This window comes from Sparus aurata, chromosome 11 (assembly GCF_900880675.1).
Source record: "Sparus aurata chromosome 11, fSpaAur1.1, whole genome shotgun sequence".
Classification (NCBI taxonomy): domain Eukaryota; kingdom Metazoa; phylum Chordata; class Actinopteri; order Spariformes; family Sparidae; genus Sparus; species Sparus aurata.
Genome location: NC_044197.1, coordinates 10,931,750 through 10,992,541, shown reverse-complemented (window position 1 = coordinate 10,992,541; position 60,792 = coordinate 10,931,750). Strand labels below are relative to the sequence as shown.

The 60,792-nt window shown below is 42.0% G+C and overlaps 1 protein-coding gene across 1 annotated transcript; it reads right to left on the bottom strand.

The window, feature by feature from the left end:
• Positions 1-6,266: 6,266 nt before the first annotated feature.
• On the bottom strand, positions 6,267-58,705 carry hcn2b (hyperpolarization activated cyclic nucleotide-gated potassium channel 2b). Its single transcript, XM_030432935.1, has 8 exons — positions 57,843-58,705; positions 55,198-55,621; positions 49,460-49,621; positions 33,957-34,175; positions 22,788-22,934; positions 21,878-22,118; positions 17,898-18,062; positions 6,267-12,910 (listed from the first exon to the last, which is right to left on the bottom strand). The coding sequence occupies exons 1-8, from the start codon at positions 58,703-58,705 to the stop codon at positions 11,952-11,954; spliced, it is 3,180 nt and encodes a 1,059-aa protein (XP_030288795.1). The 3' UTR covers positions 6,267-11,951.
• Between the last annotated feature and the right edge of the window lie 2,087 nt (positions 58,706-60,792).

Sequence of the window (60,792 nt, the reverse complement as noted above, 5' to 3'; positions counted from 1 at the left end):
TTTTCATGCTGTGAGGACCTCCACAGAGCGCTGACCGGCCCCTGCGCCTATCTCACCTAATCATCGATCCCATGGATGGCAGGATGCTCTCTGACACACTGCTCAGACATTTAAAACATCACTGAAGAAGTTTGAAAGAGGAAAAAGAAAGATTTACTTCTTGGTACACGTTGGTGTACTACTACTCAAATGGGGAATACAGGACTCTGAGAGAAAAGAGACATGTGGAAGGATTAGCCGAAGGGGCTCTTACGCAGCTTGAATGTTACCTTCTTCGAGTGACTAAGCACTTGACAGTTGCCCTAAAATAAATGTGTTTTTTTTTTTTTTAATGTCTCCTTATTCATTCGGTGATTCAAAGGAAAGGCTGGTATTCTTAGTGTGCTTAAACAAGATGAATGAGACAGCCCTGTTATTTAGTTATATCTGCATATTTCAATCCTATTGTGTATCAAGAGATGAAGGCCGCCTTTTTAGATGCACCACAAAGGCTTTGCAGGCTTCGCTAATCAACTCAGATCTTATTTTTCTGGGCCAGTGCCGCATCTAGAAGTAAAAATAGCTGAAGTGCTATCTGATCATTGCTGGAATCGTTACAGCAGTTTCAGACGAAAGGTGCCGTCGATGTTCAAAGGCAAACGTAGGCTCAGACAAACAAAGCTGGCCCAGTGACAGTGTAATGAAATAGAAATAATCTCGGAGGGGGCATAAATATTGCGCTGATTAAACTGTAGGTTTTCAGATGTTTTGCAGTCGGAGATGCCCCTCGTATTTTCTGATGTTTATGAGATGAGACCCGTGACTTTGATCTGCTATATTATTGTTTTGGAGGTGAGTGAGCGATGACCTAATGACTTGATTTTAGTGTTCTTTTTTCAAGAGTCTTCTTTGAACCGTTTCTCAGTCTCTTTGTGCTCTCTGTGAGGGCCAACAGGTGATATTGCAAAATGACAGGTATGTTCAGACACTGTTATGTATATTTATGAAGAGTTTGTTTCTTAACTTTTAATAAATTAGAATTGATAATACAAGCCGATTTCCCAGCCGTGTTGACAGACTTTTCAAATGAAAGCGGACCTTCAGTGGCAGTTTCCAGGACATTGCAACATGAAGCTGTGAGTTAACACATGTTTTAACGCAAAAAATCTGAGAGAAATCATTTAATTGCCTGAACGCCTGAAAGTTGGAGTGTGCCAATTATAATTTTTAATGTAAATGCAAAAGCAAACAAGGCTACCGCCGGCATGGTACAAATTTCAACCGTGATCCATCACGTTCACTTTGCAGGCCTGCCTCTGCTCTGACCCTAATCCTAGGTCCAGCTATTTGGAACCACCTACAAATATGTTCCAGTGTACTCCAAAAGGCCCGAAACATGCTTCTAAACGCCTCCTGGATCAACAATTTTAGCCCGACACTTGGTCAAATTTCACCTCTGATCCATTAAATTTACTTTGCAGGCACAACCCTAACCCTCGGTCCAGCCATGTGAAACTTTTGAACAAGTGTCACTATAAATATCAGGGTTCGTACGGGTGCTTGAAATCCTTGAAAGTGCTTGAATTTCAGTGTTGTGTTTTCGAGGTCTGAAAAGTGCTTGGATTTTAGTTTAAGTGCTTGAAAGTGCTTGACATTGTAACTTTGTGTCTTGGCAACATTGGGATCAGACTGGATAATTTTCTTATTACAATGAGAAATAAATTCAGTGTGTGTGTGTATCATCACACATGGAGCATGGTAACAATGGAGAAGGATGGCTGAGGAGAGGATGAATTTGATGCAATTTGGACTGATGACATGTTCAATATTAAACTTTGAGGAAGTAGCGAACAGCTTATAAAAGTTTATTTTAAAAAAAGAAAATTACAGGGTGCTCTCTCTCTCTCTCTCTCTCTCTCTCTCTCTTGTCTTGGTGCAAGTGTGCCTGAAGAACGCCAAGTGGCTTCCCTTTTTTTGGATAAAACTTTGTGTTCTCCTTTAATTTCTAAAGTTTTTGCTATTATGGAACATCATTTTAGATGTTTACAGCGTAATACAATGTACATAATTGGGATAAAAAGTGAAAAAAATAATCATGAGTATATTCCTGTAGATATGTATTTTACCCCAACGATAAGGTGCTGGAAAATTTTGTAAATGACCCTTAAAAGTGCTTGAAAAGTGCTTGAATTTGACCTTGAAAAATGTGTATAAACCCTGAAATATGTACCAGTGGTCTGCAAACGGCTCCTGAACACCTCCTGGAGGAACAATTTTGACCCTTACACTTGGTCAAATTTAACCTCTTATCCATCCCATTCACTTTGCAGCATGTCTCCCTCTCTCTGTTGTCTCCCTTAGGCCAGCTGCCAAGGGCAGAGCAACCTCCTGTAAAGTGCTTTCAGGATCTCACATACTTAACACATATTGCCTTTCACAACCTAGCTTCTGACACAAACCATGATGGATGATTGGATGGATTGGTGGATGCTGAGGGAAAAAGTAGCTCAATCAATAGCTGTGACTGATGCCAGAGAGACGGTGGGTTATGAATTAGCTTTGAAATACTGTCATTACAATGCTTAAGATGACAACACGTGGCGGGGTCGGTGCAAAGGGCGCAGGTCCGTGAGCATACGCATTCGGCACGTGTTTTTGTTGAGAGGATTTTTATATATGGGGCGTAACTTACTGTTGACTTTGGCGGAGGGAGTAAACAGGATATTGAAGATGTCCTTACTGCAAATTGCAGTTGCCGCGTAGCCTGATGGGCCCGTCTCAGTTTCTCTGGGGTGATTCCAAGGATGTCTGCCGTTAGATCAGAGAGCTGCACCGGTCCGTGGTAATGGAGCACAGCTTGTAGCAGGAAATAGTCAGATAGCTTCCATTACGGGCCCTCTCCAGAGATTAACACTTCTTGTCGGTGATGATTCTGTATAAGGGAAATATGTAGTGCAAAGGTGATGCAGTTTGGGTATTTCTCAAGAGAAGGAAATGCAATTATTCACAACCTTTTAAAAACATCTGCGCCCACGTATTCAGCTTCTTTGCCTGGCCGATAGTTCTGCCTCTGTATGTGCTGATGTCTCTAAAATCACTGCAAGATTCACCAGCAAGTATCCTTGTTTCACAGAAATTTTCGAGTGAACGTGTATGACATGCCTGCTGTCTGAAAACATTTGTATTGATCAGTTCAGGACGTAAAGGGTAACTCCACCAATTTTACACATTGAAGTGTGTTTACAGATCTTGGGGAGTGTTGCTGCATGTGTTAAGATGTATTATAAAGCCTTTTGTGGCTCCAGAGGAAGCTGCATTTAGTCTGAGGTAGTGCCTCGAGGGATGTCACTCAGTGGCTCAGCTGCATTGTGGGAAATGTAGGCAGTAGGTGTGAAAAAAGGAAGAAGAAAGGGGATGTCCCGGGCTCTGCTGTATCGATTTTAATTATTAGTTGAGTCCAACAAGAGTGAAATGCTCGATCAGTGAACTCTTTTTTCAAAATCTACATTACCCACAATGCAGCTTCTGCCACGGTGTGACATCACTGTTGGCAGGCACCGCATTACATGCAGCTTCCTCTGGAGCCATAAAAGGCTCTATACTACTTTCTTACATATGCAGTCGTACTCCCCAAGAACTGACAGCACACTTTAATGAGTTGGCTTGTCAAGGGTCATGTTCACTAATTTTGGCATTCAGCTGTCTCGAGGATATGATTTGTAGGCTGTTGCATTTCTGTAGCACCACAGTGCTTATTATAATGACATGTTGTCTTAACCTTGAAAAAAACCTGGATCTTCCACTTGACCATGTTTAAATTTTGGTATTCTGATTTTGTTCAGCCCTGTTAGCTGATATGCAGTACATACGGCAAGTGTGCAATATACAGAAAATCGACTGCATCTTACTGTATTGACAACTGCTAGTAGTCAGTGGCTAGTAGTCGTGGAGCATCTCTTCCTTCGCCTGCTGAAGAAGACGATGAGAATGAGATGGAAAAAAGTGGACTTTAAGATTGTTTGATCAAGGTACTATTTAAACAAAGCCGGCGTTCAGATCAATGTGTTTCCTGCTTTCTGCCCACATTCCATCTCGATGTGAGACAAGTGTAGGCTTTGAAGCCACTCGTAAGTGTGAACGTGAGTGTCCCCCTATCTGTGTTAGCCTAGTGATTAAGCAGGGACCTGTTGGCGGGTGCTTCCCCGTCTCACACCCAAAGCATGCTGGGATAGGCTTCAGGTCCCCATGACCGTGAACAGACGTACACTGTTGTAAACAACAAACAGCCATTACATTTGTTGATAGAAAATGTTCCTTTGAACTCAAAACATGACCAATTCTTGTCACCAAAGGTGCATTAGTAAGGAATAAGACCTGTTTTACGTTACAAGGACGCCACACCTGAGGTAAGAGTATCACATCCAGCACAGACCCTGGCGTGGGGCTTTTAGCGAGCTCTTTATTGCAGCAACGGGATCATCAGAGAGTGTACGCGCTATCTGCCGGGCATGCCGTAACTGGAAGCCCCTCTCTGATAGCCGGACCACTCACCGCCCTGAGAGCACTTTGATTTCCGTGCCAGGCTCCTGGGCACTCCCGGCCTATCTACTACCCCGTGGCGTCACAGGCGGCCAGCACTCAGCGGCACTAGCAGAGGGGCAGAGTATGCAGACTGTCCTGTAGGGAGCCGGTGATGGGGGCAGCACAGCCGTGAGAGGGAGATGGGCGGTGTGGCAGGTGTGTGTGTCAGGCGTCAGTGGAGATTCATTCATCTGACCTTTCTTCTGACTGACAGACTGTGACTGGTTGATTAACAGCAATCAAACACATACAGCACACACATATGTTCAATGGGTGCCTTCTTTCAGATGTTTAAATCACATTTTATCTTGATGCAGAGACGTTTTTTTCAGGAGATTTTGAGGATGTATGGACTTCTACTGTGGTACAATAGTAGTAAGTTATAGACAGAAGGTACTAAATCTTCTTTAAGCCTTTCTTTAATCAGCTGTATTTAAACCTTGGACGGCGAACTCACACAGTAAGTGTCTGAAGTCTTTTCAATATCCTTCCGGAGACCATCTGTCCCAGCTGAGCAGGAAAAACTCTGCCTGCGTGAACAGCAACGCAGATGAAACGGCACTCCCGAAATGCCTCATCAGGAATCAAAAAGTGTTTGTTTTTTTGCCGTCCGTGATACAAAGTATTCTCCTGTGTGTTTTCAAAAACCAAAACTGTCACATATTAAAAACTCTGGCTTGGCTTTATTTCGAAATTCCCCAAGCACACCTCTTTCCTAAACATGAAAAAGTGCGAGCGCCAGGCATTGGGACTGTTAATGGCAAGCTGCGAAGAACAATAAGCTGAGGATATTTACTCCCCTCTCAGAAATAAATCAGCAGCGTGGAAATATTTTTGACTTTAGCGAAAAAAGACGTGTCAAAAGACAAACAGAACATCTCGCTCAGCAGCAAGCTAACTTGTTGCTCTCGGTACATCGATATTAGCTGCTCTGTTTTGACAATGTCAGACGATAAAACGTGAATACCGGCGGAAATTGAACCATGTGGTTCTGTCGGAAGAGGCAGTGACTTAAAGCAGAGGTGAAAATTTAAATAACGTGTCATTTGCTAAGCTATTAGCGGAGTAAAATTATGCTAGCTGCTATGTTAATTCATGCAGTGTAAAACGTCATAAGCTTAAGCTAATAATGGTTACTAGCAAAATAATATAGTCTGATATTTATGCTGCTTGTCCGTTGCTAAGGCAGGCTTTGAGGCCCCACGCCTGAGTCCAGTCTGCTCTGATTGGTCAGTTCTCACAGGCTCGAGCAGGCACCGCCCACCGTGTTTCCACATCAGCTCTGATGTTTTTGACACTTTTACCATATTTACATAGCACCTAATCCTGCTTCAGGATGAAAACCTCACTGTCTACAATATGGGACCTTGAAGAAACGTCCACTATTCCACACAAGAAACAAAGCAATCTTTCAATTTGAAGGTTGTTTTTAGATCTCTTGATAACTGATATCTATCAGATAATAAGATGTTATCAAACCAGTAAGAATGCAAACAATCAATAACAGAGACTCGGAGGCCACTGTACCTTTGACATGTGAACAACAACATCCCAACTAACAGAAAGCAGAGGCCGTCACCATCACATGCCTTTATTGCATCAAGAAGTTCTGTTTATATTAAGCATATGCAAAACTAGGAATCCTGTTTGTGCTTTTACCAATATACGCTAACCCAAATTATTGACCTCAGCATGAAGCAGTGGAATCATACTGTATTCAAATACAATTTATTTGTTTTCCTTTTTACATGTATTGCAGTGGGACAGAACTGACAGAGGTGCATTATGAGGAGCTTGCATTAATATTTTTTTTACAGCCACGCACAGAAAGAATAGAGTATACGAATGCAGAGACTACAGTATATGCTAGGCACTAGGTATGCACAGTACATTTTATGGGATGTAGATTGGCTCAACAATAATAAACAAAGCAAGTCCCTGACACAGAAAAAGCCTGTACTGCACTGTAAGTGTCTGTAAGTGATTTTACAGAGATCACCTGTTTGCTTCAATACGGATACCGACAGAGATCTCAGTGTATGTTATGCTAAGATATGGATGTGTTAGTGTTGGCTTTACAGTACTCAATCACTGTATTATTGAATGCATTACAAACACTAACAGGTCTGGGATCTGAGGAAGAAAGCAAGTTAAGAGTTAAGCCAACAAAAAGCAGGGATGTAAAGTAATTAACAAACGAATAATTGTGATTTAATAACAAATCATATTGTATCCTGTAAAATACAGAAACGAGTATAAAAAAAAGTGCATTATGTAATTTTTCAGTGTTGTATTGGTCATTATCGGCCCCAAAAAAAGAGAAATAATTTGAACTCATTAGCGTGAACGTGTGACAAAAAGTTCTACACAAAATCACATCATCGCCCACATGAACAGCCCTTGTAGGTAAACATTTTTAACACCTTGCTTTACTCTCACTGATAAAACCAAAGACACATCAGAATATAAACTGGAATGGACGATGGTTTTAACTCTGGAGTAGAAATGAAGCAAAAGGGAAAAAGCATTTTGAGAGCACACAACTTAGCAAATACAGATGTTGCTGCTGCTGCGCGTGCGTGGCAGATGCCAGCCCTCACAAAGCCTGGAGGCTGTACTGATTAAACTAAACAGCCAATTTATAGCATTTACATAACATTGAATATGTTTGTAAAGTTGCAAGAAGAGGGGAAAGTGCGTTTACAGTTCAGAGTTCTGGGCAACATGCTGATCAGACGGCAGAGTCCACGGCACAGACGGGGAAAAAAAGTCAAAGGGAACAGCCAGGCGTTGCAAACGGACTGGGGTGTGAGATTAGAAAAATAAATAAAACTAATAAAACAAACACAATATAAAACCATGCAGACCTCACAGCAACTGGCACAGGATTATGTACAATCTGTGGGTGGTACTGTGAGCGCCTGTAGAAAAAGAAGTGATACATCTTCTGTAATGCAAACAGTTTTGTTCTGCTTTAATTATATGCTCAAGTAATATCAGTTCATATCAGATGATAATATGCATTTTGTCATAGATTAAAAAGATCTTCAGTATTCACACACTGTCTTTTTCATAATGTCTACAGTTACAGTAAACTAGGCTAAATCAATAAATAGTCTGGTTTACACAATGAACACTTTGTTTACACATAGAAAAAACTACCATGCCAATCAAGTTCAAATCAAGTTCTCCCAAGAAACAGAAATTCTCTGCAGAGTTTTGGAAAAATCAGTCCAAAAGGAAATATATTGCATCTCCATGATCACCTTGAGGATACAACGGAACATCATCTGCCTAAAATCACCCTTTTTCAAACAGTTATTGCTTTGTGTGATTAACATCACTTTCACACAACATCACCGAACGAGTTTAGTTCAATGTTCTCCGATTTGTATGTTAAATCAGTGCGAATGACTCAGTCTGTGAAATGTTGTTCATGAAATTTAACGTTTTGAAAACATTTGCATACAAAAAAATTACAGCAATGAAACTTTGGGTTCACTCTGTTTATTCTTTAGTTGTTGTTGAGGGGTAAATTTGATATTTTTTCATCCTGGAACCCGGTTTTCCCATCTTTTGCCGTTAAAGTCGCTAATGGAGACAACAATTTTTAAAATTGGTCCAGTGTGGAGGAAAGCCACTACTGCAGCTGACAGATGAGAAACGAGCTGCAACATAATCTCTGTGAGCAATGGCACTGGGTCAGGTCAAGTCCACAAAAAGTGCCACTAACAAGCTCAGATTGTTATTTTAAGTGTCTAACAATATTATGCAAGGGTTCCCACAGAGATAGACCTTTTTGTTAAAGAATCAAAAAAACGCTGCTTTATTGCTCTCACCAAAACCCCCAGACTCCATTTACAGAATCAGTAATTTTATCATTGTAAAACTCTTGAGCTCTTTTAGTGGCTGTTCTTTGCAGGGCGTAATTGCCCAGGAGGACACTGAAGCCAGTTTTGAAGCTGCCGGGTGCTGCTGCCTCACTCAACAGTGGACCAATTTTAAAAATTGTGGTCCCCATTAGCCACTTAGACACAAAAACACGAGGGGAAATAGAGATCAGGATAGGGCTGCACAATATTGGAAAAAAAGTGACAGTGCGATATTATGGTTTTCTGTGATATACTGGATACAGCAATTTCCAATTTCCACCAGATAACTTGATTAGCTCAATAGATGCTATGCACATGATTTTGCAGCTGTGATTTTTAGGTTCAAAAGTTACATAATGTTTCTTTAATGTTAGGTTTGAACGCTGTGAACTAAAGCATGGTCCAGGTTGAACAACACCAAAGTTACCCCTTAAAAATTATGGAGTCACTTATATCTGCTTGTGATTTCAGCTTGCAATCCATTCAGACATTATCTCCATCCTCTCTCTTTCCTTTATTCTGTCCTCTCTTTACCGTGCCCTCCTCAATGAAGTACAAAATGTCTATAAATGTATTTTGTCACTCGATGCATCCCCTGTCCCTAAGACCCTGCCTCCAGGATGTCCACAATGTGAAGTGCAGTGAAACACTAGTCTCATAACAAGCCTCTTTATCAATTATTTTTTGAGCATCCAAATAGGTTCCACAGGGCATAATTTGGGCATAAAACATAAACACAACAGACCTCAAAAAACGCTGTATAAAAATACTCACAAACCTTCAACTTTGTCCCATTCAGAATTCTCAAGGTGGATAACAATGCGGGGAACTGAAACTAAACAAAATGAAAATGCAGAAAAATGATCATAGAGGAGGAACTCATCATTGGCACTGTATAATGGAATCGAATGGAAGGAGAATAATAAAAATCCCAAACAGACCCGAGGGATTCCAATTTCCACTCTCATTACCCAGTAATGGCTCAGGCATTAGTGAGATGAGGTGAAGAGAATGGCAGGTCCAGGAGAAAAGGTCTCCCCTCTTAATGCTTTTGGACACAAATCAGCGGCATCCGATGAATTCTTATTGAGGCATTAATGACAGAGGCACACTGCAATATACATCCTGCAAAGTATCTACACTATCCTTGGCTGTTGGTGAAAACAGTAGTGTTTGCTGTAGGGTCGAGCTTTGCAGGAGTTTCATTATTTGTATGAATTGACTTTGGCATAGTGACACATCGCCCAAACTGCTGCTACAAGAACTGTGAGATTCAGGGTTAGAAAAAAGAAATGGACTGGTATTTTTGATTCTGTGAGTTTTAATGGATTTACATTTTGAGTCGTATAAAAATCTTTCTTATTAACTGGCAGTGAATTATAATCTCTAAGATACCATGGAACACTTTCAACACATGTTACTACTCACATGACTTCACTCCCATAAACCATTTTTATTTACTTCAGAAGTCAAATCCGCTAGGGAAAGACAGTGTCTCTTCATCAGGTATATTTTTTTATTAAATCTAGTTGATTCACTAATCTTAAAGCTGCATTGATCATTTTTTGGGGCAGACAAACAAGAAAAAAGGCTGAAAGACACACAGCCCTGACATGTTATTACCCTATGAAATTTTAAACAATTGGCTACTTACATATCCAGCAAACACAAGCAATACTACAATACTACTGCAGTCCTCTTTCTGGCTACTTCACAGTTATTAGTCTGATATTTACCCATCCTCTAGATCTGCTTTAGTCCCGTACAAGTGGAGTAGGGATTTCAAGCACCAGGTTCACCTGTTTCCTCGATGCATAGAGAAGAAAGAACTCTAAAGAGTTCAAACTCAAAAAACACAACTGGTATGAGCAACAAAGCAACATTATGAAATGTTGTTAAGAGTTAAGAAGTTGTGCAGGTTTAAAGGAAAAGCTTCTGTAGATGGGGACTTCATTTAAAACGTTAAAACAACGAGAGAAAAAAAAACAAACAAACAGAAAACAGCTCCATACATCTCATCCGGTGAAATCCAAGTCTCTGATAGCCCCAAGATCCCAAAATTATTTAAAATGACAAAAGCTTATGCACCCCCTTTATATAATTTTCCCACTAGCGCTTTTAGCTGAGCAACTACAGCAAAGATTTTGGTTTTAAAAAGGGTGTAAATAATGTCAGTTTGGGATCTCTGGGCTTCCAAAGATTTGGATTACACTGAACGAGTTGTACTGAGCGATTCTATGTTTTCCTTTTTTTAAGATACTTATATTTTATAAAAAGTACCAATCTTCTTCAGTTTTTTTAGGAGAATGCTGCAACGCTTTTCTGCTGTGAGGCTCCAGAAATGTTCTGTGGACTATGAAACTTGGTTTTAGGGATGTTTCTTCGCTGAAAACTGTTGCCTTTTGCACAGGGGGTTGATGTGCAGCACGATTGAACTGAGGATAAAGTTAAAGCCAAAATATTTTGCTAGAAGAGGCTAAAGAGCTCCATTTGAATAAATCATTCTCTCTTGGTTCATCATTACGAAAACCTCCCTTTACATTACCCTCATTTGAGGCAGTCATTTGAATCGCTGTTAATATATATATATATTAAAAAAGATTAATGCAGCTTTAAATTAAACAGTCAGACATTTCCTGTAGAAATCAATGGCTTGGCTGGAACCAGACAATTTGTCCCGCAGCTGTAATTTCAGTATGAAGGATATTCATTGTCTGGGGAGCGTATATTTAACTGTGGGGACTATCAGAGGTAAGGAAGACTTATAAAAGAGGCCATCTAGATTCTGAAAATGCCAGTTATATTTATAAATATTCTCATTCATCCACATATATATCAATAATCTGGGGGAAAATATGGCTTTAAATACTGGAATAAATTGGACTGAATATAATTAATCGTATCGCTTATTGAATATTATCCAATTTTGTGCAAATTTGGTCTATAAAGTTATTTAAGAAAAACAAGAAAACACACAATTTTAATGTTAAAACCTTTTATGAAACCACAAATATTATGCCTTTGCGTTGTCTTTAACAGCCAGCCACCTGACAAAATGTGGTAGATACAGTGATCAAACCGCATTAAAGTGCCAACTTCTGATGTCTGAAGCAAGTCCCTAATTCTTTTAGTCCCATCTAACTCCATTTAACGAGGTGAATGAAAGGAGAGTAAAGCATATATGCCGGTATGTTGTAGACTATGTTGTGAAATACAGTAAATAAAGGAATTGGGAGATGGGAAGATGCTACTTTACCACTACTGATCTGTGCAACTATTATGGTCTATGAGTAGAAACATCTCACAGATTCAAAAGTCACCATACAGACAGATGTATGTTAGAACAGTCACCTCGCAGAGTCTCCTGGTTGCCACTCACTCAACATTCATACATTCGGATAGTCAAACTGGAGTGGGTAGAGAGAAGAGGAACTGTATGAGAAAGAGCAGAAAATCCCCCACTGTGTTCCTGCAGTCAAGTCCCTCAATGAGTCACTCCTCCAGATGATTTAATTAAGATCACAAGTTGGAGGATAGCCTGGATCTGACTCTGACGTGGTCTGTCTCAGGAATGCTCGCTATAGAGTCCTTCTTGGGCAGTCCCGAGTCCCCAACACCCCCCACTGCCAGCCCTGCACCAGCCCCAAAGCCCTGCATAGAACCAGGCAGAGATGCTACAGGGAAGGCGCCCACAGACATCTGGTGGGGCAATACCACCCTATGTGGTATTGCGCTCCGGATGCCTGTGAGACCTGCTGGGATCTGAGGGGGTCCAATGGAGGTGGAGGAGACTCGTGTAGACTGGGGCGGGCTGGGGGCACCTGGTTGCACCAACTCATGAGGCAGTGAGGGCTGAGAGGCTGATAGTGCCCTGGCATCTTGACTCAGACTGCCCATTTGCAAGGAATGGGTGCTCTTATGTGTGCTAGGCCGGTGTGCAGGGCTGGCTATGTGCTGCTGGGCTAGAGAAAGCTGGGAGCCTGAGGTGGGACCGGCTAGGGCGCTGGATCCATACTGGAAGGATCGTCCTCCAACTGCCAGTGGGCTTTGGACAGGGGGGCTTGTCAAGAGAGGAGCAAAGGCACCAGAAGCAAGGAATTGAGACTGAAGTGGAGAGGCTGACACAGGGGTGGGGACACCTTCAATCACCTGGAATCTCCTCACCATCCTGGGGGACTGCAGGTTTCCTGCTCCCACTGAGTTCCCTTGCATGGGGGGACAAAAGTTCATGGCTACAGCCTGCTGCAGAGTGGCAATTGCTGAATTCTGGGGCTGGTTGGAGGAACCTGGATGCGGAAAGAGCCCACCATGCAGAGGAGGTGTCATGGACATGGCCCGTGGTCGCGGTACCTCAACTTGCTGAACCATCTCCCGATCATATTTAACGATCTCCTGGATCATCTCATTCTCACGGTTGTTGAAAACCCCCGAGTTCAGATCATGCTGAACTTTGTGCATCAGGATCGAGTTCTTCTTGCCTGCAATGAGATGGAGACAGAGAGTAGCATTGTTGTTGAATTAGATGCTATTAGATGCAAGAAAAGAAAACCAGCCTTAGTTGTAGATGTAAAGTTTAGTCCCATAGTATTATCCTACCCTCTATTATTCTATGTAAAGTTTGACAAAGCACAGAAAAGAACAGCTTTATTATTTACCTTAATCACTCATTCTATTCCTGGCCACGGTGCATAGAGTATCCTAGAGTATCCTGTATATGGAACTATTGGATGTTTTCTCCACACACAAAATCCATCATAGTAGGCGGAAATATGGCCATTTTGAATTTCTTCAAAAACTCACTTCTTGTTTGAAAATTTTTTGGACACCCCTTCTAGGACACCCAAGGGACTTCTAGACCAAATTTCACACTTCTATCCACCACGTAACGTTTTTTCATATAATCCCCCCCTACTATCACCAAAAACACACAAATAGAGATAGAAGTAGAGACCTTCTTATCTTTTGTACTAATTCCCTGTCAAAAAGACATGCCGGTGTTTTTACCCGGCAGTGCTTTTGCAGAGTCACCACAGTACTGACAATGGGAGAGAAAGCCTGTCTGTTTCCAAAGGGCTTGTTTATTGTACTCCTACACCTACGGATGTACTTACTTGTATGCCATTAGATCATACATGTGTCTGTGTGTGCACTTGTAAATGGCTTGTGCTTGGCATGCATTGACCTTCCTGGAGAAAATAATAGTTATCTGGATTTAAGTATAGTCTCTAACAGGCCTCACTACTGAGTAACCAACCACAAGTATGAAGAATAAGAGACAACTGATGCTCTGGCCGCAGAATTAGATTCAAGCTCCCAGCTCTGCCCTCAAACAAAGGACAAGCTACATACTACTGGAGGAAGTAGCCTCAGTGAGTGGTCGTTAATCACAATATTCACTCGGACCAGTCGTTGTTTGATCAGGGCAGCTCAGGTTCTGGCTCATCCCCGCTAGCCATATCCTCTGAAATGGAAAATGCAGCCGCAGTCTCGGCCTCTCTCTGCTACATTTCTTTGGTCTTACACCGGGTCCTTGTATTATTGGATGGCATTTTTGCTGCTGGAAACATGGTTACAAACAAAGACAAAGTGAGTTTTCCTTTTGAGAGGCATCATGCCCCCTGGCTTCTCATAGGTGTAGATTGAATCTATACTGAATTAGCCTGTAGGACTTTCTTGACACCAACTGCGTTACTGTATGAGTCAAACGACAGCGGCGGTGTCTTAAGAATAGGAGAATAGATTTTGCAGCAGGAGAACTCGACTACTTTGCTCAATATAGGACACAATGGGATTTATGGCTTCACACTTGTTGCACGTCCACATAAAACGTGGAAAAATTGCCCTCTAACAAATCGTGGGACCTCAGCAACACATCATAACATCAAGCATGATTCAAAGATATTTTGCTCTTGTGACATCTTACCAGCATGTCAGTCTTTGGAGCTATTATCAGGAGAGACTCCAGAAATATGTACTGGGGCACATGGATTTAGGCAACCAACTAATTAAAGGACTTAAGCTTTGATGCTTTGTGCGTCTTCATCAAAGTCAAAAGTCTGATAAGTCCGATTAAGTATTAGATCAGTCTCTCGCCTGGTACTTTATTGCCCTACTCTGAGAACAATGGACAGGATGTAAAGGAGTTTAAGCGCTTCATCCAAAACTTGGGAGCCTCTTGGAAGAGCACACTTTAGACAGTAATAAGTCAGAGTTTCCTTCTTGACTTTCTGATCTACTAGATGAGGGGGTTGTGGATTGTGCATGAAAGCAGATGTGCATCTGAGCAGAGCGTCATACTTTTCAGAGTGACCTCCTTGTGTTGTTCAGTAACTGGCATACTGTAACACCAACCCTTGACTGTCTAAATAATTTCTTGTAGAGGGGGATAGAGACGCCACAGCAGAAAAAATGTATCTGATCTTAGATTCTTCATCGCTGGTCAGGACTGTGCCAATTAAATAAATGAGTGCTCGCTTCACAAACTTGTGAGGCACTCAGAGCCTCCCCAGGCTCGTATCAAGCTGATGGCGGGGCTGAAATGTTGGAATATGTAGAGCAGCCAGTCAATGATGATGATGATGGGTCTTTGCTCGACAAACCCTGATTGGTAATAAGGCTGGGACCAAAGACAAGGTTTCAACTTCTTGCTCACCTTCTTAGCTGCACCCAGATGACTCACCATCTGCTATACCGTGGGGACAATCACAAACTCAGGAGATGGGCATGTGTCTGTATAGCACATATAACTCTCCTGAACTGCTGTCTCTGCCGCTGAGCTTTGTTCTCCAATGCAGCGGGCGGTTTAAAGAGCTAGGCTGTTAATCAGCGGAACAGCCTGAGTGATACCCACGAAACAAGGAAGGCTGGTGACAAACTTGTTCCTCTCTAACACCGTCAGCTGCGTGGCCAGAAGGAGAAGGATGGGAGGGGGCAAAGCAGGTTTCAACCACTTGTGAACCCCTAGCATGTTGCATTGGTTCCATCTGTGAACACATACTTTGGAAGACATTGCTTGGTGATGAGGGCCTCCATCAGGAAGTTGAGAGAGAAAAAGACTGTCTACACTCCTCAAGGAGTACCACAGGGTTTTCCTCAAAGAAAAGGCAAAAGTTCGTTCTGGGTACACTCCCTCCTGAAGAGGCTGGAAACTAGTAGAGCATGAGTGTCTGCTTCTGCCTGGTGGCTCCAGCTGAGTGGCCATTTTGGGCACTCATGGATGGCAAATAGATTCTAACAGGTGACACTCAAGGGTGACAATAACTCACAGATGGCACTTCAGGGTGAGCTGAAAGGAAACCTGGAAAGCATGACCTGACAGGGAGGTCCCAATATAGAGCTTCAGTGGAGGTTATGGAGCCTTTTAGAAGTGAGAACTCTTTTTAAATTGAAGCGTTTGGAAAGCTTAAGCTTTCTCATTTTCAATCAGTGCAATACTTTCCACTGGTCTTATGTGACACTGTTTACAATTTTACGCATTTGGGGTATGTAGACAATAGACGAGGGATTAGCCCCTTTCAATGTTGGAATGGCTCACAGGTCAGAGACCTTTCATGAAAATGTATGGATTGGTGCAGGAGCAAACCTGGTTCCATCAAAAAATGGTCTGTTAGGCTCCACTGATCTTCAATAAGCATTCCTGGCCACGAGTGCTCAACAAAACTGATGTTTTTATTTTCCTAAAGATTGATATTCAATGCATTGCATTGCACTTGATTTTAATGTCCCCATCTTATGGAAACATATACAAAAAAACTGTTTACACTCAAAAGGAACAAAGCCTGAGTCTGTATTTAGATTGTATACTCTTTACATAACTTCTTACAGAAACACTGTCACATTATAAGTGATACATATTCATCTAATGCACACGGAGCCCACTTGGAATATTTTGGTTATGTCCTAAAGCAGACATGTCAGTCTCCCTCTTAATATGTGAGCTAGCTGACTGACTGAAGGCTGCTCATGTGTGCAATCTGGCTGCTATGGCAACAGCTGGCAGGTGGCGGAGCGAGGGCTTTTGTAAACACGTGAAGTGTGGTCATGTGACAGGGGTGTGACATCAGCAGAAATATGTTTCTCCAAATGCTAAGAAGGGGATCCCGCCACCCTGCTAAGAAAAAAGTGTGTGTGTGTGTGTGTGTGTGTCTTCTGTAGTCGAATCAAAGACGTTCAGACAGTTATTGCTGAGCAATCACTTTAACAAATCACTAAATTCATCTAGAGAGACAATGGAGGCACAAAAAGGTGACAAACCCTCAGCAGTTTCTGCCATGATAAACAAAAGTGTCATATATGTTGAATATCTCCTCTCCAAAATGGCAGATATCCAGAGGAAGTAATCAGTTGGAGTGACAGATTTACACTTGAGAAACTACATAATAAATGATCCACAGCCATGAATACATTTTCAGCCTCGACTGTTTCCCTTCATCAAACACATTGTCCCTTTTAGTATCATTCATACAGTATATCACAGCTGTCAGATAGTGTTTTGACAGAGACATCACGTTAATGAAAAAAATACATTTTCCTTTTTGCTTCATTTCATCTTGTCAATGACTCATACGAAGACACCGTACCTGTGCCAATTATCAGTGAAGCGTAATAAATTGGGGTGTAACAGGAAATGTATTTGTCCTGAACCTTCACGGTACCAACGTCATGGTTTGGTAAATGCAGCCGTATGAAGAATAAGTCTGAAGAATACATAAACTGTGTGGAAAAATTTGGGAAAGCAAGTGGTGGATTGGAGGAGGACGGCGTGTAAGCGGAAATGTGTTGAAACATGCCGACATGCATTAAATGGCATCACCCAGATGTGTCAGTCACCGGAGTGAGGCAAAAAAACCAAGTTATTCCCGCAGATAAAGGAATTTACCTCACATCTATGTTTGTTTTTTCATCAGTCCTGCATAAAAATATGACCTATGCAAGAGTGTATCTTCACCGTTTGCTGCTTAATGCTTGTCAAGCTGTGCCAGCTATCTCAGGTGGAACAAACTATAACTTACCCTTTCTGTTGAAATGAATGAAAAATAAACCTCACCTTACACATTACTATTTAGTTAACATGCCATAACATTAAAATTAACAGGCCAAAAACAACAAAACAGGATCCAAATGAAATATTTAGCATTCTGAGTGATTTTACAAGGTTTGAGCTCTTTTTAATAATTACCAGTCAACACTTTAATGTAATTTTGCAATACATTATATTCTCACTTGAAATTTGAATTATTTTTAATTTATCCAGCAAATGATGTACCATAATTGCAAAGTTTTTGGTTTTGCCTTTCTTTGTGAGCATATCTCTTTGTTGTTGTTTTTGCTTTACTCTTGTTTTTCAAATTGACCTCAATGCTCCCTTAAGTAGAAACAAAAGTTGAATAAATGAATGAACATAGTTAAATAACATCAAATGAAGGCAACCGGTATTGTTGTTGTTGAACCAGATGGCCATCTTACCTATCCTGTCCAGTCTGTCTATGGCAACCGTCTCAAAGGCCCTCCTCATCATGGGATACTCCTCCAGCACCTCGTTAAAATTGTCCACAGAGAGAGAGTACAGGCGACAGTAGGTGTCCGCCCGCACACTGGCCGTCCGTCTGCCGCGGGTCAGCAGACAGATTTCTGATGGGGTGAAAGATGGACCAGACAGATATCAGGGTGTCAGACGGCGAGAGTAAAAATAAAGGCATTTCACAATACAATCTGCTCGAAGGATCTTCTGTTGAAGACAGATAAAAAAAAAAAATGTGGCTTGAACTCTTAGCCTGCTCCCGCTTGCTTCTTTTCATTCTTGTCGGGAAGATCATATTCTTTAGCACTCAGCTGTTTCATATGCATCAACACTAGCAGGGAGGAATTCATACCAAATTAGGTCAAGCGTTCACTCTGAAAATCATTTTAGGAAACTGAATGTGTAACTGCAAAATGTTTTCAGTGTATTTATTTTTCATTTATTTTTATATTTTATATTTATTTTTATTTTATTTATTTATTTTTTATTTATTTTTCATTCAGTGTATCTTATTCGGTAAAGCACATTTTCCTTGAGCAGATGTGTGATCAAAATGAAACTGGTTTATGTGTGGACTTGTGTGTAGTCAGTGTGACCCACTGACAGTAAAACTGAGTATTTCCTCCAGCATTGGCACAGCACTGACAGCTGTGTGAGGGAAGGACACTATATTTGGACATGTGCAACTAAGGCTTCATTATATTCAGTTGTTCCCCTTCCCCTCCCCTGGTATCCTCTTCTTCTACAGGCTGGGGCTGACTGTTGTCTTGACAACCATATGCCCTCCTTTTCCCCTGCCTAAAGGTCGACCTCCCCTGACTCTCTGTGGGAAAAGGGAGAAAAATAGCGAAAAGGCGAGAAGACTCCATTAAGGGCATGCATAGGGGCAGCATACTGGAATCGACTGGATCCGTCTGCTCATGACTCTCCAGCAGCAAACGAGGCGCCGCACAAAGCAAACCCACCAGGAGGGCTTCCAGAAACAAATTGCAGACACACAACCCTTCACGTGTCATTAAAAAGCACGAACATATTACAAGCGTTAGTAACTGTGCAGTGTCCGTTGGAGGAATAGTTCGAGATTTTGGGAAACACGATTATTAATGCTTGTGATGAGAAGATAGACTTTAGTTTCAGCTAAAATCAGAATAATGAATGAATGAATGAATGGCAATGAATACATTAATATGTCATTAAATGAGGCAACACTTGTAATGAAAATAAGTGAAGGCAATGTGAGATAAATAGATATTCGTGTTGCTTCGTTTTCTTCCGCTTTATCCTGCGGGTCGCGGGTGATGTTACCGCTTTTATACCACCTTTTTTTCAAGGTGGAGCGGGGGTACTGGGGCCAAATCCAGTGACTCTATGGGCGAAGGCCAGGGTACTCCCTGGATGAGTCGCCAGCTCATCGCAGGGCCCTTACTGATGGCAGTGGCTGCCACGAAGGTGCCAACTGCACATCAGGATATATATAAATAGATATATCTGCTTTAATTTGCCTCTGAATATTTGTTGGTCTTCATGTTAATTCCACTATTTATTTACTTTCCCACTTCTTTTTCCATCGTATTTATTCATTTTTGCATGAATTTTTCTGTTTCTGTAACATTCTCCCTTTGCATTAAATTATAGCAGAAATGTTTTTTTATGTCACATTTTATACATTTATTAATTGCTTCATGTATTTCACTTCTTTTTTGATATATTTACATATTTATTAAGCCATTCATTTTATTTTTTGTATTCCGTCAGTTTCAGACCTCCATGTGATTCCACTCTCCACTCTCTGTCCTTTACGTTTGAAGCTACTGCCAGCAGCTGGTTAGCCTAGCACAAAGACTGGAAGCAGAGAAATAGCTCCGCAAAAAGTGAGAAAAGTGACTTCCTGGGATCTGTGCTGGTTGTCTGACCACCTCACAGCGATGGCAAGAGTCTACAACATGTAGATTTATTCACTTTGGTGAAGAATATTTAAATTTTTAGGGAGTTTGAGAGGTGTTGGTAGGCAGATTCGATTATCAGACATAGACACTGTCCCTATACAACAGACGCATCCGTAAGTACATTCACATACACAAACATAGACGTTCAGTCAGGATACAATGACATTTTTTAATCTAAATGTGACCATGAATATGACCACGTTTTCTGCCTGTGTGATAGAGCATTTATGTATCCAATGTAGATTAGTAGACGCTAAGAATTTGGGGATTCGAATATAAGGCACAATCTATAGAAAGACACACCTTTGTAAACTTTTCTAAGTTCTGTCCAGTCACGTCCGAAAAATTAACCTTATTTTATAAAGTTGTGGAAAAACTCCCGTCAGAATCCATAAGCTGACCCAGATGAGTTTTTATAAATGCTCATGTGGGATCTTTTTCGGTTTTTACAGAACACCATCCATTTGCATATTGCAAGCATCATTAATGGGAAATGCTGGGAAAGGATAACTAATGAAACCACCGGGGCTGTCTTAAAAAGCTGTTCAAACCAGATGTAGATAGACAGTAGGCAACTGTCATCCTCAACTATTATTAAACATACAGAGAAATCCAGGATGGCGAAAGTGAATTTTTGCTGTAATTCCCTTTACCCTGAGACGCACTGCATCAGCTTGAGTTTCTTGTTCTCATTAGTGAAAAATATGTTGTCCAAATTTCTCTTTTTCGGGTTTACTTCCTGATCTGATACAGTATAACACGTTCTTTTCCTCAGACTCATCCTCCAGATTCTGAAAATGCTTGCCACTTCTCAGATAATCAGTGAACTACATAATCCCCTCCATCTGTGCTCAATCTAAATTATTTTAATTGCAAAACCACAAAAGTGAGTTTGAGGCAACATATTGTCAAAGCGTTGGCGGTCACGACAGTGGCACAAACCCATGTAGCATTCGACTGAACAAAACTCAGTCTCCAATATTTTCATCAAACCCAATTTAGGCTCAAAAAAGTTATTTAATGAACCAACGCTGAGTACTGTTTAAGTTTGTAGCTGCATTGTTCTGCCAGACAGCAAAACATGGCCAAAGGCTAAGCTGCAGACTCAGCTGCTTTTTTACAGCCGTGGAAAAATTGTTTACAAAGCTCTGTCTTTTCCTAAACGTCTTAATACAATAACGGAGCCGATCCAGCCGGAGTTTACTGATAAGAAATGTGTGCCACTGCCATCAGTACAGGCCTTTACATGCAAAAGGCAGGAAATACAGTTGTGGATGGAGCAAAGTCGCCTGACAAAACCATCGACTTCCTGCTACTTACTAATTGAGAGATTTTACCACACATGCTCCGCACTGCCGTGTTTAAACCGTGTTGTCCCACCGCTGGATCTGTGTGGGAGGACGGAGCTGTCAGCACAGACGTCTGAACGCTCCCTGCTTGACATCACAAATGGCCCCATCATCACCATTGGGCTGTGTTAATTAGCTGTTATTAATTGCATGCTTGTGTGTCGTGTATGCGCATGTGTGTCCGTGCCACTCCAGCAGCACCCAGGGCTGCCGGCACATCAACATAACTGCCCCCCCCCGAACTCTCGGTCTGCTGCAAGGGTCCACCGCATGTTAGAAATGCAGCCCGGACCATCAGTACAGGAGTGAAGTGAGTGTGTGTACACGCCCGTCTGTGTGGGTTTATTGGTTGGCGATAGCAGCAGGGGCAATGTGTGTGTGTGTTTTTTAAACAGCCACAGAGGAACAACAGCCTGGCAAAGTGGGACAGAAGTGGCTGTAAGGCAAGACTGCACAAGAAGTTCGAGCGAAATGTCAGGTTGCTGTTTCCTGCTCATTGCTGTAATTCTTGTTTAAACAGTGAACACACATCAGTGATATCATCGTGGTGGATTCTACTGGGAAGTGTGAAAGACATACAGTATGCTTCAGGCTATTATAGGACACGGTGTGAGGGTGACTAGGACATACCGCCAAAGTAGGAGCCGTCCAACAGCTTCATGCCCATGTTTCCTTTGGTCAGGACGCTGACCACCCCGTGCTGGATGAAGTACATCTTCTTGCCGATGGTGCCCTCTCTGACGATATAGTCTCTGGGCTGGAAGACCTCGAATCTCAGTTTGGTCAGCATGGCCGTCACAAAGTTGGGATCAGCGTTGGCGAACAGTGGCATGGAGGCCACCAGCTTGCGGCAGTTGAAGTTGACGATTTCCTGAACGGTCACAGGAGACAAGCGTGGGATCGTGATGTTATGCTGAACATTAGATAGTTGGGCATGCACGTCAAACATTAGAAACGTGTCGGTCTGTGTTTCCATGCAACAAATACTAAAACTCGTGATTCCATGATCGATTCATGGTAAACACAAACGAGGGAAAATATAACTGTTTACTCTAAAAATCGGATTCCAGATCAAACAGCCATTTATTTTCCTTTTGTTCAGTTGCCTTGAGGGACCCTGGCACAGCTCCACTGGATATTCTCCCTATCTTTTTCTCTTCATTTTCTGTTACCGGAAGCTGTCCTTGAAGCAAAAGGACCTTGTTTACTGTAACCTGAAGTAAACAGTTTCTGCTGGCAGCAAACAAAAACAACTTTTTCTAGCGTGGGAACATAGAGACTATGCGAAAATCACTCTAAACCCATCTGTTCTGTGTAAAATCTAGTGATTTCTGAGTAGAAACTGGGGCAAACTGGTGACTACACTGCCTAGAAGGTGAGTATGTCTTTTTTTTGTTGTTGTTGTTAATAAAAAAGAGACAATGGCTGAGCATTATAATGAAGTTATTCCAGTCCACTTCCACTCGATGGAGAGGCGAGGACTGTGTATATGTGCGGGAGAACGAACACATTAGGTTCGGATGCATGTGTGTTCTCATACCTCGCGCAGAGGCTCGTTAAGCTCCTCCAGGATGCTCTCTTCATCAAACATCTTGCCCTGGTATCTGTGCTCGTAGTAGTCATGGATTTTCTGTCGGAAGTCGGCTGGCAGCTTGTGGAACGACATGTACTGCTCCACTTGTTTGTACTGGAGGGTGGAGAGAAGCAGAAGCATCGATTGAAAAAAGAAAACAGCAGTTAATTGTGACAGCAGGAAGTTTGAGAAGTTTGTCTTAAGCCGCAGCATCGCGGCAACCGTACAACACAAGTTACAGCAGCTGGTCACGCATTTTTTTTTAAACGTCTTCTCAATCTGTCTTATCGTCGGCTATGTGTGCAGCTGCCGAGACGTACGCGGCTCTGCAAACATGGAGATCCTGTGACCCACTTGTACCTTGTAGCTATGAGAGAAAAAGCTGCGATGAAGCTGTTAAGGAAACGTGACAGCTGTGCTGAGCCCATGAGGAGTCATCACGCTTTACTGAGGTTCAAAGAAGCGTTTCTCAAACCTTTTCTGGCAAGCCCCCATCGAAAGGCATGATTAGTTATTAACGATGATGTGGGGAAGCAACTAATAACAAATGAAATAAAGGTCAGCACACAAAGCGTCAGCAGACTCCTGTTTGTTTGTTTTGCCCACCACATGGATCATTTTTATTCAGAATTGTAGTTTTCTCTGGTCGTCCACTCCTCACAGTTTGAGAACCACTGGGTTAGAGAAGACAGATGTTGCTTGTGCAAATCTTAAAGGGCAGCTCCACCAATTTTCCACATTAAAGTGTGTTTACAGGTCTTGGAGAGCACTACTGCATATGTAAAAAAATAAAAAATAAAGAAATGTATGAAGCCTTTTGAGGCTAGAGAGGTTGTTGCGTGTGATCTTATAAATAGCCTCCAGTGATGTCACACAGTGGCTAAGATGCATTGTGGGTAATGAAGGTGCCAGGTTTTGAAAAGAAGTCCACCGTCGAAATTGATAACAGCAGAACCAGAAACATCACATTTGTTATTCCATGCAGCCTTCTTCCTTTTAAAAACCTGGCAACTAAACTACCCACAATGCAATTTAGCAGAAAAGGCTTCATAACACCTTTACCAAACGTGCAGTTGTACTCTCTCATTATCTCTCTTTCACGCTCGGCGTTCAAATTGCTGTTTTGTATCAAGCTTGAGGAAAACAGGTGTGTTACTTTTCAGTATTTCAGTTTTAATAAAAAAAAATGTACATCAAAAATACAAATCTTTGAAGAATGTCACATAATCACCACTGTTATGTTTATCTACATGAAATGCCGCCCGAGCATCCACTTCTCTCAACTCATTATGACGCTCCATAACACATTTCATGCCTGGATTCCCTTGTGGAAATAGCAGCCGCTCGATCTACTGTACAGCATCTCCTGTAAGGTGCAAATGCACAGCACTGTATCAATCTGGGAATAGCTCTGGCTATTATTGCACATACACTGTACACAAATGCCTTTTGGGTTTGTTTTATTTATACCGGGAAGGCGGGACATTGTATGTGGTTTCACGCATCAACAGCTTCCTGTAAACAGAAAAATACACCCTTACTTATATGCACAAAAACATCCTGAGGGTGGAAAAGTGGCCACAACAACAGATGCCCCTGCATTTAGCGGAGAGCTGTGCACTTCCTGTTGTATCAGCGGCGGAGGGATCAAGAACAGATGTAGGAGCTGGTACACAAACATGAATGAATCAGCTTTTCATGACAAAGACAGAAAGAAAAAGCTGTTTTAAGACTCAATCAATCAATCCATCAGTCAATGCTGTGCGAGGTGCAACAAATCCACGAGGCGCTGTTGTTGAGGCGCCTTGAAAATGTTACATAAGGCCTCCAAAGCCCGTGTGTTTGTGTGTTAAGCAATGTGAGTCACCCCACTGTGGAATAAACTGTCAATTGGATGAGTAGTAGATTTTGCCAACAGGGGCTCAAAGGAGGACCTCCCCCTGTCCAACGCCACAGACCACAAGGAGCAGCATCAAACACGTGGCTCCACCGTGATTGTTAGGTAAGTACTGCTCAGGCGGCCTCAGGTAATGACACGTAGAATTCTTACCAGGCCACTTACCGGCAGCGAAAAAGAAATTGATTGCACCCTGTCAAGCAAAGCCGCCCGTTGTTTACAGCGTACCTGTGGTTCTGTGACGTCCGTATTAATCAGCAGAGTTATAATTCTTCTGCCTTGAACCTTTGATGTGAGAGCTGTCACGGCCGTCAGGTTTCATTGTTTTAACCTCGACTGAAGAATGACAAAAAAACTGAACATGACAATAAAAAATCACTTTTAGCTAACACTTTTGTAGTCGATTTAAGTTTAGTAGGTGGATAATTGAACGTTTCCAATCAATCAAATGCTTTTAAAAACCATTAATTCAACAACCGTTTATTGTTCGGTTGCAGCTAATGTATAAAATACTATGTCAATGATTAATAATGACTGTGTGGTTCATCTAAACATAATTTTGTGTCTCATTTACATGATTTGATTATGCTCTACTTCATGCTTGGGGCTGAGAAACATATTAAGCGCAATAGATGACATTGTGATAATGTGTAGAGTGAGGAATTTATCCCAAATTAATTATAAATTTACCAGTTATTAGGAAAGGTCAGTGATACTTAAGTAAATCTGCTGATGAAATCTTTTCCATTATCAGTTAGCAAAACCATCACCCCTGAAAAGTGACTGACACAACATGATCATCGGACATTGATCATGTCATTGACAAATTAAGGTACAACCTGAATGAATGAGAGGAGAAATGAAAATGCAGATACCTCCATACAGTTCATAAGAGGTTAATTAATGACTTCATGAGTATATCAATAACCCACATATATATACCTACACAGTGTATGGTGGATTTTCTGAAAAATTAATTGATAAGTTGAGATCAAAAGTATATTTTGTACTAATTCAACAAAATACCTGAAGACCTTTTCACCAAACTAGTCATAAATTGTATACTGCTGGTTGTCATCTCTTTTGTCTTGCGGCATGTAACAAATCACTAATGTGTTTTTTTCCCCAGTAATTCCAGGTAGAAAACTTGTGTATCACTCACCAGCTTACATACAATTTATTGATCTTCCACTAAAGAAAAGGAGAGAGCTGCCTGATTGACTTCTTGCATCTTCTCAGCCGCTTGCTGCAAAGCAAAGACTGAAGACTGAAAAGCTGCACACACTGAGGCTAACGCTAAGCTATGGTGGGCTCTGTGGTGGGTTAATATGTCAGACACACGTGTTTTCTACTTCCATGTGTGTTAAATACAAGATAATAAGATAACCAGCCTTTTTTATGGCCGTCACAGTCACCACATCTGGACCAACACCAGTCAGTAAAAACACCACCGCGATGCACTTGTTTATACCAATAGAAGTGTGTTGACTGAGGTGTAGAAACGGTGCAGTAGATATCTAGAAGATGAGCTGTTCATGTCTGTAACAATAGGAATCCAATTCTTTCATCATCCAGAGTGCCAATACTTTCCCGCCCGTGAGTCTGGACCAGACAGTAACGATTTATAAGGACGCGCCACGTATGGAGGACCGGCGAGGCCACTGACAATGACCTTGCTTGTAACGGTCGATGACACATGCATGGGACAGGATGGGTTGCTGTCCAGGAAATGACATTTTGTCACACTGTAAGGTGACATATGGGTTAGAGAAGAAAATGGAGGCTTGACCCCGGTGGATTGGGTGACACGGCAAATCACAGCGTCCTTAATACAGCACATACTGGCTGTCATGGGAGGGCATCATTAATTTTGTTTCTCTACTGGAGGACATTCTCTCATAATATAAAGCAGTGAGAGGTTTTTATGAAAGAGAAAAACTTGGGTTTATGTCAGAATTGTGTTGTCATTTGCCCTGTTTTTTAAATGTTTTTGTATGAATGTTGACGTACTGTGTATACAGATAAATACTACATACATTCAGTACAGCGTGACCAGCAGATCACTTACTTTAATGAAACATATAATGAGATTACACCCGCCAATACAATTAACTGCACCCTCTTCTTTCTTATGTAAAATTTTAATCTCGGTCTCATTCAGTTTTAACTAATTGCCTCGGGCCATGGTTCATTTAGCATGAAAAGCCATGGCAGCACTAAATGAATACCTCACAGGTTGTCATCGTCGGCCATCTGTACAGATTTCTTGGCCATCTTGACCATGAACACATCATCCAGACAAACAACAATATGAATATTTTTTTCACATTGCTTTACTTAAGACTTAAACTTGATAAAGTCCTCCCAGTTTGCCGTGTGTGGGTAACGACGAAGATGCAGTCGACTTCCAGAGAATCCGGATCATTCACCCAAGCGTGGGGATAAACTGTGTTGCCACGATTAAGTGTTTCCTGCCTCAGCATTTCAGCTTTTCGCCATCTCAATCAAACCAAAATGACATCTTTCCCTCCATCATTCCCTCTCTTCTTTGAATGTGCTTGTCAAGTTTTACTGACTCTCTGATTTTCTCAGCATTAGACTTAGATTAGTGACCATGTCACTCAAAGTCAGGGGGATGAGAAGTGCGACTGGAATGGCCTCATGACCAAAAAAAAAATCTGCTCTCTTAATTGATCACAAAATTTAAAGTGAGACACGGTTGCTGTGAAGGGAAATATGTTTTGGAAATACACTTTGCATGGTGTGTTACCATGTGGTCATGTGGCCGTAAACATACCTAAAGATGTAAACAAAACTATCCGATAAGGTTTAGGCAACAACACTACCTGGTGAGGTTTCGGAAAACTGCTTTGTGTCATATCACTTACGTAAGTAAGTATTGTTGACTTAATGATGCAACAAACTGCAAACTGCCCCAACCAACCCAGACTCAGACTCTTTCTTGCTCTTTCGTCTGTCTCTTTCTTGATCTTATGAGGGGGGGGAACTAAGGCTGGACTTATACCCTCCTGCAGTTCTTTTATAAAATTAACAAACGCCTTACATTTCTCGAATCCAATCCGCTCCTCTCAGCTCGTGGACTTAGTTAAAGGCGAGGGGGGGCGAGGCAGCACAGAGGTTTTTTATGGGACATAAAGACCCTGGTTGTAGCTTGCAAGCATGATGCATGGCTGTCACTGTAAGCTGCCACAGAGGGGAAGAGAGAAATTGAATTGGCCCTCCTATTAATGGGCCATGTCACTGAGCGTCAGGGCTCAGGATGTGCAAGTCTGTGTGTGTGTGTGTGTGTGTGTGTCTTGAGTGTATAAAAAAAAGTTGACTTCACCAGCGTCATGAAGACTGAAGAGCACAGACTCACAAAAATAAACACTCAAATGTGCACACACCACGGCGTTACCAATGTGTGTGTGTGTTGATGATGATGGCACGAAGTCACTGATTAAACACTCAGAGGAGACGAGGAAAGTGTCCATTTCATAAAATGTGTGATGTAAGTCAGCAAGTTTTTTTTAACTGGTGTGCTAATTTCACTCTGATTTGCAGATTCATTTCTAATATTAGAGACACTTGCTCTCTTTCTGGAATGCACTGATGACACGAACCATTATTAAAAATGGATTTCTTCTTCTTATATGTAAAACAAACATAAAGACGAAAATGTAGATATAGAGACCTGGATTCTCTTCTACAGATGAAAATGTATTCTGTTAAGGTACGCCTACACCTGCTAGCCTATAAGAACATAAATATTTGAACATATCATGGCCGTAAAAATGGTGCACAAAGTGAGAAATCCTGAACTTTGGACCATCTAGGTCGTCTTATTTGCTATTTCTGGAGCTTTCAGCTGAATCTGTCTGAGTTATATTTGAATTTTCATCAAACTCCAGATGATGTGTTTAATCCATCGAATACAAGTGTCCTGGACCCGGATAGTCCAGGTCAGGTTGTCATTGTCCAGTTTATGAAGTCGCTGTTTGATGTGTTGAGGCTCAGTGGATCTGTGCCCATCACTGGAGGTCCCCGGGGGTCACATCTCCCTCCTTTCACCACCATCGGGACACGCTGCTCTATTGCTCTTGAAGGGGAGGAAGTGCTGGGGGAGGAGGAGTGGGAGGGCAGTTACATAATGGCTAATGCCCTCTGTCCATGTGCGGTGTCCGCTGGCAGATGGTGTATTGCCCAACAGTCAAGGGCAAATGAACAGATGAAGCAGGGGAGGGCTGGAGACGGGAAGAGTGGTGCGGAGAAACACGGGACGTTGGACACCAGGCGGCTCAACGTGAAGGAGGAGATGACAAAGAAACGCCAACTATCGCCACTGGTTCATTTTTTCTTTCTGATTGTGGAGACAGTGTGAGCAACGTCGCACACCCCCCAAAGAAAGTCAAATAACATCATCTATTTTTGGCTAACAGTATTGGATTTGGTTGAAACAGTTCGCTAAAACGTAGCATAATGGATAAATAGTCGAGGCAGTTTGCTAGAGTGGCTCAATGGTATAAATGGTTGGAAAAGTTAGCCTAAAGTTATTGATAAATGGTGGGAATTAAAAGTTAATGGATAAGCGGTTGAAACAATAAGCTCAAAGTTATGGATACATGTCTGAAATAGTTAGCCTAAACTAAAGGATAGATAGCTAACACATTTAGACAAAAGAAATGGATACATGATAGAGAGATCAGCTTATTCCACTCCCAAGTGGTAGCAGGCCAGGAAGCTACGAATGCTAACTTAACCAAACAGACTTAATCATCGACCATTTAGTTGTCTGGAAAGCTGTAAACCGTTGGCGACCACACCTCCGCAGTGTTTCTCATTAGCATCGCCCGCTCTTATCTTCACTCTCTGTGTGTCTTTCTATTTATATATTTCTGACCCTGGATCTGCTACACACCCCTCTCACCAAACAACTTGTTTCCACAGTCAGTGGTCCACATCTCTCTTTGGTCAGGGGCCCTTCGGCTGCAGACCGTAGAAGATGCTTAGTGCTGGAGCTATTATGACATTTCTGTCTCAACTCAGAGCGCGATGTCAACTGTTTACTCTGCGTTGTGTCAACACAACGCCGTGCTGTCGCTGGCATTTACACTATCTTAGACAAAGAGTGTCTTTTGTCAAAGAGGCGAGCTCCGACCCATAACTCTGTCCCCAGTCTGTTATTTGATGGCGAGACTTTATCGCGGACGACGGCGCAGCATGGTTCACTTCACTGGTTAATGATGAGCAAACAGTCATGGGGGACAGGAAAGGGACAGCGTGTTAGATGATTTGCCCTAGTCCAGCCTAGCAGGGCGTCGCCACTTCAGTTCATTAGTTCACTGTTGTGCATCATGGAAGAAAAGGCGGATGAGAGTGATAGCAGGAACTGATTGCTGCAGACGTCACACCGCTGACAAAGTACGACTGCACTCATCTGACACAGAACAGAGACTCCAGCAAGGACTCAGCAGCTCGTTTGCCCTTTCTCGCAGAGTCTTCTCTTCAGAGCTGTGCTCACTGCAAGAGCACGTCCTTTAGACTTCTGGCATTAATGTTAAACAGCCCATCTGCAAAACTCATTAAAGTATAACTGTGTCTTCCAAACATCCAGTCCAAATTTGGTGACGACTCGGTGATGTTTGTTTGAAACAGGAAGTATTTCTTGACGCCTTCTTTAAGAGGCAAAATGTTTCATAAATGATCGCTTAGTAGCCCTGTTCCTGGCCAAGCACCAAGTACATCCAACTACTTTTTTTTTGCTCTGTGCCTGCTAATTAACAGGCAAAGACGGGCTGATAATAAGGACAGCAAAAATTACGAACTTTGTTTAGTCAACTGTTGTTTTCGAAGTTCATTACAGGAAAGCATGAAGACAAGAATGAAATAATAAAAGACCAAATAATAAAGCATAAAATCGAACAAAGATACAAAAATAGAAAACATGATCAAAAGGAAAACCTTCTGAGAAAAAGTTGTTGTTTTTTTTAAATGCATGGAAAAACAGTTGGGGAGATCAAAAGATTTGGCATGAAAGCAAGTCTACAAGTGTGGATTTAAAAGATGGTGCAGAATCAGTGCGAGTCTGAGGTTTCTGGGCAGTCCAGTCTGCAGATTGGCTGACTGAAGAAGCACAATCACTGTCAGGCTTGGGTCCTGTCCGAGGGTCTCAGGTTAAAATCCCACATGTCAGTGAAGTCCATGTGATATGAAATATTGACTCATTTCAGGGTGGGTTTCCTTCAGACTGGATCAATTCATCTTCAACAACCATTTCACTTCAATGCAATAAAAGCACATAACAAACGCGCCCTGGCTGATATCATACATACTCATACCTGCACCATCACCATGACACAATAACATCGGAAACAGGACGGCACAAGTGTGGAGGTCGGTCTGACTATGCTCGCCAGTATGGCCGCTTTTTGGTTTTGGGCAAACAGCTCAGTCAGCTGCAATGTTTTGTCCACTGCATTTGCGTCCAGTTACTGGTGGGTAACGTTACGGTTAGCATTTACTAGTTTCATAATCATCCACAGACAGTTTCTTGGGTTGTAATAGCAGCAATAATAACATCGAAGTCCTGTCCATTAATAGATTTTTTACATTTATTTTAAAATGTAACTATGTAAATGTAAAGTTTTTATCAGAAATAGGTCATTAAAAAAATAATTGATTATTGAAACTACTGATGTCGACTGAAATGACATTATTCAGCCGTATGGTCCAAACCCATGCTACAAAAATAGCCTCTATAATTAATATAATTTTAAAATGACACTTCGATTGTACAGAATATTTGGGGGATATTTTCATTAAAATGAACCTTTAAAACGAGCTTTGTCTTTGGCCAACATCACTGAGGTGAGTCTTGGGTCACACAACACAGTCCTGCAGTGTGTTTGTGTGTATACAGTTAAACCCTCAGTGATTATGGATGGAGTAACCCAAATCCATTGTTAATGTATGCATTGCCTGCTGCCTTCATCATGCTCATCACTATGACACATACATACAGTTGCTCCATCACTTTTTCAACACCGCCACAATCCCTCCCGGAGGACGGTCGGTCCGCTGTAAACTCAACACCATTGGGAATATATCATGACCCACAAAACAAAAGCGACATGATCCCATTCTCCAACATAATCAGTGTTGGGAAAGTTCACTTTCTACATGAACTAGTTCAAAGTTCACTTCACAAATGTTAAAATGAACTAGTTCAGTTCATAGTTCATAATTTTGAACCAAGTTCACAATTCCAAAAATGAACTAGTTCATAGTTCTTTTTTTTTCGATATGTTGCTGCGAGCTATTATTTTTCACAAACGCCAGAATGAACGCGTTCACAATAACGTTCATCTGGCAGAAATACAGTTCACGTTCACCCAAAATATGAACGAGCTCATTGAGTTTGATCGTTCATTGAACGCGTTCAGGCACAACACTGAACATGATGTATATCTGAGCCACGGGAGCCTGAACATAAACAGAACGAAGGTACATGTTGAGGCCACGTGACACAGGACGAGAGACTTAAACCCCGATCGGCCTTTGTTACGAACATTAGCCAGAGACTTCGACAGAGCAACAAAGCTTGACCGATCGCTCTGATGTGCATGTGTCTGCATGCATGCGTATGAGTGAGAGATAGCATAAGACGTCTCCACACCATCCAGGATCTAAGGATGCTAACAAGACACAGAGCACGGCTGACACCATGGCCTTATAAAGCAGGAGCCCTCTCCCCTCTCTGGCCTGCAGACACACAGAGCTTTGATCTGCCGTTGTATGGAGATGACAGGCAGGCCGGGGCCGGGCAAGCTGCAGCCGTGAATAACGAACTAATGGAACAGATGCTGTTCCTATCAAAGTATGTTGGAATCAAATGCGCAAACCTTCTCAGTTCATATCAAATGTGAGAAGCTCATCCGCATTGTTGGAGAGGACAAGTGCTGAAGATTAAATCTCCTCATGGTGTCTCCTTCTGGTGTCTTGCCATGTTTTAGACAGAGGGGCCACCCGGACACTGGTAATATAATCCTGTATCTGATTTATTTCGCTGCAATAAAACCATCACCGCTCCAAAATTAAACAAACAAATAAAAGACCTAGTGGTACGCAGCACTGCAGACGGGTTCTGACTTCTTTATCCTAGTTTTTTTTAGCTCTCCATCCCTGAGAGGGTTCTCACGTCGATGAAAAACAAAATAAAAAAAATTATCATCAGTTACATCTCTTTTGTCCCAGTGACGCTGGATAATCCACAGGACACACGGTCCACAGTTTTCATAGGGATTATTTTTTTTTCTGAGAGAAAGGTAGGTCCAATAACAGCTGTTAACAGCACGGTGTGTGGATTATTCAGAGTGAGCAGGACTGAAAAGAGATGCTGCTGCTGGTTTTATCGAGAGAAATGTTCAATGTTGCGAAATGTGCTTATTCGCTCTCTTCCCGGAGTGTTTGATGAGAACATTTATACCTCTCTCGGGTCTGTGGAGGCAGGAGTGGATTATTTTAGCTTTGAATAAGCACAAAACAACTTGTCATTGATTTTGTCAGACATAACAGTAGTTCATGTTAATTAGTGAGCTGTAAAGATGCTAGCAGGCATATTTTTTTTTAAAAATGTGGACAGATTTAGAGTTTTTTACTTTAATACCATAATTATCACAGGTGCAGTATGTAACAATTTGCCACCTGTTGAATTTATGATTAGAATAAATGGGGGGCAGAGTTACTGCTAAATGCTGCCAACGGTAGCTATCATTAGCTGGTTTAGCTCGGGTAGCAATCGAGCTAGCAGTCCTGACTGTGAGCTTGGAGCACCAGGGAAGTGTAGGAGCTTACACCGTTAGCACGTGAGCTTCGGACCAGGACAAGCCAGGCCAGGGCTAGCTGGTTAGCATGCTAACTTCGGCAGATACCTCTTCAGTATGATACTTCTACATTTTACATACATTTGTTGATAATTTTAGGACATTTCTGAATGTCTCTAAGATGTTTTTAATGCTTTGAACACCTGTAGTGCTGAAATCTCAGAGACTGAAACTTCTGAATAAATAAAACCACAACTGTCTGCATGTTTTGATACTACTAGGGGTCAGTGAGAGAGCTTTTTATTTCTTTGGTATTCTGGCTGAACGGACCATTAATGGCCCCAAACTATCTACATTAGCTGGATTTGGCTTTAACTCAATGTAAACATCCACTTAAACAACCATCCAGATCCTTACCTTTTCTTGGTACTGCCGTCTGGACGAGTCCAAAGACTGGATGAGTGCGGTTGCGTGGCCGATGAACATGGCGTAGCAGGTGGCTCCGACGATCATGCTGAGCATGGTCAGCCAGATGTCCGACATGCTCTCTGGGGCTTGTCTCCCATATCCAATGCACAGCATGTGGCTCATGGCCTTAAAGAGGGCGAAGGAGTAGAGCTCGCTCCATGAATCATTCTGTAGAGAGAGATGGACAGAAGGCAATGAGACAAAAAGGGGGGGAAAAAATCAGGAATCGGAGTACATGTAAGGTGGAAGAGACTGGTGAGAAAAGAAAAACATCTGTATTATTCTGCCGCCCAGAATAGCTCCATACTTTTATATTTTTACTTTCATGCTAGAGGGATTTTGACCCGATGACCCGAGATGGTCGTCCTTCCCCGAGGTAGGCTGTTAAAGGCACAGCGGTGAAAGTTATAAGGGTGTGACAGAAGTGGTGATAGAGCGTGAATTTCAGAATAAGAGGGCTTAATAGCGGGGCATTCCCAGGGAGATACACGACTCTGTGTCCGGTGATTGTTTCAGGTTTGGTGGAGAGCCTCATCATCGTTGCTGGAGCACCAAGCAGAAGGAGAAGAGGTGGGGGAAAAAAGACAGTTTTAATGAGGAGCGTGTGCATCTGCCTGCTCCAGTCTGCCTTTGATTGCCGCTCACACATTCAGTCAACCCTAATTCTCCCATGTTAGGTTCGTTCGAAAGCTCCTCCGCAGGCACCGCTGAACCCCAACATCCTCCCCTCAAACAGCTGTGGCTCGCACACTGTCCAGGGTTTACCTATGACCAGTACGTGCTTTTCCTCTCCAGCTCATCCCCCTCTGGGATAAGTGGCATCTTCAGTGGATTCTTCCCTGATTTGTATTTTTCCGGGGGCATTTGCATGTCATTTGAGATTCAAATTTTGCTGGTTTTGGAGGAGGTGAAAAGGGGACGTACTGGAGAAAGGCTGGTGTCAGACATTTGTGAATCAGTCTTTAGAAAGGTGATTTCATGAAAAAGCAAAGGAAGAAGATTTTAAAGGTGTGTAGGATTCAGTAGCATCTGGCAGTGAGGTGGCAGATTTCTTGTGATTGCAACAAATCGCAGCCCTCTGACATCATCAGTATGCTGCTCCTGTGCTTCATTAAAAAAAAAATCCTCAGAGGTAAGTTTCTCAAATGGAAAATAGTACAATTAAAGAAGTCCTCTGTAAAACTGAATCACTTCCACGTTGTGCTGAGAAACTGGTCATTCTTGGGTACTAAAACATGATGAGAGAGAACCCGCACACAACCACTCCTAGTTTTTATTAATATTACATCCCATTTATGCCCTTAAATCCCCCTAAGACCTCCACGCTGGACCTTTAAAGCAACTTGGCCTCACACAGCAGGATAACCAGAAAACCTCAGCCTTGGTGTCAGACTGTGAGCTTAGCTGAACGCCCCGAAGCACGGCTCAAAGTTTCATATCTGTTTTGAGCTGACAGCTGGATCAGCAATTCGGATTTCTTTGAGGAGATAAACTGGACCTTGTAATCTGTGATAAAAGACAGAGAAACCCACGGCAGCAGTTGGAAGTTTTTAGGATTATAAGCACCATCATCATATCTACGGCTTTGTTGTTATTTCTATACGACGTAGCCTTCTGACTGCAGTCCTTGTCTCACTGTCATCCACGGCCCTTAAGCCCTTTTTTATGATCAGAAATATTTCCCTGACAGAACATTTGAACACTCCAGCCTCCGTCTGAACAGCAGCCCCACTCACTTCCCCCCGGGTGGTGAGCAGACCTGGAGCTGAATCCCTCCAGTCAGCCATCAGCATGCCAGTCACATTGCTGGTGGGTAGGAGGCCCTAACGTAGAGCTCAGGCACCGAAATAAACACCTCCTTCCACATGGATGCATCTGTCCGTCACACACACTCACCTCAGTCATTAATATACAGTATTTCACAGGCACCAGAGAGTTACATGTTGAACTTCACTGTGGTTTATTCCACTGTATGAAGTGGACTGCTGCTGAGAAGATACTGCACATGAAATGAAAAACATCCCTTGGCTTGTCTGTCTGTGATCTATGCAACAACTCCTGATAATAAAGCTAGCTATCAGCCACTGTCACCTGCTATTGTGGCATTTATAAGACAACATTACTGTAAATCCACTGGCATCCTGCCAGTAAAAGGTATAACTTGGCCATGGGTTGAAGATGCATTACTCTTAGTCTGTGTGTGTGTGGCTGTGTGAGTGTCGGTGAAAGCCTGCCGCCATGAATCAGCTCCCAGATTCCTAGAAATGACGTTGTTGACATCAGTGCCAACGCTGCAGATGAGTCTCCTGTTTCTGCTCTGATTCTCAAACCAATTGGTGCTCCGAGTTTACAGTACCTATCGGACCAAACGGATGAATTTACACCATATGAATGATGACGTATACTGTGAAGTTAAATGGGTACATGTATTAAAAGAAAAGTTTATCTTTTAAAATGTTTTTAGTTAAATGTAAGGAAAATTAACAAAAATGATCAACATAATGTGAACAAACAGTAGTTTTGACATTAAGATGTATTATGTTGCAGAGATATCTACTGAAATTAGCATGCTAACCAGCTAGCCCCGAGTTGGTCCAAAGCTTCTGTGCTAGCAGCGTAAACACTAACACTCGCCTAGTCCCTGCGCTCCCAGTTTGAACCGCTAACTGCGGGACTATCTTAGCCAACTTGCTAAGAGCAGCTGCGGTTAGCAGCAGTTGGCAGTTTCTCTGGTGATTTGCTGCCCCTCATTTGTTCTGAGTATTCATTTGAAAGACACAGATATGAGAATAATGAGAAGAATAATAATAATTATAAATAATAAGGAAAGCAAATTTCTTTATCCCAAACGTTGAACTATTCCTTTAGAAGTGACTGTATGTAGCAGTATAAAACCCTTAGACATGGAGGTAACACACTCTGACAGGTCAGTATGTGTTTAAGTTTGAGATAATAGCTGATTAAAGCTGACACAGTGCACAGCTGTCTCATGCTATTGGAAATTACAGCCTTCATAGTAACATAATAAACTCATTCTACTGAGATACCACCCTGTGTGTGCGTGTGTGTGTGTGCGCGCGCGTGTGTGTGCAAATGGAATTAGCTCTTGTGTTCATTTTATCGTTATATTTGCCATCGGTCTTCACTGAGCAGCGTGGATGATAACTAATTGTACATAATACATTTAGGCAGGAACACTAAGGGAGTATGGGACAGCTCTGATGTATGATGGCGTAAGTATAGAATGGTTAGTGTACGTGCACGCTCGCCCGTCCATCTGGGTTTACATGCTGTTTTACACTCTACACAGCCTCTATTTGAATGTGTGTGTGTGTGTGTGTGTGTGTGTGTGTGTGTGTGTGTGTGTGTGTGTGTGTGCGTGTGTGTGTGTGTGTGTGTGTGCTGCATCCCTTTGACAGGCTGCAGTGCCTCTCTGACAGTCTTAAACTGACATGGTGAGTTCGGTTTGCCTGAAAGGACTGACATTTAGATGACACTGACATTAAAGGTTTTTAATATGTAAACTGCCATGACAGACCTCGTTAGCAATGTTAAGATTCATTATTCAGAACCAGCGGCTGCATGTTTGTATTCATTATTAAAAAAACTGAACGAGCACGGAAGATTGCAAGACGGGTTCGGCGTCTGCTGGAAGTGCTTGACGGCATTAAGGAAGAATGCTGACATTAAAAGATAAAATGTTTATCTTGATTACTCAAGCATAAACACAAATTGCAGTGTGTGTTGAGGTGAAAGTAACGGACTAATGAGCAGAACTGGAGGACATCAGGGTGGCTGTGTTTGCAAACATAATTACAACATCACAATTTTGAATTTATAATTACATAATTATGCCCTCTCTGTGATAAGCTTTTACTCAAACTTAGGCGTGGTACTAAATCATTTTTCAAAGTATTGAAGTCCAGAGAGGGCCAACCCATTTACCAACCAACAAACATACCAACACTGCCATCCCCAGACCCTCACCAAACGTAAAGTGCATGATTTAAAATCGCTTGTTTCTGTCTGGTTTATGGCAGTGCTGAGCCGACCCCTGTGTCTACTTTATTGACTTCATCAGATGTAAAATGGATGTTTGTAAATCATGTGGCAGGATTTTAATTGATTTGCAAGAGAAATTTGACCCGGTGGATCACTTGCTGTTCAATAAGCTCTTGTTACTGGGTTTGAGTTCATTAACTTTGTTTGGTATTTCCCCTCCTATGATAGATATCCAGAGGAAGAGGCTATTACCTCTAATTGGTAATGAGTGATTTTGTCTAAGACCAAATAGCTGCAAAATTAATGACATTCACATCAGCCTCAGTCGTACTTTGTGTTGAGTCAAAAGCCAGATGGTAGCGTGCTGAACTAAAATGGCAAACATTCTAACTGCTCAACATCAGCTTTGATAGCAGAGCACTGCTGTGCCCGGTTATAGTCCATCAGGAACAGAGCAAAGAAAGGCAGAGCAACAAAGTTGTGAAAAGAAAATAGCCTCAATAAATGTAAAAACTGGCTAACAAATGACAACAGTAAGTAAATCCTAATTTAACACAAGACACTATAAATATGTATGAATAAATATATGATTATATAAAATAAGCAACAAAATTAGGTCCCTAAGTCAAAAGTCAACAAAGCAATAAAGTCTTTAAACTCTTATTTGGCCCCCAGCCAATAACAGTGTGAGACTGTGTCTCTATAAACATGTGGTGTCCAGCTTACATCACTCTCTTCTGCTTTATCTCATGTCATGAGCTCTGTGTGTCTGTTTGACAGAGGGTGGAGCTGAGATACGCACACACAGAGCGGAGAGGTGCACAGAGGACAGGATGAAGCTTGTACTTTGGCTGATTTCATGCATCGCAGCACCTTCCTGCAGGGTTGTGTGGAGGTGTGGGCAAGTTTATTTATGCTTTAGAACATCATATCATATTCTAATTCAAGTATCAGATTCACTGCTTTGTTCTCGCTAATGTCGCTCCTTCTCTTCATTCACACTCAAGCTCCCTTGACCATTTAGTCCATGAGCCAGGGCCCCAAATTTGGGCCATCGGTGTCAACGGGGGGACAAAGTCTCATAGTGATTTTTGGGAAGGTATACACCCCTAGTACTAGAAAAATCACGATAGCAGTGCAGGGGTGGTAGCGAAATCACTTTTTTCAGCTCATGAAGTTACTAACACCCTAAAATAAATTAGTTTTTGAAATCTGGTGTATATCTGGTTTAGGCTCATGGTACGGATATTGTCAATATTCCATAATATAGTGCTTGGTATCATTGGAAAGGGGACCTTTTAGGCTTTTATTTAAGCCCAGTACTGAATCTGTCTGACAAACACAGACGTCACATGACTTCTTTAAATCAGAAATAACACACATTTTCTCACAATTTCCGCCCAAACTGTATGCTATCTTTTATCCCTGTGGCATGACGGAACACCAGGGACACAAAACTCAAAAACTTAAATACTCAAGGGACTCTGATGATTCAGAAAATGTATAATATACCCATACTATTTATTTGTTAGAGCCTTAAATTAGACTTGTAGAGCCAGCGCAAGTCTTTAAAATAGAATGGAGCCAATAGAATGGACAAATAGAATACCCTATTAGTCCAGGGCCAAAAGACCTATTCATTCATGTACAGTTGTAATAAAAAGTAATTGTTTCAGTAGTGTTGTCAACATAACACTTGTAAGTGGTTTAACAAAATGTTTCTATCATGTATTTTGATATTCACCCACTATCAGTTAGAATGTCATAAAGTAGCTCATGCACGGAATATTGATGGATTTTGACAGTTTGACAAGGTTTTTCTCAGTTTTGTGAAAAGATCGTTGGTTGAGTTGAGTGGTTATAACAACACTACCATCTATGCCATCTTCAATCAACTTCCAATGTGTTCCAGGGGTATTAAATTTAAGTACAAAATGCTTTTTCTCTTGTGCTTGTGAATTGATGGGGAATAGACAGAGGGAGATTATACCTATAGCTGTACCTGTAACAGTAGCTAATGTTAGCTTGGTGTTTTTTGCAGGCTAGCTATCTAGCAGGCCTGCTAGCTTGCAGGTTAAACAGTGTAACTGTGCATTCAGACCAAAAGTGCACAAAGAGGGAAATCCGCCTTGTCTGCCTTGTCCACTCCACCTCAGTCCCTTATGTCGCCTTTGTCATCCTGTTCATTCTTGCTTCTAAATTTAAAGGGCCCGCACGCCACTTGCGTTAAACACCACCACAAAACTACTGCTATAGCACAGCCCATCCATTTACTGACATCGTTGATCACAGAAAGTTACTTGTTTCAAAGTTACTTGATAAAGATATTAACTAGCATGCTAGCATGCTACGTTGCAATGCTAGTATGCTATAATTTCTCTGCTGTCTTACAAAGATATTACACAATTAAAAGCTCAGCAGGCAAACCAACAACTAGGCGCATCGGCCGTCTTTAATTGATCCCTATTAGAGTTTAGATTCTCTGCCAGAGCCCGAGCCTGACATCGATATTTTCCTCCACTATCCTTAGGCTGGGCCGGGCCCTTGATCAAGCATTTGTGTGTTGTTTTTTTAATAACTCAAAATAATGAGTGTATTTCCAGCTAGAAAAAGCGCATCTATCTCGTCCCTCCATTTTTGTTTGTGTTTGTATCGCTGCATGGTGTACATGTGAGTTGACCTCATGTTGAAAAACGTGGCTTGTCACATATGTGACATCACTCCCCGAGACGCAAGAAAAGAGCAAAAATATATATTTTTACTAAGGAAATGACAAAAATAATAGTAACGCACAGTGACTTGGAAAAGTACTTTAATCTGATTACTGGTTTGGAAATATTAACGCGTTAGATTATCTGTTACTGAAAAAAGTGGTCAGCTCAAAATCAGTTAATGTGTCTTTGTCGAGTGTGTTAAGTGCGGCACTTGTTGCTTTATTCCTTCAGATAATTTTAAACGGATTAGTTCAAACAACTCGGAATTGTATTTGAGAATGTCAGTTATAACAGCCAACGTATTAACAAACTGTCAGGTTTAAATCGGGCTGGGCTCATAATTACAGTTAATGTGTCGGGCCGGGCCGGGCTCGGACAGAACTACACAGGGTTGGGTCTGGCTTGATTTTGTGGGCCCGATCTAAGGTCTAATCCCTATATGCAAACAGGGACAAATTTCTCTGGGACCAACCTGACCGAGGGATGACAGCAGAACGACACATCCCCATTGGTTTTCGCATGGCTTTTCCACCTAGACGCTTCATAGCTCATTACATAAAGTTGGAGGATTTTAAACTTTTTTTCCCTCATAATCTGCCTATTCCAACCGCTGTCGCCTTCCACTTTCCCTCCTTCTCCACCTGGCTCCCAATATAAAGTGAATGACTTGAATGAGTGAGTGACTGAGTGAATGGATCATTTTCCTCTTTATTCGCCTTTGGTCTGAATGTACGATAACAGTAACTGCTACAGTGCAGGCTAGCTAGCTACATCAGTTGGACATCTTCCAACATTTCCAAGAGGATGTAAGTGACATCAGGTTAAGCTTATGTTATGATGGGTTGGGTTTAAGTAATGTCAAGTAACAAACCTTTTCTTTCTTTTTTCAACACAATTGTTCATTAACCTGTAATGTTTACATCACCACCCTTGTGATTTTCAATGTCTGTAATGTTCTCTGATGATTATAAACGTTTACTACACCTTACATGTTTAGTATACAGGTCGGCACCAAAACTATATTGTTGTGTGTGTGTATATATATATATATATATATATATATATATATATATATATACATATGTATATATATCTATAGAATGATAAGAGAAGATAAGATATGATATATAGATGGAGAGAAGAGAGAGAAATCTATATATCTAGAGGTACAGATATCTTTATATATATTTACATATAATGTTATATATGTATATATATCTATATTAGATGATAGATCTATATAGATATAAATATTAGAGGTATATATATGTATTCTATATATCCTCTATCTATATAATACTATATATATATATATATATGTATATATATATATATATATACATATATATATATATATATACACACACACAACAATATAGTTTTCATTATTATTATTAGTATAGTAGTAGTACTATTTTTCTGCATATTCTTGACTTTCAATGGGAGCATCTGTAATGCTGCAATATCCCGTCGGGCATCAATGAAGTATTTCTGCATCTGATTCATATAATATGCAGTCAGTTGTCCATATTGAAACTTAAATGTTATGAAACAAGTTGACAGTATGGTAGGAAGATGTCACATTTACATGTCAGGATGTGGTTATTATAGACACAGATTAAATATTTAACTGTCATGTATAATCACAGCGTTACATACATCAGCAGCTGTAAACACTCATAAAAACATCATACAATAATTTGGTGCCGACCTGTATACTAAACATGTAAGGTGTAGTAAACGTTTATAATCATCAGAGAACATTACAGACATTGTTTTTGGTTCCTCTCTGTTTCCTTAATATATCCATACTTGTGTGAATGTGTAAATGAGACACATTAACTTATAGCACTTTGTACAAGGAGCTGTCTGAAGTTCACTCCATTGACTTGTATCAGTTCACGGGGTGGAGCTGCCTCCTCCAATATAACGGCGACATCAACATACAGTCCAGCACTCAATGAGGTGTCTATGTATACGTCTATGGTTTAACCTGCAAAATATCAAGCCTGCTAGATAGCTAGCCTGTAAAAGACACCGAGCTAACATTAGCAACTGTTACAGGTACAGCTATAGGTATAATCTCCCTCTGTTTATTCCCCATCAATTCACAAGCACAAGAGAAAAAGCATTTTGTACTTAAATTTAATACCCCTGGAACGCATTGGAAGTTGATTGAAGATGGCATAGATGGTAGTGTTGTTATAACCACTCAACTCAACCAACGATCTTTTCACAAAACTGAGAAAAACCTTGTCAAACTGTCAAAATCCATCAATATTCCGTGCATGAGCTACTTTATGACATTCTAACTGAAAGTGGGTGAATATCAAAATACATGATAGAAACATTTTGTTAAACCACTAACAAGTGTTATGTTGACAACACTACTGAAACAATTACTTTTTATTACAACTGTACATGAATGAATAGGCCTTTTGGCCCTGGACTAATAGGGTATTCTATTTGTCCATTCTATTGGCTCCATTCTATTTTAAAGACTTGCGCTGGCTCTACAAGTCTAATTTAAGGCTCTAACAAATAAATAGTATGGGTATATTATACATTTTCTGAATCATCAGAGTCCCTTGAGTATTTAAGTTTTTGAGTTTTGTGTCCCTGGTGTTCTTTCATGCCACAGGGATAAAAGATAGCATACAGTTTGGGCGGAAATTGTGAGAAAATGTGTGTTATTTCTGATTTAAAGAAGTCATGTGACGTCTGTGTTTGTCAGACAGATTCAGTACTGAGCTTAAATAAAAGCCTAAAAGGTCCCCTTTCTAACGATACCAAGCACTGTATTATGGAGTATTGACAATATCCATACCATGAGCCTAAACTAGATATACATCAGATTTCAAAAACGGAATTTATTTTAGGGTGTTAGTAACTTCATGAGCTGAAAAAAGTGATTTCGCTACCACCCCTGCACTGCTATCGTGATTTTTCTAGTACTAGGGGTGTATACCTTGCCAAAAAAATATGATAGCATTTGTCCCCCCGTTGATATCGGTCAACCCCCCTGGCTCATGGACTAATTGCTACTTTCTCAGTCAAGTTGAACTTGGGAGGAGGGGCCAAATCTGAATGGTTTGTTTTCATACAGCAGCCGACAAATCCTGCATAGTACACCTTTAACTGTACACCACTGGGATATGAACCTACCGACTTAACAAACCAAATTTTGAGTTTCCTCACAGTATCTGTAAGATAGGCTGACAGCAGCATCAGATCATATCATAATGCTGATTACAAAGGAAATTATAAATCAACATAAATAGTCAATTTTTTCAGCTCGCTCTGCTCCTCACACCTACAATATGTAACAGGGATTTGAAAGCAGCTGACAAGTATAGCTGTCAATCATGCTGACTGACACCTCTTCTTACATAATCAAATAAATAATTTAAAGCAAACTTGCGAAAAGAAATACCACTTGAATTAACATACGTGTGATGAAATCCGCTAGTAACAGTTGAAAATAGTCTCTGCGTGTCAGAGCGTGTCTATGTTTAGACAAAGTATTATCTCATCCATTTTTTTTTCAGACTTTAAGTTCCTTTTAAGTCAACTATTTCAAGATATAAAGAGAATGTTTCTTTGTAAAACTGTGACTATCTATTCTCTTTTTCAATAACAGTACATTCTGCAGGAAAGCTAAATATGACGAGACGACTTTTCTTTTTGAGCTCCGGTCGGTCTCACAGGGGCGACTTGCCCCACAAAGGCTTCAGCTCCAACTAGGCTGTGCGACTTCTTTATTTACAGCTAGCTGACACGTGGCTTGACCTAGCAAAACACACATTACACTTGTTCATCTCTGAAAAATGTATTTAAGGAATGAATGTTGAGTTACTGGGTCTGGTTACACTTTATTAGACATGTACCGTATTAATCCCGAAAGAGGCTGTTGGATCCTGACAGTCCATTGTCACTCCCTCACATACACGGCGACACCTCCACTTGCAGATCTCAGTAACCGTCCATTATTCTTATGCGCGCTGACGGGCCTGCCTGCCAGTTAGATCACTTCAGTAATTGAATGAACGGAGGAAATCCTTATTAACTTTCAAAGCAGGAGGGTTTCTTGAAGTGCGTTGTGTGTGTGTGTGCGTGTGTGTGTGTGTGCACGGATAATAAAGCAACACAAATCAGTGTACTATTGTAATTACAGCAACGCTTCCTCTACAGTGAAAAGCCTCTCTGCAGCCTAAATATTAAACACAGGAGCTGAGCTCAGGCTGAGGCAGAGAGGAGTTCAGAGGCAGAGAGGGGCTTTATTCTGATGCCACTGATCCAACAGCCAATCAGGTTGATGTAGATGCGACAAAAAAACCACCTGCCATCGATGTAACAGACGAGCTCTCTCAATAACAGCAATGATGATTTGGTCTCCTGTGATCATTGTGCTGCAGGAGCCTGATTATCAAGGTTATAATAAACAGCACCGTCTGCTTGTGCATATCTTTTACAATCACAGATATCGTTTTTTGAGGCAGAGCTGAATACATTACAGGAGGGACGAATGTTGGAAGGAGACTGTATTGATTAACACTATTTGTGTATCACAGACACATGGAAGCAGGCATAAAAGTGCGCATGAGAGCGTCTCAAGAGCGAGTCAATGAATCACGTGTTTGCTTCTGTCAGGCTGTGTTTCCATAGCCTAAGTGCACGGGGGATGCAAAGAGGAGTAAACGAGTAAACAAGTCCAGGTCCAGTAAATGTCCAGCGCAGGCAGACCGCCAAGTCAGCCCCGAAAGTGAAGCACGAGGCTGAGGATCATTTAACGCTGCGTCTCTCATTCAGAGCCACTCCGAAGAGGATCTCTGACCTTGATTACCCTGAGATAAGGAAGCAGCGCAAGCACACCAGGCGGCCACACCCACATGGGTGCTCACCGGCATCGTGGCATCCTGCTCGGAAATCCACAAACAGGCGTGAACAAGACGGGTGCATCAAAGAGGAGGGTGAATGTTAACACACAGAGCGAGAGGGAAGAAGGGAGTCAGGAAAAAGAGGGTTGACAGCTCGGAGAAACATATATTTTCTTTGCGTTCATGCATTTTGGTGAGGATTAAAACAGTACACAAAAATAGAGTTGTAAAATATGGAGGCCGCCTGTTCGCTGAGATTGGAAAACATAACACAAAATGGAGCTTTGAACTGGAGCTGAGTGCTAATAGGAGGTCGGCACTTTTCTATTTGCAGCTGTGAACTGAGAAAACAACTCTGTTTGAGCACTATGAGCAGGATACAAGTTGAGCCAGTCACATCCAAACTGTAATAGAAATGTTTATTCCCTCAGACAGTTTTGAATTCTTGAGTTTAGAGCATTTCTGAGCCAGGAGTACCCATAGTTTTTTGACAAGAGGGTGCAGCTGGGGACAATATCCTTATTGAGCCTGACTGACGACACGCAGAGAGACGCCACGCCCTGAATCATACCCTGCTTTATCATCCATTTACTCTTAAATGAAACCATAATTAGCTAAATAAAAGAAATCATTCTGTATGAAAGAAGACTTAAAACTGGTGACTGAGACCATAAACTCATTCATTAAGACCTCCAGAGCCTGTGAGCCTCCTCAAGTCACCCTACAGCCACACTCAACGTTATAAAACAGTTGTTTTTTTGTTTGTAACATAAAGGGACTCAAAATCAATTTCTTTTTGCAACCCTGTAAAAAGATGAATGGATTAAACTCAATAAGATGAAGTGAGAAGTAGTGCCATTTTTTCATAAGCTTCTCTTCAACACCAGTGGTGTTGCCTCCAAGTTTGAGACACTTCTACATCGTTTTCCTGCTATTTTATACTTCTACTCAACCACAGGTCAGAAAGAGTTATTGTACATTTTACTCTACTGTAATTATATGATAACTTAGGTTACATTGCACATTAAGACAAGCAATACAAAATACAATCACCAAATAAAATATTTTGTGTTATTAAAAACCTACTGAACCTAAGGGGGAAATCAAACGCTACTGAACATCAGTGCATCAATCATTAATAAACATTATTCTGAACTGGGCTGTCCTGCATATAGTGCTTTTACTTTTGGTACTTTAAACTTTATACTTTTATACTTCAAGTACTTTTTGCTGCAAGAACAAATTTAAATGTAGCTCTTTAACTCGCAAAAGAGTATTTTTACTTCGGGAGGGTCAGTGTGGTATTGTACTTCTTCTGCCACTGGTCCCAAAAGACAAACAAGAGACGTGACTGCATGCATGTGAGTATGTTGTGTGTGTGTGTGTGTGTGTGTGTGTGTGTGTGTGTGTGTGTGTGTGTGTGTGTGTGTGTGTGTGTGTGTGTGTGCAGAGAGAGGGAGAAAGGGAGAATGAGACAGGTTAAAGGCCAGAGACGAAACGAGACACGAGTGATGGAACGACCGAGGAGCAACAGCGACGTCCCCCAGGATCAATGGGTGTGAGATCCATCTGTTCCTGGAGATCTCACATGCTCACATGAACACACACAAATGGTACACAGTGTTTTCCAGGGGAGTGTCGCAAATCCACGTGCCAAAATTAGAAGGTTCCTTATTCGGCGTATGAAACATTTCTTAGCGACAGCAGTGGCGTCAGGCGTCTCGGGAAGCAGCCTGCGCCTGACAAAAGCACGAGGAAGGAATTATCCAGTCTGTTGAACTTGCTTCGACACAGCGACTATGTGATGTTCCCTCCAAGAAATAGTTTTAAGCTTTCTTGAGAGACAGTAAAAGATGTTCTCAGCGTCTGATGCTGCAGCAATAAGTAGCACCCGGATATTTTTCTCCTTTTAGCGCAGTTGGCTCTATGATTACATTCACCAGTGTTTCTTCCACTAATACACAGTATGTACATCATATACACTCACTGCTCACTACAAATAGTTTACTATTGCAACAGGCCTACCACAAGTCCCAGAGGCAACATGTGGTCATGTGTGTGGATGTGGATTAAATACAAGAAAAAAAAACTGCTCATACGCTTGACTTCTCCGTGCCCCCTGGTGCTGTCAGTCACCAACTTCCAGTCTGATATCTCCAATAAAAATGACGAGTAAGACAGGATCGAAGGGTTCAAGCCCAAAACAACAAATACCCAAACAGAAAAAAAATTTTCCTGGTGATACTCTGCATGTTTTGTGTCTTTTCTATTTTAGAAGTGTTCCTTATTTGGAATTCATGATTCATCTGAGATGTATAATAGCTTGTAAGAAAGGGAGGTGTCTCCCTTTATCTAAATTCTACTCGAGTTAAGTAGTTTCCCAAATACCAGAGTTTTGGGGAAATTTGTTGATAAAGATGGAATTTACATTGAAATGTTAAAGATCTTAAAAGTTCAAAAGGTAAAGATCCCATCGGTGGGAGCTCCTCTGTCCCGCAGAAAGCACTGCTCTGGCAGCTAGTTTGGGTTATATGGCTGCATTTGGCACAGCTGCTCTTTTGTTTGTAGCAGTGCTGGGTCAGGCGTGTGTGAGCTGACCAATCAGCAGAGACTGGGTATTCAGGGGGGCGGGCCTTAAAGAGACAGGAGCTAAAACAGAGCATTTCAGACTGAGGGGGGAATACAGAGCTGCAGCACTGGACAGTATGAGAAAACTGATGGGAAAATGAGCACAATATGTTTCCTGTAATACAAAGGGATGGTCAAAAAATGTGTTCTTTTATACATTTTTGTGTGGTTGGCTAGTTTTTCTTATTTGCTGTTTTAATTGCATGTACAGACCTTTCACAAAGGCATGCTTTGTGATACTGTGTGTTAATAAACTTTAACCTGACTTTAATAGTATTGTAATAAGCAGATAGAGAATCAGCCCTCAAGTGCCAGTTCATTAGAAGCACCAGAAACTACCACGGTCCGAATAAACAGCCCTGCAATACTGTAAATCCTATCCTCATTAAGGTTTTAATGTTCAGTGGTCAGTGGAACAGTTCAAGAGGTGCGTTGATGCAGCTTTATGGCCATACGGAAGCTGTTTGTGGTACTGCTGAATTCTTTTGATGTATATGATACTATCACACAACTTGAGACGAGATTTAAAGAACATTTTAGGGTTCACGGTGTTGACTGAGCCTGGTTAACAATTATGATTATTCATTAATTGTCTGGTTAGATAATTGTTTTTCATGCAGCCGGAGTGCTTCACCGCTTGCTCTCCAGAGAGAGAGGTTTCTTTCATGCCAGGAATCATTTTGCAGAAAAAACCTCTCCTAATGGTGTGCCTATCAGCAGATGGCCAGAAGCGACCTGCCAGCTCGAGAAGGAAGGAAGGGACGAAATGTGAGAGGAGTTGAAAGAGAAAGATAAAGAAGAGAATGGGCGAAGAAGAAAACACACGGAGCGAAAACAGGCTCTTTTTCATCTCTCGCTTTCTGTACACTGGCACGTCTCCTGGGTTTAGCTAGAGAGGGTTTAATTGAGGCCTTCTGTGTGTGTGTGTGTGTGTGTGTGTGTGTGTGTGTGTGCGTGCGTGCGTGTGTGCGTGTTTGTGTGTGTGTGTGTGCTCGTAAGCAGGACTCAACCTTAAATGAATCCCATTTCCCCACCTGCCTGCAAGTAACACACCTTTGTGCTCCGTGGAGGATAAGCCGTGTGCTCTTGCCTTTTGCATTAATTGTTCTGCCCGACACTTTTGCATACTGATGTCCATTTGATTGTTTGGCTTACGAATAACTTAACCCCCGCCCCTCCCTCCGCCAACACACACATACACACAAAAAACGTACACACGAGTTTTGCTTACCACCATCTTGTTGAGGGAAACCCAGCAGTCGGACGGGAAGTCCTGCAGCATGGGAACCAGGAACTGCAGACAGCCGTCCCAGTGGCACAGCAGCAGCATCATACCAATCAGGTTGAATATTCGCATCACAGCACTGGCCAGGTCATAGGTCATGTGGAAGATCTGTCAGGAGGAGAGGAGATGGGGCGACAGAGTTGGAAAAGTGGAGAGAGAAAGGGAAGACAGGGATCGATGTGTGAGAGGAATAAAAAGTATGTTTATACAGACTGAGGTAAAATCTAAAACTGTTGAATCTGTTTTCACCAACAGTGTGTGTGTGTGTGTGTGTGTGTGTGTGTGTGTGTGTGTGTGTGTGTGTGTGTGTGTGTATATATATATATATAAATATATACTTGTGATACTTAGGAGGGCACTGTTAAGCGTTGCCTCACACTGAGGCAGAAGGTTGTCCATCCTAAGGACACCCAGGCACAAGCAGGCTAATGTAGTTTATGCTGTTCAATGCAGCCAGAACTGCACAGATTTGCACAAAGGGAACACAAAACAACCTCTCCATAAACGAATGGCATAACACAGGAGGGCCGACTCCTCAGGTCAAGACTCTGCTGTCCACTTACATCTGAAGGAGAAAAGAAAAATCATTCCTTTGAGGACAACAATGTAAACATCTCGGCCAAAGAAGACAGATGCTTTGAGAGAGGAGTAAAAGAATCCATCTATGTCAAACTGGAACAACCGTTTTATTTTGAAATATATGCACATACGGTTGCTACGTCTGCAGTCGCATTATTTACTACACTGATACAGGATAACTCTTTGGGAGTACAACACAAAAAGCAACCCTGCTTTAATATTACAGGCAGTCATTTGACATACTGATGATATATAAAACTATATGTCAGCTTCAAAGCTGCTGTAAGTGATGTATTTTTTATTAAAATAAGTGTTAAATATGTCTATAGTCCAACAGTAATCTCTGTTAAATAGACTAATTTTCCCTCATATCCCTGCCCACTTTATCCAATCAGGACAGAGAACTCTATAAAGAGGCGGTCTTGTCTGCTCATGACCCCGTAGAGAGCAGGATCCTCCTGTTTGCTGACGTAGATAGGAGGGAGGGGATTGCTAGCTGCAAAATGGGCCACAGGTTAGCTAAAATGATGCTCACAGCATCAGCAAGTAAAACATCAGTGAGTGGAATGGAAGAGCTGCAGGGAAGTATATTCTAAAAAGCCATTGTTGTCAGTAGGGTTTCCCATTGATATACACTATATGTCCTTCAAATAGTGACTATAACATGAAACATTTCTTAAAACTGTATAATAAAACATGGTGTGATCATGTCACTCATCGTCAGTAACAAAACAAAAATGTGTCAGGCTGAGGCGCTACATAACTACTGTGTGGGGAAAATGAACAAGCACAGAGTCTGTGGTCTGTATTCGCTCATGATATGAATTAAAAAAAAAAAAAAAAAAACAACTCATCAGTCTCTGGTGAGGCTTTGATCAGCAGCCCGGGCCGGCCTCTCTCTGCTGCTACTTACATTTACTCCCCTCAGGTGAGGGGCTCATTTATGTGGAGCTGGTGTTGTGGTCGCAGCCTTGTAAACACCACTCACTGTGGCTCTGCTGGCGACCGGCCAAGGCCTTGTTCCCAATGTGTGTGTGTGTGTGGGTGGGTGTGTGTGTGTGTGAGGGTAGATTTACATGCATGTGTGCACTGGTGTGTAATCCTGGCATAGCTGGGCCAACTGGCGGCTTGGTTAAATTGTAAGCAAAGCATATTCCCCACCAGGGACAGAGAAGATTGTCCTACAAGGGAAGTAGGTCAGATGCTGTATGTATGTCTGCATCTCACATATATATATATATGTGTGTGTATTCATGCATATTGGAAAACACTGCTCTGTGGGCTAAATTGACAGTTTCTTATATCTAAAAGAAAGGCTTGTGTCTCACTTGAGATGAGAGAATCGTCCTACATGTGAACTAGGCCAGATACTGGGTGTGTTTGTGTGGAGATGTAAGACACATACACACTGTTGTACATTTACAGTTTGGGCGCAGCCAGCAAGGGAAAGTCGGTGACTCATCCCGTAACCTCAGAGGGCATGTTGCCCTACACCTGTAGCTCACTTGCATTTCAAAACTGCCTTTCCTGTAAAACTTTGGAATGCAAATGTATGTGGAGTGGGGTCACCCCACCTAGTGCCTGCTTGTGGGGGGCCATGCAATAAACACTCCAAAAGTGCCCTCTTGGTAGATGAAACATGATAAAGTGCCCTCTGTTGTGCCATTCCAGTGGAGAAAACAAGATAAAGCACCCTCTGTAGTGCACCTGCCAGTGGAGAAAACATGATAAAGCGCCCTCTGTAGTGCACCTGCCAGTGGAGAAAACATGATAAAGGGTACTTCCAGTGGAGAAAACATGATAAAGTACCTGTTGAGTGCACTTTCAGTGAAGACAACATGATAAAGTGCCCTCTGTAGTGCACTTCCAGTGGAGAAAATGTGATAAAGTGCCCTCTGAGGTGCCCTTCCAGTGGAGAAAACATGATAAAGTACCCCCTGTAGTGCCCTTCAAGTGAAGAAAACATGCTAAAGTGCCCTCTGTAGTGCACTTACAGTGGAGAAAACATGATAAAGTGCCCTCTGAGGTGCCCTTGTAGTGGAAATAACATGATAATCCTCTTTTCACTGTAAATATATAATTTCTGCCTGCTGGTGCCCCACTGCCCCTCAAACATCCTGAGTCCGCCACTGCTGTGTACATCAGCTGTCTGAGCACTAAATCCCCTCCTTGCCTTACATATACAAGTATATGAAAGAATATCTATATGTATTCATATAAATGCAGAAGACACAACTTTCTATACTTGTTTTGGACTTCTTCCTTTAACAGCTAATGACCTTAGCTAATTTGGAGTGGGAGAGAGGGAAGCATACTGTGAGGACTTGCCCTGTGATTAGGAAGTGCTCCCATCATGATTAATGAGGCTCCAGGACTAATGTTCCCCCCGACACCAGAACAGCACCTGGCCATGTGTCACTGTCAGACCACAATCTGGGTCAAGGCACATTACTGTGACCACAACTCCCAGTCCGACAAAACACGGATAAACTACTTTCTGCTCCTCTCTGCTGCACCCGAGCAGACACACAGTGATCCAGACGAAAACATTTAGAGGAAACTACCGAGCCTGATTAATATTACTCCCACTGCCTCCCATTTACCATCATTGTCTCGCTCGTGAGAAAAGGCATCCTCTGGAGCCTTGACACAAGCTTTTCTGCCTCAGGAAATTGTTCTGGTTAGTCCTGACAGTGCTTATCTCTGCCTCAACAGACACAGCAATCTATTCAGGAATCAAGGCAAAGACACAAACTCGCTTCTTTTCTAAAAACTATGAGCATGATTGTCCACCAGAATCCTCCGCTCGGTTGGCCCGCAGCCGAGCGAAACGGTCACATCTTCACAACACTAGGATGATCTTTTTAGGAAACCCCCTCCCGAGCTGAGCTAAGCTGAGCCGAGCTGAGCTGCGCTGGGCTAGAGGGGAAACGCAGCCAGCCGGGTTTCGGATTGGTGGCTGAGCTGAGCTGAACTGAGCTGATGGAGGGCCAGGGCCGAGTCGAAGCATAAGAGCGTTCAGTTGTGAGCGTTTGAATCAGTAATTAGGGTTCTCGTCAAACTCAAATTACCACTCTGTAATCAGAAGAGCAGCGGTTATTTTCAGGGCGAGGGAACACACACGTTTGATTTATAGTTGCTCGGTTAGTCTGAAAAGGGGGATCCTCGGTTCGTGCGCGTAAAAAAAAGCACTTGCACAAAGCGGAGGATGATGGAGGATAATGCATCTACCTGTTGGCGAACATTAATTCCTGTCACACCAGCATCCACTTAAAACAGTTTAATGCATTGATTGGTTGGACATTCCACATCAAAATCAGAAGAAAAAAAAAGGGAGCTCTTGCTCTGAGAAGAAAAAAAAGTTAATTAGCATCCCCAGCGGTTCACTCCTCGGAAAATCCCCTTTTCACTTTCCCTCTGATAAGCACAAATTAATTTTTCATGAATTCTTAACTGCATCAGCACACTCACGACGAGCTATTATTCAGCTTATTGTTATACAACACGGCGAAACCTCAATTTTGTGTGTCAGGAGGTAATTATACAGAAGAGGATTGTTTTGATATACAAACAGAAAGACTCTGCACTGGAAGCCAATGGTGTATTATTAATCAGGGCACAGTCAGACTAGTGTTGTTTTTTTCTGGTGGGGAAACACTTTGTCATTATATTCAAACAGCAGCTTACTCATGTGCTGGAATGTTAGTGATGGGTAATAAAGCTTTGATGGTTTGATCTGGAAATCCATCTTAGTAAACACACTCCTTTGTGAAGGGTTTCCAACAATCTTCACATTCCTTGAGAGATGATGGCGATCCTGTATCACTGCACTGTCTTCAAGGTAACGTAGGATGCTTATATCTCCTGTATAAGATACTTTAGTACTGGATTACGAGGCAGGTACCGGTGCTGAAATTTGTGAGTACAAAGATCAGATAATGATACAGTATGTTGGCCGATAGTAGTTTTTTTTTTTTACATTTTTTTCCACGTTGCAAAAATAACAATATTATCGCAAATCCTCTCAGAGAATTGTGGGAAACTAACATACAGAGCGGGACATTTTACAGTTGAAAAGGACCTGTCTGTGCCCTCTGATGGAAAAACTAGTGATGAATGAAAAGCTAATGAAAAACTCTGATGGAGACACACTGTTCTAAAATCATCTAAAAGCTACTCGATATATCAGGATGCAGCTGTCTAGATATTTAACCGTAAAGGAACAAGAGGATACAAAACGTGTTGACGTCAGTTTTTGATTCATCATATTAGGAAAATAGTCATTATTAGATATTTCTCAGACATGACAGACCAGTATAACCTCACCTTCACTGACGAATAGAGAGAGATGCCAAGCGAGGCAGAAAAAAACATGACAGCAGGTCAATATGTGAGCAAGCTGATATCATCGGCTTATCAGGTAGATACTGTATACAGTTCAGACATGGTGGCATCAGTGTATATGATATGCAGAGATTGACTGCAGTACATTAGTGATTTAAACTGTGCATTTGGTGACATTAAGTTAATAGTTAATTAACTGTTAATCACCATTAATCAAGCAATTGTTCATCATAAAACTGCAACTGATGTTTAAAATTGCTTAATAAAGGGTTTATAAAGCATGTCATTGTTCGTTAACAGTTTAACTGTAAATGTACCATTTAGTAATGATGTGCATTTTTTTTTTTTTTTGCATTGTTGAACCTCAATGTTTAAAGTGCATTCGTGTTTTTGTTGATGGTCATTATGTACGACATTGAAACTGACAGATTTCTGTTGCTACTGCATGTTGACTGTTCTTAAAACAATTAAGATTTGATGGATTATCAACAACAATGTCTTGGAAAATGTCTTCATGGGATATAGGCTGAAAATTCATCCCATGTCAGTCAAGTTTCAGCTGCACAGACGGCTCACATCTTTTCCCTTTCATCCGCATGTGTTCTAGGCTCATATACTCCCTGTGTACTCGATTTAAACGTTATCATAGAGATTAATTCTCCAGCTGAACTCTCTCTTTCTCTAGTGGTCAAAGAAAACAACCAGACCCTCATTCCCCCCCCCCCCCGTCATTGAATCAGAAATGATGAATGTCAGCATACCTCCTCCCATTGGTGGATGTACCGGATGAGTCTGGACAGCCTCAGCAGCCGCAGCAGACTGAGGATCTTGGTGAAGCGGACGATGCGGAGCGCCCGGGCCGTCTTGTACACCTCCGAGTCGATCCCTTTCTCCACGATGAGGAAGATATAATCCACAGGTATGGAGGAGACAAAGTCCACCACGAACCAGGTCTTCAGATACTTCTTCTTGATCTTGTCGGGGTCGAGGATGATCTCGGTGTTGTCCTCGAACACGATGCCAGTCCTGAAGTTCAGCACCAGGTCCATGAGGAAGAAGGTGTCTGACACCACGTTGAAGATGATCCAGGGCGTGGTGGTCTCGTCTTTAAAGAAGGTGATGCCCACGGGGATGATGATCAGGTTGCCCACCATGAACATGAGCATGGTGAAGTCCCAGTAGAACCTGACGGGGGGTAAAGCAGACAGGGGAGAAACAGGAAATATTCTGAAAAGAGCTCTGACAGGTTATCCAGAAGAACCGTGGATGAAGACAGAAATACTGAAGTCTAGACGCTCACACTGTCATTTGCTATAAATACCACATGGCGGCAAATATGCTGATGCCACTTGATCTGTGACAGGTGATTTTTCTCGCTTTCATCAAGCAATGCTCTCTCAGAGAACAGCGCCACCCCTTAAACACAGTGACAAATGACCCTGTTTTATGAAACGACTGCTTCTTCACTAAGTGCACTGTGTCTGGTCCTGGTGAGGTAACCTACACCACCTGTCCAAGACAAGGTCGAAGCAAGGACAAGAAGAACAGAGACAGGCACAGATATGACAGGAAAGATACGCTGGGTGAGAGGGAGGAAGCAAATCCGCCGACAGAGGACGTCTCAGCAGAGGGCGGCTACAGTTCTGTGCTCCACATCCGGGTCGTATTTGTTAGCATTCGGACTGAAACAACCGTTACACAAGGCTCAGAGACGCCACAGCTACCACCAGGGTAGTTCAGAGGTTACTTTGATTCAAGAGCTGAGACTCTTAATTCATTGATTATTGCATAACACAGAGTTAATTAGCAACTGTTTTGATGATTAGTCAATGTTCAAACGCCAAACAGCGTTTTATAACCTGAAGATGTACTGCATCTCTTTAGCAGAGCTTTTGAAGACGTCACCTCAACAAACACATTTTTCACCCTTTTGCTGACATTTTAAATTCAAACTCGTTCAATATTTGAAATGTCAGTGAGGTAATAATATGAATTCAGAAATGATTATCTAAACAATCAAACAATTAAACAAGCTGTTCTCGGAGGTAAATAAGGTCCCCAGAACTCTGTTTGAAGCTAAAAAAAAAGGTGGCGGGGTCCGCCACATATAAAGAAAGTAAAACAGTGTGAAATTGTGTTGTCCTTTAAGGTCAGTTTGTTGTTTCAGTCATGAAAACTAATTGAGTTTGTTTATTTAAGCTTACAAATGAATCCTCTGATGAAAGCTGTATTCCCCAAAACTACATATTGCTCCTTTAAGGACTAAACGACTAAACTAAGTGCATATTAAAGTGCGTTATGTAGTTTTGGGGCAGTATTTCTAAAGAATCTTCATTGCTCAAGACTGAATACACTTGCAATTGCCTTCTAAGTGACCAAAAGGTGCTCTAGGTCCATCGTCTCTGCTGTCGACAGCTTGTTTACTCAATTGTGGAAATAAATCAATATTTCTGAGCTTGTGTTATTTCCTTTTTTTAATGTTGTAAACACAACCTTTTATGAATTTTAATTTCTTGATTTCCAAAACTACATAGTGCCCCTTTGATCTATAACAGAAACGGTCCTTCTATGAGTTTGTCAGGAAAACTCTGATCAGCTGAGACTAAGTGAGAGCCTGTGATGCAAAGGGAGGAACTGATGGGAGAGCTCTGCTGAGTCATGACTTGAATCCTCTCTGCTTCAGGGCATTGTTCAGTGTTTAATGCGCCCTCGCATGATTCCCCCATAAAAGCAGCTAAGCAGCGCTCTGTTAAATAATACTTTGAGAGCAAAATCCAAGTCAGAAGCCAGTCAAGAGGTCAAACAGTGGGTTTTTATCTTCAGCCCTCCTGCTGTTTTCACACTTGGGATAATTGGAGGAGCTGTCCTTGGTGCTGAAAACAGATGTTTAGACACATTTCGGCTCAATGACGTCACTTTATTTTGCAGCTTCAGGCTCACGTTGGGGTTAAGCTCATTAAACAAAGGCTTTCTGACTACACTTGTTTGTTGAAATATGTGTGTAAAAAAAAACAAAAAACAGATATCTTCATGTTTTGCCAGTGTGAGCAAGAGGTGTCCGCAGACCCAAATGCATCAGTTCATCCCACTGAAATAAGAAATAAAAAGTCTTTATCTCTCATTTAAAATGGTTAATGGTACATATGATCCTGATGAAAGGTGGGACTGTGTCTTTTTAGGTGTGTACTGCTGAGATCAGAAGAATATTTATTCAGCTATGTGATCATCTCGTTTTCATTTTCAACCAAAATAGTTATAATGGATGACAATACATTCCCTGAGGTGCCTTAAATATCTGAATATTTTATCATGTTTGGTCTTAAGTTTGATTAGGAGAAAGCGCACCAGATGATGTCACTATAACATCCACGCTCCGTTCATGAACCGAACTGAATCTGACCCGTACCTGAAGTCGCTGTATGGGTGGATAATCCAGTTACCCGCTGACTTTACGCGCTCCTGCTCCTTCTCCACCGCCTTCTGGCTGCCGAACATGCGCAGCGAGAACTTGTTAACTCCGGGCTGAAGCATGGAGCTGAACTGCCGCTGCATGTAGGTCTGGTTCCCCCTGGGGTCTCCATCGTCCGGCACTATCTGAGAGCCGTCCTCCGCCTTGGTGAACGTGACGGAGTTCCTCGACTGCTGACTCGGGGTCTGTCCTTTACTGGTCGGGGCGTTGGAGAAGGAAACTCTGGAGTCCTTTTTCTCCATCGCTGACACGCTCTTGACCTCGGCCCCGGGCCCCTGTGTCAGAGACCCCACTGAGGTGATGGAGCCGTCCATGGTTGCAGCCTTGCCGTCTTCAGCTGCTGCTGCTGCTGCTGCTACTCCATCTGCCAGCTTCTCCTGCTTGGAGATGAGAGAAGAGAGGCTCCCTGAACTGGTCGGGTCCCTTCTACAGTCTCCGTTTTTGTTACATATCATGCCGATGGCCCCCTCTGCTCTCACGCCTGCCTCTGACACTGTGTCCCCTCCACCTGTGCGCTGCGCCTCTGAGCCGCCGGCAGCATCCCTCTGACACACCGGAGCAGAGGCTGCGCCGCCACTGGCGCTGACAGGTGCGGAGTCCTCGTCTGGCAGCAGCCACAGCTCGTTGTTGTTGGAGTTTTTGCGCGCAGCGGACGCGACTCCGCCTCCTGGCGTCAATTTCTTCATCGTGGCTCCTCCGCCGCTCCCATGGTCCTCCTCGCGTCCGGACAGGGTGCCTACCTGAGGTGGTCGAGGCTGCTGGAATTTGGGCTCCTCCTCGCCGTCCTCCGCCTCGTCCATCACAGGCAGAGACAAAGACGGGCGGACAAAAGACGGACGCGCACCTGGAACCCGGAGAGACTGGACGGCGGCGGAGGACAGGAGGGGAGGCAGGAGAGGAGAGTGGAGAGTTCAGAGCGGCAGCAGCCCTCTGCTCTCCATCCACACAACACCTCAAGGATAACAGCGCACCGGTGGCGTTGCCATGGCTGCAACCTGGCTCCTGTTGTTGTCTATCTGTGTGTGTGTGTGTGTGTGTGTGTGTGTGTGTGTGTGTGTGTGTGTGTGTGTGTGTGTGTGTGTGTGTGTGTGTTTCCTCGGGGCTGTTACCACCCACAGGTAGATTATATTGATTAAAAAAAGTGAACAAAATAAGGGGATTTGATCAAAGCAGGAAACACCCAATAACCCCACAGTGTGCTCTTTTAGATAATACAAATATGAAATGCATGAATGAACTCAGCTCGCAGGACAAAAAGGGGTGACAGATGAAGAGCCACAAGGAACACCACCCAGTTCTCCATCCATCCATCCTCCGCACCTGATCTCACAGGTATATTAGTGACATCAACCAGTCATCTACACTCATACTTCTACAATGTGATCTGAAGTCACTCCAATTCAAGATCCCTTGTCTACACTGAGACAGTAGACACAGCGTCTGCCTGTTGCTTTAGGTTTACAAGGTCAGTGTCTCCAATTCGTGGTGAAGTGGCTCCACCTTGTGGACAGACGTGCACATTACACGTTGTTAAACCTGCTGGGCGACCATAAGGCTTTTTATTTTTTATGACTAAATACATGCAGTGTACACAGCCGGTTTCTTGTGTTGACAGTTCTAAAAAGTAGCCAAAAGTAATACAAATATCGTGTTAAAATATTACCTCGGTAAAAGAGAAAGTCAACCACACCAGTAGTACTTGAGAAGAATAATCTTTTGTGACATCAACTTCGGTTTTAAAAGTAATTTTCTGTCAGTTTATGCGCTTCAGTAACATGATTACGAGTAAAAGTGAGTTACACGTATATTTACATGTATGTATACAGTGTACTACGGATCTTTTCAGATTGCAGTTTAGCTGTGACGGCACTCAACAAAGTGCATACCTCCACAGCCCCCTTTATCCGCATCAGATTGTACCAACTCACTGATAGCAGCCACCTAAATACACGTGTTTTTATCATCAGGATGCATAAATGATCCCCCCCAAACATAAAATGTTGAAAAAAACCACAACATTAAAGATGCACTGTGTAGTTTCAGGAAAGACATTTTGATTAGAACAGAGAAATTTTCACTGACTGATTTTTTTTATTATGCCTAAACAAACTAAATAAACAAACTCTTTGTTTTGAATAAACTGAACAAACAAATTGACCTTAAAGGACAACACAATTTTATACTGTTTTACTTTGTTTATATTTGGCGGACCCTGCCACCTTTCTAGCTTCATACAGTGTCCTGGGGACCTTATTTTCCTCCGAGAACAAAAATGTACATTTCTGACTTCGTATTATGACCTCATTTGTATTGTAGATATGCAAGATTCCAAGTTTGAATTTCTTCTGCAAAACTACTCTGTGCCCCTTTAAAGAAAATGAGTGTGAGTCTCTTTATCTCTTAATAAATGTTTCTATTAAGTGCCATGTCAACCCTGCAACCAACAAACAACCAGTCAAACAAATGAACACTTAGGAAAACATAATGTCATTGGTCAAGGTCATAAAATAAAATGTGTAACAAAGCAGAAAATGGGAATACTCAACTAAGTACAAGTATCTCAAAAGTGTAAGTTTTGTACAGTACTTGGGTAAATATCAGCTCCTAAGAGATGCATTCACTCATTCTTTTACTGCAGCGAGTGTACCATAACTCACAGTCCTGTGTCGCTTGAACCTATTCGAGTGAGGCAACTGTTGAGGGCTGTCAGAAACCAAGATAAGTCTAGAAAAGGAAGCACACAAGACAATCAGACATATCCACAGTTCTACTGATAAGACCGGGGTCACAGACGGTGCCTTCTACTGGCTCGTGTTGAGTATCTGTCTTGGCCTGAAGCGGGAAATTGTGCAAGGTAAAGTCATAACAAACCAGTTTGGTAGAACAT

Coding starts and splice junctions, on each gene's coding strand:
- hcn2b (XM_030432935.1), bottom strand. CDS start 58,705: ATGGACGAGGCGGAGGACGGCGAGGAGGAGCCCAAATTCCAGCAGCCT. Junction 55,622..57,842: donor CACCCATACAGCGACTTCAG/GTACGGGTCAGA, acceptor ACCCCCCGTCAG/GTTCTACTGGGACTTCACCA. Junction 22,935..33,956: donor GACGGCAGTACCAAGAAAAG/GTAAGGATCTGG, acceptor TCCACCCTCCAG/TACAAACAAGTGGAGCAGTA.